Source organism: Aegilops tauschii, chromosome 5 (genome assembly GCF_002575655.3).
Source record: "Aegilops tauschii subsp. strangulata cultivar AL8/78 chromosome 5, Aet v6.0, whole genome shotgun sequence".
Classification (NCBI taxonomy): domain Eukaryota; kingdom Viridiplantae; phylum Streptophyta; class Magnoliopsida; order Poales; family Poaceae; genus Aegilops; species Aegilops tauschii.
The window spans coordinates 53,139,266-53,200,213 of NC_053039.3; the positions used below are offsets into that span (position 1 = coordinate 53,139,266).

The following is a 60,948-nucleotide window of genomic DNA, read 5'->3' on the forward strand; positions in this document are numbered from 1 at the left end:
CCCTCGCCAGGCTTCCGCTTGAAGGTTGCCGAGATACACGGCGTGTACATGGTGGTAAGTGGCGAGAGCGTGTGTGAAGAAGTACACCCATGCAGGGTTAACATCATCTATTCGAATAGCCGTGTCCGCGGAAAAGGACTTCTGGGTCGCCTGCACAGTTCATAGACAAGTGAATGGATACTCTAAAATGCGCAAGATAAGCGTGAGTGCTATGGATGGCGTTCTCGTAGGTAGACGGGAGCAGATCCATAGTGGTGTGTATTGATATTGTGAATATGTGGACTCGTGTGCGCCACCTCAAAAGAGATACTTGCAGTCGTAGTTTAGGATAGCCACCGAGTCAAAGCTGGCTTGCTGCAGTCAAACTCCACCATCCCTTTATTGATACCGATGCATATGTAGCTAGTTCTGATGTAAGTCTTGCTGGGTACATTTGTACTCACGTTTGCCTATTTTATGTTTTTACAGAGAGACGTAGTCTTGCTAGTAGTTCCGCGTGGACTTCGACGTTTAGCTTGTTCCCTCAGCTACGATCTTGTGCCCTAGGAAGCATCTAGTAGATAGTCAGGCTTCTCAGCCTTTCCATTTATAGTTGTCTGTACTCAGACATGTTAAGCTTCCGCATGTGTTTGACTTGTATGCTCTGAATGCTGGGTCCAGAGACCCATGTTTGTAATATCTGGCTCTTCGGAGCCTAATGAATAAATACTCTGAGTCGTAGAGTCTTGTTGTGATGCCATGTTGTATTTGCACATATCGAGCATATTGTGTGTATGATTGAAATGCTTGGTATGTGTGGGATCCGACAATCTAGTTGTTTATCCTTGCTAGCCTCTCTTATGGGGAAATGTAGTCTTGTGCTTCCATGAGCCATAGTAGTCCGCTACAGCCCGGTTCACCGAAGTCCTGCTAGCCCAACACTACTGCTCCGGAACACCTGACTGGCCGGCATGTGATTCACTTCGTTCCTGTGTCTGTCCCTTCGGGGAAATGTCACGCGGTGACATCCGGAGTCCTGCCTAACCTGCTACAGCCCGGGTTCCCGGAGTCCTGTTAGCCCAGTGCTACAGCCCGGATTCACATGCTGCTGACCGACATGCTCGATGTTGATTCATGTATGCCTGTCCCCGTAAGTTAGTGCCACTTTGGGTTCACGACTAGCCATGTCAGCCCGGGTTCTCTGTCATATGGATGCTAGCGACACTATCATATACGTGAGCCAAAAGGCGCAAACGGTCCCGGGCCATGGTAAGGCAACACCCGTGGGAATACCGTGCGTGAGGCCGCAAAGTGATATGAGGTGTTACAGGCTAGATCGGTGTGACTTAGAATCGGGGTCCTGACATCCAACCCCACTTCGGGCTATGGCTCAAAGTTTTCAACGTGAAGCCGAAGGTGGTGGATGGCCAACACGCAGAGTGCGGAGGAGCCATGGTGAGTAAGCTGTCCAATGTATCCTGGCCGAAAGGCACTTTCATGGAGACTGTCAAGGAATGGCAGAAACAATGGTTCTACATTACGGAACCCCACGTACCAACTAGGCCGCAGCTGCCGAATTCAACCCTGGTGCTCCAACACGGCTCACCCCCTGGGACGAGAAGAGCCCGAACTGGTGTTCGCCAGATGAGCTAATAGCGCTGGAAACGCACATTCAGAGCATGGTGGACAAGAATGTCAAACTTGTCGATGTAATCCAGGTGATGCTAGTTCGCCGGATTCTCCCGTGCCATAGCCGAAGCCTCCCGCTATGGAAGTTCAATCCGAAGAAGCACCATACCCTGAAGAGGCTCTTCGAGACTACTCACAAAGATGCCTGGAGGCTGCGCTTCAAGGGCAACGAGACACCACCAGCCACGGATACGGACCGTGGGCATGATGTTAATCACCCCGCCAGCGAGGTGAGTTTTTAATGCGTCCTCTACTTCTTTGTTTCAAGTTGGGTATCTGAATTTTTACTGTCATTGCTTCTTCAGGAATGGATGGAGAGGGCGACGAAGATCCAGTGCCCGGCTCTGTTGCCTGAAGAACCAGTCATTCCGCGTCTAGCAAAGATGCTGGTGCCGGCGCCCTATACGGCACCGGCGAAGAAGGCCAAGGGGGTCCGGAGCGGCCCCCGCCGCAAACGGACGCGACGTCCGCAGACAAGACCCATTCCTCCATCGCTGAAGACGACGATGATAAAGAGGAAGAGAAGGAGGAGGAGAGTGACTCTCCCCCGAATGGAGGCAGAAAGAAGACGGCGGCCTCCACAATTCTAGAAACGGAGGCGCCCAAGAGGGGGAAGGGCCAGCCTGCGGGCGGCTCCGTATGGGACGTCGACAGCAGTCCGGAGCGACGCCCCGGCACTAAGCCTCGGGCCGCATCGTAAGTGCTAAGACTCGTACATGCCCATAGATCTAACCTCTCCTCTTTGTCGTATTGACATGGTCAATCATGCTGTTACAGTCCGGCCCACGACAGCTCCCAGCGATCCTCATCGGAGGGTTCGTTGGACTCGAAGGAGATGGCCAGCGAGACACCGCCGGCCGCTTACTCTCCCAAGGCCAAGGGAGACAACGAGGTGCTCTCCCAACGGACCTTCACAGGCCGGGGAGAGGCGCCAGAAGGCGAAGCCCCCGTCGCCGAACACTAGGGGGAGTCCATTCCCATGGAGACTGGGGATGAGGGCCGTATTCAATTAGGCCCTCAACCGGACTCGATTCCGGAGACCGATGCGGCTCCGGGATCCTGCACGCAGCCAAGAAGGGGGTATGCCTATTCCACCGGTGACCCCTGTCTAATCAGGGGCACCAGATAATCTGCTGGAAGCGCTACGAGGCGCTTCCATTGTGGACAAGCACCGTGTTCTTATCGGCACGGTGATTGAAAGGGTTCAGTCCGCCAAGAGCGGACTGACCGAAGCCTGCAGCAACCTGCTGACAGGTTTTGAGGTAAGCGACGCAAAAGGAGAAAATCCCGATATAGACAGTAGCCCCTAAGACACTGCCCAGTGTCCGGAAAGAAGAGACCGGACAGAGGATCAATCCCTGATGGCAGGAAACTAACTAAACTTCTCTGAAATGAATACGCAGGTGTCGCTATGGGCCACGGCCTCACATACTGCCGAAGTCTCCGGACTGCAGCAGAGACTGGAGCAGGCCGAGGAGGAGCTTGGTCGGGTGAGGAGGCAGCTCCAAGAAAAACAAGGTATGTGATAACCAGTTTTATAATTAAGAAGGTAAAATTATATGCGTTGACTGAAGTGTCAAGATATAGATAGGAGCGACGACTGAGGTCGAGGCCCTGAAGGAGGCCCTGGCCGAAGCCGAGGGGAAGGCTGTCAAGGAGCAGGCCGCCCGTAAGAAGCTCAAGGCCCGTGTCAACGAGGTTCAGCAAGAGCTCCAAGATGCGGTGAAGAAGTGCGAGACCTTGGAGCGCGACGCGTCGGTTCGAGAGACCGAACTCGCCAAGGCTCGTCAGAGCAGGGAGAGGCCCAAGGCGCCCTCCAAGAGATCCAGGAGGCCAGGAAGATCGCGGCGGGTAAGGCATTTAGTATGCAAAGCAAGTATATGAAGAAGAAGTATTTCTTACTAACCCGGATTCGGAGTTCTCCAGGAGCCTACGCTGATCTGGCGCGCAGTGTGTCCGATGCCGCGGAATTCTTTCGAGCCGAAGAAGGGAGCTCCACGGAGAAATTGTTCTGGTCATAGTATCTTGCGCCAGAGCATCCCGTGCCCTTCACCAAACAGCTGAAACAGCTGGTGGAGCTGCATAGGGTGGCCGAACTAGGCATGAAGGATTTGATAATTCGTCTATGGCCAGCCAAAGCTACGCCCGGCAGCTACTTCGGACTCATGAAGCGGCTGGTGAATGCCTGTCCTCGGCTGGACGTTGTCAAGCAATCAGCATGTATTGAAGGTGTGCGCATGGCCTTCGCCCGTTGCAAGATGTGGTGGGCGAAGATTGACGCCGTTGAGGTGGCCAGGGGGCCGCCAGAGGGCAAGGAGCACCGCATACCCGAGCACTATTTTGCGGATGTCCTAGAAGGGTCTCGCATTGTGGCAACGCAGTGTGGGCAAGACATTATTTTCTAATGAATATATTTGTATTGTCTTTGCCTTGTATGATTAAACAAAGTTGGTTTGTAATATAATGCTTGATATGTTTTAATTTTTTCCTCCTGTGCGGCCGTGTTGTATGAAATCTGAGGGTTGGCCAGTCGTCGGCTTCTGCCCCCACATAGGTAGTACGGAGGTGTTCGGGATGGAATCTAAACAATCTTGACCCAATTATATGGTCCTTGAAAGAGTTGTTTAGCGCAACGAACCAGGCAATCAGACTATGCGGCTTAAACGCCCTCACTTAGCCATAGGAGTTTTACAATAAAACGTGGGTCCAGCCCTTGGTATTCGAACCAGAGTTCTATGATCGTCTGATCGGGAAGTACCGATCCTTCGCGTAATGTGGAAAAAATTCCAACAATTTGCAACCCCCGAACAGCTGACCGGCTCTCGCCATATCATGACAGTCAGTTTTCGGCTTTCTCTACCGAGGTACTCCTTTGGATAAACTAGGGCACAATCACAGCAGTTCTCCCTTTACTACCTTAGCCGATATAGCGGAACGTAAGGTAGCAAGCACAGGAGCCGGGCAACCCAACTATTGACCAAAGACATGATTCGGAGCCAATGCATATAATGCTAAATTCGGGGTGCCGAACTATACTATAAAAGTGTTCGGACTTTTGTTGCCATGTTGTGGGGTGCTATGAAGCCCCTGGCAAGGTGGAACACACCGAGTGTACTGGTGTTATCTGATAGAATTACCTGGAAGGAAAAAGGCAAAAAGAAAGAAAGAGGAAGAACTAGTGGTAAGCTAAAGCCGTGGAAATTTAGGCCGCAAATTGTTTCTATTATAATTTCATTGGTGCGTTAAAGCGCGTTCGTACAAGTTGTGCAATAAGCAGAAAGGCTATTTACTATGCCTTCACCAAGAGAGAGTTGCGTATGGGTCCTGAAAAACAGGTAGAGTGATCGTTTAACGAAACCACCTAGAGAAGTCCCCCATATATCTACGGCTCTCCCGTGCCGAGCTTGTATAATACCATCCAACGGGGTCAACTTACCGCTCTTATTCTTGTCGTCTTGGCGTGCTTGTCCTTCGAGAGGATCCATGATCAGGATATCGGATGGGGTCTGCGGGAGTGAGACCTGAAAGAAAAAAGTGAAAGTGAAAGTATGTGTGTATCCGTTGTCGGTTGAGCCGCACTGTGGACCACAAGCTAGTTGTGCCTCCATCGATGCCCATGGAATTTCGAGTGCGTAGTTATGTACGCGCGGCGCGAATGCCACTGCTTGATCGGGACTGAGACGGCGGTCGGATTGCTAATCGAGCTCCTGGCGAGCCGAGCTGTCCTGCTGCAGGGTAGTTCGGACCCTTTTAACCGTGTCCGTGGGCTCGGCAGCCGGATTACGGTTCTGCTTGAAAAGGTCGCTCTGTACTTCTACTGCTAGGGCGGCGGTGTGCTCCTCTGTACGGAGGGAGTGTTCCGTGTTTTCGTTGACCATTATAACGCCGCGTGGATCAGGCATCTTGAGCTTAAGATAAGCATAGTGAGGTACCGCATTGAATCAAGCAAATGCGGTTCGTCCAAGCAGTGCATGATAGCCACTGCGAAAGGGGATGATATCGAAGATTAATTCCTCGCTTTGGATGTTGTCCGGAGATCCAAAGACTACCTCTAGTGTGATTGAGCCCGTACAGTGGGCCTCTACACCTGGTATGACTCCTTTAAAGGTAGTCCCTGTGGGCTTGATCCGTGAAGGGTTAATGCCCATTTTGCACACTGTATCCTGATAGAGCAGATTGAGGTTGCTGCCATCGTCCATAAGGACTCGCGTTAGGTGGAATCCATCAATGATTGCGTCCAGGACTAGTGCGGCTGATCCGCCATGCGGGATACTGGTCGGATGATCCCGACGATCAAAAGTGATCGGGCACGATGACCATGGGTTGAATTTTGGGGCGACTGGCTCTATCGCATAAACGTCCCTTAGTGCGCGCTTGCGCCCCCTTTTGGGGATGTGTGCATATATCATGTTCACCGTTTTGACCTGAGGGGGAAACTTCTTCTGTCCCCCTGTGTTTGTCTGCCGGGGTTCCTCGTCACCGTTCTGTCTCTGTGATCCCTTTTCATTGGTCTCAGCATTTAACTTGCCGGCTTGTTTAAAAACCCAACAATCTATGTTGGTATGATTGGCTGGTTTATCGGGGGTGCCATATATCTGGCACGGGCGATCGAGTATGCGGTCTAGGCTGGATGGTCCCTGATTGTTTCTCTTGTACGGTTTCTTCCGCTGGCTGGACTTGGAGCTGCTGAATCCGGCGTTGACTGTTGTGTCGTCGGTATTATCCCCATTGCTTCGGCGTTTGTGTCTGTTACGTTGGAACTTCCCGTTGCTGTTCTTAACCTCAGAGGGCCCTGCCTCGCTGGTTGTGTTTGTGCTACGAGCCAACCAACTATCCTCACCCGCGCAAAAGCGGGTCATGAGTGCCATGAGGGCTGCCATAGATTTTGGCTTTTCTTGGCCGAGGTCGCGGGCGAGCCATTCATCGCGGATGCTATGTTTAAAGGCCGCTAGGGCTTCGGCATCCGGACAGTTGACGATTTGGTTCTTTTTAGTTAGGAACCTAGTCCATAACTTCCTAGCTGACTCCCCGGGTTGTTGAACTATGTGGCTTAAGTCATCGGCGTCTGGTGGCCGGACATATGTACCTTGGAAGTTGTCGAGGAAGGCCTCTTCCAACTCCTCCCAGTTGCGAATAGAATTTTCAGGCAGGCTGTTTAACCAGTGCCGAGCTGGTCCTTTGAGCTTTAGCGGGAGGTATTTGATAGCATAGAGGTAGTCTCCCCGGGCCATGTGGATGTGGAGGATAAAGTCCTCGATCCATACCGCGGGATCAGTTGTCCCGTCGTATGATTCAATATTCACGGGTTTAAACCCTTCGGGGAATTCGTGATCCATTACTCCATCGGTGAAACAAAGAGGGTGTGCGGCACCTCTATATCGGGCCACGTCATGACGTAGTTCCAATGGAGTCCGTCTACGGTTGTCAGCCCGGGTGTGACTAGGTTTGTCACGTCCGAATAGGTAGCCAGTATCACGTGCGAAAGAACGTCCCCACGATCCATAAATCGATCGGGTGTATCCTGCTCTGCTATCCAGGGTCTGCCGGAGGTCGTATGTATGACCCCAAACTGTTTTATCTCTGTTTTTTCGTGGTGGCGGGGCGGGCTGCTGTTCGGCTTGAGTTGCCGCTCTATCCCGACCGCGAGGGGGTCGGTCCGCTGCCCTGTCCCGACCGCGTAGTGTTCGGTCGGCCGCATTATGCGAGGGAGGTATGTGCTTCGGTGCCTCTTCATCGAACTGAGGTAGCAACCTTCGCTTTGGGTAACTCTTGGCTGGGCATCTGAGGCCGTGTTCTTCGGCTGCCAGAACATCAGTCCATCTGTCGACGAGCAGATCTTGGTCAGCTTGAAGCTGCTGCTGCTTCTTTTTCAGGCTCCTTGCGGTGGCTATTAGCTAGCGCTTGAAGCCCTCCTGCTCGAGAGGTTCCTCAGGCACGATGAAATCTTCGTTGCCGAGGCTTTCCTCATCCTCAGAGGGCGGACGATAACTACCGTCCTCCGAGTCGTTGGGCCTGGCATGTTCGTCGGGGCTAGCTTGCCCATTTTCTTGCTCCTCCTGTTTGGATGTTACCTCGGCAAGGTCTTCATTGTTTTCGGCATCGTCCGGAGTATTATTTTCTCCGGTGCCAGCATTGCTGTCTTTTGAACGACGTGACATAGAGCGGCGTCAAGGACGCCAGCATTTTTGCTGTGTCTCAGGAGGTTTATTCTCGACTGGATTTTCTTTGTCATCGTCGTTGGTTGTTTTGGGTGTGTCCACCATGTACACATCGTACGAAGAGGTGGTCGTCCAGCGTCCGGTGAACGGGGACTTTGATTTTGCTCCCCATCGGCCTCGTCTTCCATACCGTCGATGTCTTCAGAGTCGTAATCAAGCGTGTCGGTTAAATCCTCGACTGTGGCTATGAAGTGGGTGGCGGGTGGGAAGCAAGATTCTCCTTCATCAGCCCCTAGTTCGAACCGAACATTGTTCGGTTGTGAGTCCCCCCGCCAAGGACAGGCTCTTGAATGAGTTTAGCACATCACCCATGGGCGAGTGCTGGAAGATGTCTGCGGCGCTGAACTCGAAGATCGATAAGCGATCAAGTTTGGCATCCGCGGGCTCACATGGCTTGGAACTTACGCCCGGAGATGAGTCCGGAGTTCCGAAAACACAAATATAGTGTGAGGTTAAGTCCATGTGCGGCTCCAATGCCGGGGAATCTGTGGCCTCTGCGATGGGATTGAGCCTCCAATCCTTGGACAGCGCTGTATGCTTCGGATCTAAGGCCAGAGATGTTACAGGGGCTATCTCCTACATACGTTTTGACGACAGATTTAAGTCATGTTCATCAAGGTGACCAGGAGTGGTTGCCGCGGTCTCGAATCCGGCGAAGATCAAATCTCCACGGGCGTCCGCGACGTAGTTCAAGCTCCTAAATCTGACCTGATGGACAGGGGCGTAGCTATCGATCTGCTCCAGATGGCCAAACGAGTTTGCCGCAATACGAAGCCGCCGTACGAAGATCTGTCCGGGGAGAAAGGTTTCTCCTTGGACAGCGTCATTGTTGACGATTGAAGGGACCATCGGAACCTTTTGGGGACGGCACAGTGGAACTCTCAATGAAAGCACCAATGTCGGTGTCAAAACTGGCGGATCTCGGGTAGAGGGTCCCGAACTGTGCATCTAAGGTCGATGGTAACAGGAGACAGGGGACACGATGTTTACCCAGGTTCGGGACCTCTCTATGGAGGTAATACCCTACTTCCTGCTTGATTGATCTTGATGAATATGAGTATTACAAGAGTTGATCTACCACGAGATCGTAATGGCTAAACCCTAGAAGTCTAGCCTGTATGACTATGGTGATGAGTATGTCCCCATCCGGACTAAGTCCTCCGGTTTATATAAGCACCAGGAGGATCTAGGGTTACACATGGTTGGTTACAAGGAAGGGAATCTACATATTTGGTCGCCAAGCTTGCCTTCCAAGCCAAGGAGAGTCCCATCCGGACATGGGTGCAGTCTTCGGTCTTCGCATCTTCACAGCCCATCAGTCAGGCCCATGGCTAATAGGCCGGACGCCCGAGGACCCCTTAGTCTAGGACTCCCTCAGCCACCTCAAAGCTATTCTTTCCGATCAATCTATCCTAGAGTTCGTACTAGAGTAACGCAAGTTATTCTTTTCGATCGATCTAATCAAGAGTTCGTACTAAGATAACACCAAAGCAAGTTCATATTCATAATACTCAATCGACACAAAGAACTGCAAGGAGACCCGAAAGTTTCTACCGGAGAAAAATGTGCATCAACCCCTATGCATAGATTACCCCAATATCACCGCGGGAATCCGCGAGTTGAATGCCAAGACACATATCAAGTGAATCAGTATGATACCCCAATTGTCACCTCAAGTATTCATTTCACAAGATATATATCATGTCTCTCATCTATGAATATTCAATCCGACAAGACAAAAATTCAAAGGGTAAAGATTCAATTCATCATAACAAGAGTATAGAGGGTAGAACATCATATGATCCGACTATATTAACAAAGCCCATGATATAGATCACGAGAGAGAGAGATTAAACACATAGCTACTGGTACAAACCCTCAGCCCCGAGGGTGGACTACTCCCTCCTCATCGTGGTGGCCGCCGGGATGATGAAGATGCACTACTAGGGAAAACCTTACACAGAATCTTAGCAGCAGCGCAGTTTAAAAACAGACGCTACTGCTAACTAGCAGTAGCGAGGTTGGAGAAACCGCGCTACCAATAAAATGGTAGCAGTAGCGCTCTAGGTGTAACAAGCGCTACTACTATAATTGCCACGGTGTTGCCTCCAGGCTAGATATAGTAGTAGCGCCCTTCCAGGGATGCGCTGCTGCTAAAGTACTTAGTAGCAGCATTTTTCTGAAAAACTCGCTGCTGCTAAGTATTGCACCTAATTAAGTTTAGTCCCATACTACTAAGCGAACAAGGTGTTTACCACCTTAAATATGTTACTTCTCAAACTATCTCGAGCACTTGGTCTTCATTGAACTATATGTGTAGGATTTGTGGCTGCAATATGAATCTTCACCAGTGCCTATACACGTACCGTGAGGATTCATGTTGACTATTTAGATTCTACACAAAAAGATCAATGATGACCAATGTATATTTTTGATGCGTGCTTAGACTTAGCAGTAGTGTGTTTCCGTAAAACGCGCTATAGCTACTTTAGCTATAGCGCGTTTCCTAAAGGGCACTACTGCTAGTTCGACTTAACCACCCGCGGGCTCAAAATTTTGCTAAGTCCTCATTTCCCCCTGTTCCCCTACTCCTCTGTCGCCGCCGCCCGAGCCCGAGCATGCCCTCACCGCCGCCGCCCCAGGCCGCCCTCAACCTCACCGCCGCCGCCCGCCGCCGCTCTCGACCTCACCGTCGCCGCCCTCGACCTCACCGCCGCCGCCCGAGCCCGCCCAGCACCGCCACCTCCCGATCCCGAGCCCGCCCTCACCGCCCCTACCTCTTCGTCGCCGAGCACCTCCCCGCCACCGTCTCTCCCGCCTCTGTAAGCCCCCACCCCTCCCCCACCCCCTCTCTCTCTGCTTAGTTAGTAGATGTTTTTTAGTAGTAGTAGATGTTAATTTAGGGTTCATAGATAATAATTTTTAGTAGTAGTAGATGTTAGTTTGTAGTAGTGATGGTGCTAGTTAACTAGGGCAGTATGGTTAATAGTAGATGTTTTTTACTATTGTGTAATGTAGTTTTGTTTACTGTTTTTAGTAAGTGTTTACAATAATTAGTAAGTAAATTAATAAACTAGTTGAACTAGTTTAGTTTTAGTTGAACTAGTTTAGTAAGAAAATTAATAAACTAGTTGAATTAATAGGACTAATGTATTTTTAGTAAGAAAATTAATATAACTTGTTGAACTACTTTATTTTTAGAAAGAACTAGTTTTTTTCTTTTTATATTAAGTTTATATTTAGTAAGAACTAGTTGAATTAATAGAACTAGTTTAAGCAATTATTCAGGATGTATTAGTGATAACTTATATAGGGTATTTACTTTTGCAGAAATCAAGGAGCCCCTCCATCATCCCCGCCGTCGTCCCCGTCACCGACCCCCTCCGACCTCGAGGTGAGACCAGCCAAATCTCCATGTCAATATGAGTCCTATAAGATAATATATATGATGTAGATAAAAACATGTATATCCCGTGTTGCTCAAATAGGATATGTGGTTGCCCAAGTGGCCTTCCATGCTTAGGTTACACCTCCGAGTGGCCTATGTTTTGCCGGAGTGTTGATTAATTTCCGTTCCGGCAAATTTCAAGCGCTCGATATGTCCTTTTTTAGCAAAGGTCATGCCGGATTTTTCCGTGAATTCTGGCATGACTTATGCTAGAATATGTAGGAAATATCGAGTGGCCTGGATTTTCTTGAAAAATAATGATCTAATTTAGGTTTTTTAGTACATATATTTAATTGTACAAGTTTAATATTTGAATTATGAACGTAGGAAATGCCGTACTCGGACGAAGAAAGTCTCCCGGGGGAGTGCAGCTGGTGCCACGACGATCGAGGTCTGTGCGACAGGTTCCTTGAGCTGGACGAAGATCGGCGCTTCAGCATTAAGCTCGAGGAGACCTTCGACGTTGAAACGGTACGCAACGACGACAAGTGTTTTTTTCGTAATTAAGCACGACTTCAACTATTTCAACGTCTAATTTTCATCTTTTACAATTCGACTAGCTTATCCCATGCCATGCAAGACGCTATGTCTTGGAGAGGATGGGTTTTGAAGACCATGAAAATTTTGAAACAAAGAAAATACACCTAAGGACCCATCATGATATGGATTTTGAAGTAAATTTGTACAATTCTCAGAGCGTAACCCATTTTGGTTGCCAAAATTGGGAAGCACTTTGCAAAATGTATGGTTTTTATGAGGGTATGATTGTCACCATGGATCTTGGTGATCCTGACATCGAGCAAAACAATATGGACATTTGGGTCCTTGTTGATATGCTTCCGATTCTACCGCTATGTGAGTTTCTCAAACATAGTTATTAACTAATTTATATTGTTTATTTCAAAATAGTTGACAGCTATATTTCCATTGACAGCTCATTTTGAATGTTCAAACAATGTGCGGAACATGGTAGACAAAACCCACTACACTGATGGTTCCGAATTAACTTATAAGGAGAAAAATCATCGTATCGCATTTTGTACTTACTTTGAGAATTACAATACCTATTATCAAACTCCTCCAAATTATGGTGAATACGTGCCACTAGTGCACGTGTTGAACCACGGTAACTTCTATGGAGATACCCTGGTAAGATTTTTTACTATTACGACATCCGTGCATCTTTTGCATACTTCTAAAACTAGTACATCATTGCTAACTACGAAGTTATTACTATGTTTTTCAACAGAAAATCCCGATGGATTGTGTGCCTCATCTGATGTATCAGAATGGTCGCCTTGAAGTTCTGAACATAATGCCAGGTCATCCTACGGATCTCACCTGTGCATATCGGATTTCTAAAACCGGTGAACACATGCTAATCAAAGAATGGAAAAAATGTTTGGACATTCGTAAGGAGGTTCTTGGAAGCAACATTAAGCGAAAGGCAAGAATTGGAGACAGGATAATCTCCATTCTCCATAATGGAGAGCCAGGGGCTATCTTGTTTTTTGCTATTTTACCTTAGAGAATATAGTAGGTCCTAAGAGAATGTAGTAGGCCCTATGAGGTACAATATGTTTATTATGTGGTACAATGTGTGTTAGAGTTGATGATGAGGAGTAGTTGTGATTATGACTAGTGACCAACTTGCTATGTGATGTCTCATCGATGAAAACGATGATCATGAGGAGGTGTTATATGACAATGATGTATTATGATGATAAGTTGTTAATGATATGATGATGATGATGATGATGATATTTATTATATCATTGCGTGAAAGAACCGCGGATTAGTTTCAAGTGGATGTCCATCCACTTGAAAGTAGTCCATGGTTCTTTCACCCAGTGATGTAATAACTCATTATGATGTAAAAACAATCTCTAAATTGCTGCTCAATGAAAACTTGTATAGAGGTGTATGAATACAACATGAAACAAAAAAGAAATAAAATACGGAATAATAGTAGTAGCGCGGGCACGGAGAGGCGCTGCTAGTAATTAGCAGTAGCGCTGTGTGGGCAAGGCGCTACTACTAAGTCGATGTAGCAGTAGCGCTTGTCAACCGACGCTACTGCTAACCTTTAGCTATAGCGTCGTATCAGTAGCGCTCCTGCCCGCGCTACTGATAGGCCTAAAACCCGCGCTGCTGCTAGGCTTTTCCCTAGTAGTGATGGCCACGGTGATGATTCCCCCCTCCAGCAGGGTGCCGGAACGGGTCTAGATTGGTTTTCGGCGGCTACGGAGCCTTGCGCCGGCGGAACTTCTGATCTAGGTTTACCCCGATGGGTTTCGGAATAATTGGGAATTCATAGTGCAAAGAAGGGGTACATGAGGCCACCGAGGTGGGCACAACCCACTTGGGCGCGCCAGGTGGGCCTGGCGCACTCTGGTGGGTTGTGCCCCCCTCGGGGCACCCCCCCCCCCAGGTGCTACTCTGGCCCAATGGGTGTCTTCTGGTCCATAAAAAATCACCGTGGAGTTTTGCTGCATTTGGACTCCGTTTGGTATTGATTTCCTGTGATGTAAAAAACAAGCAAAAACAGCAACTGGCACTGGGCACTGGGTCAATAGGTTAGTCCCAAAAAATGATATAAAGTTGCTATAAAATGATTGTAAAATATCCAATAATGATAATATATTGGCATGAATACTTCATAAATTATAGATACGGTGGAGACGTATCAGCATCCCCAAGCTTAATTCCTGCTCATCCTCGAGTAGGTAAATGATAAAATAAGTAATTTAATAAGTGTGAATGCTAGCAAAGTGCATAAGTTTGATCAATGATAATTTCAATCACTTTTCCTAGCATCATAACAGTAATTCTTTCTCATAAAACTCATCATGACATAGTAGCAAGCAATTCACATGTTAAGGTTCAAACAATGAATTCTCTTGAAACTCAACAACCCCTATGTTCTTAGTCACCAAGCAATTGCAATTTAACTTATTCAATAGGGTTTAAGTAAGAGCTCCACATACTCAACCATCATATAGTCTTCTATGATTGCTAACACTCACGGCATACACATGAGCAAAATGTTTCAACCGGACACATAGAAAGATAGGGGCTTATTGTTTTGCCTCCCAATGTATTCACCTCAACGGTGAAGTCAACAGTAATAACTCATGCTACCCATATTCAACTGGACATATGTGCCTAGATCTTTCCTCACCACAAGATGCTTGCCAAAAGAGAAAAATAAAAAGGAAAAGAGAGAATAACTTTGACTCTTGCATTAAAGTAAATACATAAAAGTAAAATATAGGCCCTTCGCAGAGGGAAGTAGGGATTTGTAGAGGCGCCAGAGCTCAAAGCGAAAATTGAGAGATAAAAATATTTTGAGAACCATACTTTTCCCACCAACGAAAACGACTTAGAGCTCCCAACACTTTCCATGCTAGATATATCATAGGTGGTTCCCAAACAGAAAATAAAGTTTATTCCTTTTTCCACCATACTTTCACTTTCCATGGCTAGCCGTATCCATGGGTTCCCTCCATACCAACACTTTCCAAGGAATTTGTTATTTGACAACATAAAGTAAATTCATTTTTCATTTCGGGACTGGGCATCCCTAAAACCTTTGCCTTACTCTCGTGCAATGACAAGTGAATAAACACTCATCGTGAGAATAACACATCTAGCATGGAAAATATTGGCCACCCCTCACCGCCTAGCGAGCGGTACGAGCACACAAAAGAGAAATTTATTTTTGAAAATTAGAGATGGCACATACAAATTTGCTTAGAATGGCACGGAAATACCACATATAGGTAGGTATGGTGGACTCTTGTAATAAGATTTGGGTTTAAGGGTTTTTGTTTGCACAAGTAGTATCTCTACTTGGTGTGGAATTTTTGGCTAGCAAAGATGGGGGGCAAGCACCACATGTTAAAGGATCTATGACAATATGACTTCTATGTGAATATGAACAAACATAAATCATTACGTTGTCTTCCTTGTCCAACGTCAACAATTTTGGCATATAATATTTTGATGGGGGCTCACAATCACAAAATATTTCCATGATAGTGTATTTGCATGTGAAAGTTCTCTTCCTTATACTAATTATTCGTGAATTGCTTGTATGACCAATATTATGATTGTCAAGCCTCAAAAGATTTCACTTTCTAGACCCAATGTGAAGCTACCACTAGGCATGATATGATTTCAACTTCATGACATTCAATTTATTCAACAATTTACTCATAGGATATAAGTGAAGCAGAAGAGTAAATGACAAACTACTCCGAAAAGATGTAAGTGAAGATCAAACGAGTAGTTAAGTAAATAGGTAGCCATTTGAGGACTCTCTCTTATTTAAAAGTTTCAGATCTAAGTATTTTATTAAAATAGTAAGCAAAAACAAAATAAAATGGCATTCCACGAAGAGCACACATCATGTGAAGAAGCAAAAACTTAGGTTCAACCGAAACTAACCGATAATTGTTGAAGAAGAAAGGTGGGATGCCTACCGGGGCATCCCAAAGCTTAGATGCTTGAGAATTCTTGGAATATTAAATTGGGATGCCTTGGGCATCCCCAATATTGAGCTTTTGTGTCTCCTTAATTCCTTTTATATCCTGATTTTCCTAAATCTCAAAAGCTTCATCCACACAAAACTCAACAAGAACTCGTGAGATAAGTTAGTATAAACCAATGCAAAAGCTTTATCATTCTCTACTGTAGCAAATCACAAAAATTATTATTAAACATTGCATACTAAATGCCTCTGCATATTTAATATTCCTATCCTCAAATAGAATCATTAAACAAGCAAACATATGCAAACAATGCAAACATAACAGCAATCTGCCAAAACAGTACAGTCTGTAAAGAATGCAAGATTCATCATACTTCCCTAACTCCAAAAATTATGAAAATCTACCAAACTGTATAGAATTTATCAGAGCTTAATTTTCAAAAAGTATCAACATTTTATCACACTCTGACTTTTCTAGGGAATTTTTGCAACAGCCGTAAACTTTCTGTTTTCAAACAGCAACATGTAGACTTGTAAAATAAGCAAGGTAAAGGCTATCCTTGACATTTTTATTGAAAATAAAGATGCAAAACATTATTCTAAATATCAGCAAGCAAATCCTAACAAAATAAATTGACGCTCCAAGTAAAACACATATCATGTAATGAATGAAAATATAGTTCCAAGTGAGGTTACCGATAATGTTGGAGACGAAAGAGGGGATGCCTTCCGGGGCATCCCCAAGCTTAGTTGCTTAGATCTTCCTTGGATATTACCTTGGGGTGCCTCGGGCATCCCCAAGATTAGGGTCTTGTCACTCCTTATTCTCCTCATATCGATATCTCACCCAAAACTAGAAAACTTCAATCACACAAAACTTAACAGAACTTTGTGAGATAGGTTAGTATGATAAAGAGCAAACCATTTCACATTGGTACTGTCAAAGACAAAATTCATAATTGTTTCCACACCATTAATACTGTAGTATATCATTTCCACAATTTATATTGAGCAATATAAGCCATAGAAATTAGAAAGCAAGCAAACTATGCATTGGAAACAGAATCTGTCAAAAATAGAACAGTCTGTAATGATCTAGATAACTACCATACTTATGCTACTCCAAAAATTATGAAAAAATTAGAACACGTGAGAAATTAGTATATTAAACTTCTTCAAAAAGGATCAACTCAAAAGCACTCTTCTGTTAAAAATTAGACCTATTTTCGTGAGCGCAAAAGTTTCTGTTTTTCAGCAGGGTCAAAACAACTATCACCCAACATGATCATAAAGGCTTTACTTGGCACCTTATTGAAACAAAAGCAATAAACATGATCAATACAGTAGAATAATCATGTGAACACACAAAAACAGTAGGTAAAAGTGTTGGGTTGTCTCCCAACAAGCGCTTTTCATTAATGCCTTTTAAGCTAGGCATGATGATTTCAATGATGCTCGCATAAAAGATAAGAATTGAAACATAAAGAGAGCATCATGCATCATAAGTTCCTCTCTCATAATAATTTTCAGTATCATCATGAATAGATTCATCAATATAACCATTACATAAAGCATTCTTTTCATGATGCATAAGCATAGAAATTTTATTACTCTCCACATAAGCAAATTTATTCTCATGAATAGTAGTGGGAGCAAACTCAACAAAATAACTATCATGTGATTGAAAATTAAAAGCATGATGACAAGTTTCATGGTTATTATTATTCTTTATAGCATACATGTCATCACCATAATCATCATAGATAGAAACCTTTTTATCATAGTGAATTGAAACCTCTTCCAAAGTAGTGGATTCATCGTTAAATAAAGTCATGACCTCTCCAAATCCACTTTCATCAATATAATCATCATAAATAGGAGGCATGATTTCATCCTAATAATTTTTCTCATCAAAACTTGGGGGAGTAAAAATGTCATCTTCATCAAATATAGCATCCCCAAGCTTGTAGCTTTGCATATCATCAGCATCATGGATATTCAAAGAATTCATACTAACAACATTCCAATCATGCTCATCATTCAAATATTTTGTGCCAAACATTTTATTGACTTCTTCTTCTAACAATTGAGCACAATTTTCCGAACCATTATTTTCAAGAAAGATATTATAAAGATGATCAATAATATGATGCAACCTCAATTCCATATTTTTATGTAGTTTTGTTTTTATAAACCAAACTAGTGATAAAACAAGAAACTAAAAGATTCGATTGCAAGATCTAAAGATATACCTTCAAGCACTCACCTCCCCGGCAACGGCGCCAGAAAAGGGCTTGATATCTACTATGCAACTTTATTCTTGTAGACTCGTGTTGGGCCTCCAAGCGCAGAGTTTTGTAGGACAGTAGCAATTTTCCCTCAAGTGGATGACCTAAGGTTTATCAATCCGTGAGAGGTGTAGGATGAAGATGGTCTCTCTCAAACGATCCTGCTACCAAATACAAGAAATCTCTTGTGTCCCCAACACACCCAATACAATGGCAAATTGTATAGGTGCACTAGTTTGGCGAAGAGATGGTGATAAATGTGTAATATGGATAGTAGATATTGATTTTTGTAGTAGGAACAATAAAAAACAGCAAGGTAGCAAGTAACAAAAGTGAGCACAAACGGTATTCAATGCTTAAAAAGGAGGCCTAGGGTCCGTACTTTTGCTAGTGCAATCTCCCAACAATGCTAACATAGTTGGATCATATGATTATCCCTCAAAGTGTAATAAAGAATCACTCTCGAGTTCCTATTAGCGGGGAACAAAAGATAGGAATTGTTTGTAGGGTACGAAGCCACCTCAAAGCTATTCTTTCCGATCAATCTATCCTAGAGTTCATACTAGAGTAACGCAAGCTATTCTTTCCGATCGATCTAATCAAGAGTTCGTACTAAGATAAAACCAAAGCAAGTTCATATTCATAATACTCAATCCACACAAAGAACTACAAGGAGACCCCAAAGTTTCTACCGGAGATAAACGTGCATCAACCCCTATGCATAGATTACCCCAATATCACCGCGGGAATCCGCAAGTTGAATGCCAAGAGACATATCAAGTGAATCAAAATGATACCCCAATTGTCACCTCAAGTATTCATACCGCAAGATATATATCATGTGTTCTCATCTATGAATATTCAATCGGACAAGACAAAACTTCAAAGGGTAAAGATTCAATTCATCATAACAAGAGTATAGAGGGTAGAAACATCATATGATCCGACTATATTAACAAAGCCCATGATATAGATCACGAGAGAGAGAGATAGATTAAACACATAGCTACTGGTACAAACCCTCAGCCCCGAGGGTGGACTACTCCCTCCTCATCGTGGTGGCCGCCGGGATGATGAAGATGGCCACCGGTGATGATTCCCCCCTCCGGCAAGGTGCCGGAACGGGTCTATATTAGTTTTCGGTGGCTACAGAGCCTTGCGGCGGCGGAACTTCTGATCTAGGTTTACCCCGATGGGTTTCGGAATAATTGGGAATTCATAGTGCAAAGAAGGGGTACGGGAGGCCACCGAGGTGGGCACAACCCACCTCGGTGCGCCAGGTGGACCTGGCGCGCCCTGGTGGGTTGTGCCCCCCTCGGGGCACCCCCCAAGTGCTGCTCTGGCCCAATGGGTGTCTTCTGGTCCATAAAAAATCACCGTGGAGTTCCGTTGCATTTTGACTCCGTTTGGTATTGATTTCCTGCGATGTAAAAAACAAGCAAAAAACAGCAACTGGCATTGGGCACTAGGTCAATAGGTTAGTCCCAAAAAATGATATAAAGTTGCTATAAAATGATTGTAAAACATCCAATAATGATAATATATTGGCATGAATACTTCATAAATTATAGATACGTTGGAGACGTATCAGGTATTACCTCCATTAAGAGGGCCCGAACCTCGGTAAACATCATGTCCCCCGCCTCCTGTTACCTTCGATCCACAGACGCACAGTTCGGGACCCCCTACCCGAGATCGGCCGGTTTTGACACCGACATTGGTGCTTTCATTGAGAGTTCCTCTGTGTTGTCGATAGAAGGATTGGTGGCTCACCTTTTCGTCAACAACAAAATCACCTCTGGAAGGGCCCTAGTTCCTGGGCAGATCCTCCAAATCGGCAGTTTCACCATAGGCGCCCGCCTGGCCGTTAAGCCCAAGGCGGTCTCCCGGATTGCCAAAAATCATCTCCGCATCAACCCCGAAAGCGTCGATAAGATGGATCCGGCAGATATCTCATCTTTAAACAAATTGCTAGATCGCATCGCCGCCCTGGGGGTTGCAACAGATTATGATCTGATTGGGCTTAAACCTGATCAGAGGGAAATCAGGTCTCCACCTGTCACCCACCTGGTGACTGTCGTGGAAGAACAAGTTGAGGATACCACTCCTCCCATGCTGAAAACAAACTATGTTCGGATCTCCGAGCCCTACGAGCCGGGCACTCATCTTCAAGAAGAGATCATCTGTCCTCTGAACATAGAATCAGGTGCTGAGTCTAAAAACCCCCAGGACACTCCAGATCCTGGGCCAATGACCTCCGAAATTTTTCAAAATCCGGATTCCACAGTGGATCAGGGTTCGGATTTAAGCCCACCCGCCCACCACAATCAAAACTCTCCAAGAAATTCCGATCCCGCAGACATATGCGACTTAATGTATATACGACAGCAACCTCAGGAAACAGTCCATCACTTTTGGGCTAGATTCATACTTGTTAAAAACAAGATTAAAGATTGTTGCGACGATGATGCGGTATCAGTCTTTTGCCGCAACTGTACGGACGAGGGGATCCTCAATGCCCTCAATAGACGCCACATACTGCACTTTGCAGATTTGGCACACATAGTACAGATGTATTGTGCAATGGAAAGCGCTTGGAAAGCCCAGACAGCTCGGTGGGAACTACCGGCCTTTAAGCCACCCACCGGTCGGGCAAAAAGGATGCACCCTTACGGGGCTCCTGATCATCACTTGACGGACAGGAAAACTAAACCCTTAACGGGACACAGAACTGTCCTTGATGAATGGCTCGACAAGCCTTGTCAGATTCACGCGATGCCAAATTCCAAACCAACACATAGCCTTCGGGCATGTTGTATACTCCGGCAGGTGGCTAAAAAGCGGTGAGGCCATCCTCACCAACACTACCCCGACGAGGTACTCCCCCGAGGATGGCGATCTCAATGTGTTTACGGTCTTCGAGACCTTTTTTTCAAATAATCGGCATAAAAGGGCGCTCCGCGACCTCGCCGAAATTAACCAAGTAACCGCACCAAACCCTTGGAACGACATGGCGATAACTTTCAACGCCACTGACGAACCACGGGCCCGACCAGCCCGAGCACCGGCCGCCTTAGTTCTCAACCCAATTGTGGACGGCTTTCGGCTTACTAAAGTGCTCATGGACGGAGGCGGCGGATTAAACCTCATTTATGAGGACACACTCGAGAAAATGCAACTAGACAAGAGCTGCATCGAGCAGAGCAGTACAACCTTTCGAGGTATTATCCCCAGCCGAGAAGCGCGGTGTGCGGGGAAAATAAAACTTGATGTGGTATTCGGCACGCCTGAGAACTACAGGTCCGAAGAATTAATCTTCCAGGTGGCACCTTTCAACAGCGAATATCATGCCCTGTTAGGGCGAGATGCATTCACACGCTTTCTAGCCATACCTCATTACGGGTACATGAAGCTCAAAATGCCCGGGCCCAACGGAGTTATCACTATCGCCAGTGATCCGGACATAGCACTCCGCGTCGAAAACAAAACCACATCCCTGGCCCTCGAGGCACTGTCCGAGGCCCTTGCGGCCGACGAGCTCACCGCTCTGTGTTCCACAGTGGATAGAGCCGACGTAATTCTTGATGAAAGGCCTAAATCCACCTCTTTCAAGCCAGCAGATGAAATAGTCAAATTCCAAGTCCACCCAATGGATTCCAATAAAACAGCAGCCATTGGGGCACAGCTGGATCCGTCGGTCGATGTCGCTCTAAGAGCATTCCTGCGCGAGAATGGGATATTTTCGCCTGGCACCCTTCGGATATGCCAGGAATCCCATGCAGACTGGCCGAACATAGCCTCAATATAATAAAGGGGTTCAAGCCAGTTAAGCAAGCGCTACGGCGATTTTCCGAACCCAAGCGGCAAGCTATGGGGGAGGAGCTAGCCAAACTACTTGAAGTCGGGTTTATTCGAGAAATGAAACACCCGGATTGGCTAGCAAACCTGGTCATGGTGCCAAAGAAGGACAAATCCTGGTGCCTTTGCGTCGATTTTAAGGACCTTAATAAAGCTTGCCCTAAGGACCCCTTCCGACTGCCCCGCATTGACCAAATCATTGATGCAATTGCAGGACACGATTCACTGTGTTTCCTCGACGCATACGCCGGATACCATCAGATTAAGATGAAGGAATCCGATCAGGCCGCAACGGCATTTATCACCCCGTATGGGCCTTTCTGCTTTAACACTATGCCTTTCGGACTCGAGAACGCCGGTGCCACCTACCAACGCATGATTCAAACATGGCTAGAAAAACAAATTGGCAAGATGGTGGAGGCATATGTAGATGATGTAGTCATCAAAACCAAACATGTCGAATCATTGGTGGACGACTTACGTCTTACATTCGACAACCTCCGAACATATGACATATGGCTCAATCCGAAAAAATGCGTTTTCGACGTTCCGGCCGGAAAGCTGCATGGGTTCATCGTTTCCAATCGAGGGATCGAGGCAAACCCAGCCAAAATCCGAGCCTTCTCACAGTTGGCAATACCAACAGACCTAAAACAGGTCCAAAAACTAGCTGGGTGCATGGCAACCTTGAGCCGCTTTATCTCCAGATTGGGAGAAAATGCGCTGCCACTATATCGCTTGCTTCGGCGTACCGACCACTTTGAGTGGACGGACGCGGCAGCAGCCGGGTTGGCAGAAATAAAAACTATGCTAGCAAGCAACCCAGTCCTTGCCGCACCTAACGTCGGCGAACCTATGCTCCTGTATATATTTGTAACTCACCAGGTGGTGAGCGGGGTACTCGTCATCGAACAAGAGGAAGAGGGACATAAATTCCCACTCCAAAAACCCATATACTACGTATCGACGGTTCTCACACCATGCAAATCCCGATACCCGCACTATCAAAAGATAGCATATGCGGTTTTCATGGCATCTCGGAAGCTACGACACTACTTTCAAGAGTGCTCGATCACGGTGGCCTCCGAGGTACCACTCAATGACATCATAAACAATCGGGACGCCACCGACCGGATTGCAAAATGGGCCATCGAGCTCCTACCATTTGAAATAACATACAAACCACGCCGAGCAATTAAATCTCAGGTGTTGGCCGGCCTCGTCGCCGAATGGACAGAAAGACGAACTCCCTAAAGAGTACGGCACATACTCCAACTGGGTGATGTACTTCGACGGCTCTAAAATGTTAGCTGGATTATGGGCCGGTGTTATCCTAACATCCCCTACAGGGACACAGTCCGTTATGTATTGCAAATCATGTATACGGACTCCAATAACACAGCCGAATATGAGGCCCTACTGCATGGTCTCCGGATGGCTGTTTTTATGGGCATACAACGCCTTAAGGTGCGAGGGGATTCAAATCTAGCAATATCCCAAATAAATGGAGAATTCGACGCAAAAGATCCAAAGATGGCAGCTTACCGCAATGCCGTTGTAACTTTCCATATTTGTAACTCCAACTCTTGCCATTTTCGGCTATGTGTTATGTTATTCCCTCCTTGGTTGGGTTTTGTTTTTCGTTTTGCATTTTGTTCATGTCATGCATCTCATATCATGTCGTCATGTGCACCTCATTTGCATACGTGTTCGTCTCATGCGTCCGAGCATTTTCCCCGTTGTCCGTTTTGCAATCCGGCACTCCCACATACACCGGTGCATCCCTCTTGTTTCTTTTCGTGAGCGCGTGTTAAACGTTCTCGGAATGGACCAAGGTTTGCCAAGTGGCCTTGGTATACCACCGGTAGACTGCCTGTCAAGTTTCATTCCATTTGGAGGTCGTTTGATGCTCCAATGGTTAACCGGGTAACCGCAAAGTCCTTTTGTGTGTTGCAGCAAAACCCCCCTCCAAACAGCCCAAAACCCATCTAAGTCACTTCCATTCTCTAGGTCGTTCGATCACGATTGTGTGGGCGAAAACCGCACTCCATTTGGAGTCTCCTAGCTCCCTCTACCTACAAATAGGTGATCCCCCGAAATTTTTCTCGCAGTCAAAACCCTAACCCCGCTCCTCCGCGCCGTCGGACGCGTCCACTCCGCGCCGGACGAAAGCCGCCGCCGCCGCCCTCGCCCAACCGCTGCGCGCCACGTGGCGCCCGTGCGCCCACATCGCCGCCGGCCCGCCTGGGCCCGGGGCAAGCCCTCCCGGCCCGTGCGCGTCTCTCGCCGCCCGCGGCTCCTCTGACCCACGCCACCGCCCTCGTCCTCCCGTCCGCCGCTGCGGTCCCGCCTTCGCGCCGGCCGCCGCCTCTGCCGCGGCACGCCACCGCCGCCCGTCCCGCCGGCGCCTCGCCCGACCACGCCTCCTCCGGTCGCCCTTCGCGCCGGGCTCCGCGCCCAGCCTCCGGCGACCGCGCCCCGTCTCTCCGCCTTCGCCGCCTCCTCTTCTTCTCCGGCGAGCCACCGCGAGCTCGAGCCGGCCCGATCCGATCTGGATCCACCACGGTTGACTTCCTCTTCTTCCCCCCGAAATTCTTCCAAGTCCTGATAATTTTTACATTATATGCTCCTGTTCATTGCATCATAACTCTCTGCATATAGCTCTGTTTCGTGCGTATAATATATTGAAATGTTTGTCTCGAGATGCTCTTCATTTTGTTCCATTATGCCATGTTCATTTGAGTCCATCTTGATTCCCAAATCTCTGAGGCAAGAGTGCTATATGCTATTAACTGCTGTTACTTATCAGAACTTGAGGATTTGTTATTTTTGTTGCATTTGATGTGTGCATCTTATGGGCATGAGCTCTACATGTGTTTTGATGTATGCCATGCCATCTTTACCGAGGTGTATGCCATGTATTTTTTGTGATCTATGTGGTGCCTAGCACAAGCATGCAAACTAGGCTTCGTGATGTTTCTATTTTCAGGGACTTAGAATTTTGTGAAGTCTGTGACTGCTGTTATTTTGTTGCCATGTATCCATGTGTCTACAGAGAGTTCCATGCTACTTTTGGTTATTTTCAGTAAGGATGTTTTTAGATATAGTTGTGCTCTATCCATCCATGCCCCTGTTTGAAATTATGGAGTGCCATAGCATGTCTTAAACTTGCTCTACTTTTGCTATAAAATATTCCTGGCAGATTGTTAACATGATATTCAATTTTGCCAAGGTTGTTGTAGTTGTTTCATACATGATATGAACTTTATCTTGCCATGGTTAGCTTCATAAACATGCCATCTTGCTGTAGGTATGATTTTTTTGTCATGCATCGCTTTGTGGTGAGTGAATCAAGCTCATCAAGATGCCTTCATAATGCTGTTTCTGTCATGCTCTGTTTTCTGCTAAGTCTGAAACCTGTTAACGAAACTTGCTATGTTTACATGGGTGCCATCATATCTTCTGGTCCTTTTTGGCTTATGGTCAGTAAGGGACTTTTGTTCTATGCATTTAGTAGATTCATTCCATGCCTTGTTTTCTATGTTAAGTTCCTGTAGCATGTGTTTTGCTTACTCTGAACATTGCTACCTGATGCTGTTTATGCCATGTCCAGTCATTACACTAAGTCTGTGAACCTGATATTTTTTTTTGCACTCTTGCCATGCTTGTTTCAACCTGTTATTGTGTGATCTAGCCGTAGCTCAGTGTTCATCTTTGTCAAGCATCTCCTATAGATTACTGCCTTTATCTTTGTTGCTATGTTGTGGTGCTATAGCATAGTTACTTGTTGCATTCTAAGTGCTATCATGCTGTTAATCGCAGAATCGTGTCATCCTTGTTTTGCTTGCCATTTGCAAACCGTGCATCCGTTTCCGGTGATCTTTATATCGATTTCGACTGAAATCATCTCATCTTTCCAGTGGCATACTTGGTTTTCCAAGTTACTGCCTTGTTCATCCTTTTTCTTCCGGAGCACACATATGCATCGCATATCATATCTCGCATATCATGCATGTTTTGCATCATGTTGCTTGTGCATTTCCCGTGATTGATTGTGGTTCCTTTGCTTGTATTCTTGCTGTGGGTAGAGCCGGGAGACGAGTTCGTGAACGAGGAACCTGTTGAGTACGCTTACGAGGATCAAGCTTTCGACAACTCTGAGAACCTTGCAGGCAAGATGACCGTACCCTCGAAATCACTTCTATCTTTGCTTTGCTAGTTGTTTGTTCTATTGCCATGCTGCGCTACCTACCACTTGCTATATCATGCCTCCCATATTGCCATGTTAATCCTCTAACCATCCGTTCCTAGCAAACCGTTGTTTGGCTAAGTTACCGCTTTTGCTCAGCCCTTCTTATAGCGTTGCTAGTTGCAGGTGAAGTTGAAGTTGGTTCCATGTTGGAACATGGATATTTTTGGGATATCACAATATCTCTTATTTAATTAATGCATCTATATATTTGGTAAAGGGTGGAAGGCTCGGCCTTATGCCTGGTGTTTTGTTCCACTCTTGCCGCCCTAGTTTCCGTCATACCGGTATTATGTTCCTTGAGTTTGCGTTCCTTACGCGGTTGGGTGATTTATGGGACCCCCTTGACAGTTCGCCTTGAATAAAACTCCTCCAGCAAGGCCCAACCTTGGTTTTACCATTTGCCACCTAAGCCTTTTCCCTTGGGTTTTCGCGAGCCCGAGGGTCGTCTTTATTTAAACCCCCGGGCCAGTGTTCCTCTGAGTGCTGGTCCAAACTAGAGCCACTTGCAGCGCCACCTTGGGGAAACTCGAGGGCTGGTTCTAGTTGTACGTAGTGTTCATCCGATGTGCCCTGATAACGAGATATGTGCAGCTCCTATCAGGATTTGTTGGCACATTCGGGCGGATTTGCTGGTCTTGTTTTACCATTGTCGAAATGTCTTGTAAACCGGGATTCCGAGACTGATCGGGTCTTCTCGGGAGAAGGTTTATCCTTCGTTGCCGTGAGAGCTTATGATGGGCTAAGTTGGGACACCCCTGCAGGGTATTATCTTTCGAAAGCCGTGCCCGCGGTTATGAGGCAGATGGGAATTTGTTAATGTCTGGTTGTAGAGAACTTGTCACCTGACTTAATTAAAATACATCAACTGTGTGTGTAGCCGTGATGGTCTCTTCTCGGCGGAGTCCGGGAAGTGAACACGGTTTGAGTTATGTATGAACGTAAGTAGTTTCAGGATCATTTCTAGCTTCGCGACCGTTGCGTTGCTTCCCTTCTCGCTCTCAGTTGCGTATGTTAGCCACCATATATGCTTAGTGCCTGCTGCAGCTCCACCTCATTACACCATCCTTTCCTATAAGCTTAAATAGTCTTGATCTCGTGGGTGTGAGATTGCTGAGTCCTCGTGATCACAGATTCTACCAAAATAGTTGCAGGTGCCGACGATGCCAGTGCAGATGACGCAACCGAGCTCAAGTGGGAGTTCGACGAGGAACGTGGTCGTTACTATGTTTCTTTTCCTGATGATCAGTAGTGGAGCCCAGTTGGGACGATCGGGGATCTAGCATTTGGGGTTATCTTATTTTCATTTGGTTTTGACCGTAGTCGGTCTATGTGTGGATTTTGGATGATGTATGAATTATATTTATGTATTGTGTGAAGTGGCGGTTGTAAGCCAACTCTCGTTATCCCATTCTTGTTCATTACATGGGATTGTGTGAAGATGACCCTTCTTGCGACAAAACCACAATGCGGTTATGCCTCTAAGTCGTGCCTCGACACGTGGAAGATATAGCCGCATCGTGGGTGTTACAGCCGTGCTCAAAATATCAGCTCGGTTCGAGGGGCTTGAGTTCCATCACGTGGCCCGGGACAGTAACCAAGCAACGGGAATCCTTGCTCGAATGGGCACTAAACGCGACCCCATTCCGCCTAACACCTTCGTGGAGTGGCTATTCAAGCCATCCGTAGTATGGTAGGACGAGAGCGGAACCACCAGTCCGACGCCGAGCATGCCCCCAGATGCCGAACACGATTCAGATATCATCGGGGGCTCAGGCACAGAACTCACACCTTCCTCCCACGTAATCATGGCAGTAATCGCCCCATGGACCGAACCCTTCCTGGCCTACCTCAATAGGCGGGAGCTCCCTGAGGACCAGAATGAGGCTCCTTGCATCGTTCGACGCTCGAAAGCCTACGAGGTTCATGAAGGAGAGCTCTACAAGAAAAGTACTACCGGAGTCCTTCAAAGATGTATCTCCGAAGAAGAGGGGCGGCAGCTCTTGGCCAAAATCCATGCTGGTCTTGGCGGCTATCACGCCGCAGCTCGGGCCCTTGTAAGTAAGGCCTTCCGTACTCGTTTTTTCTGGCCTACGGCCCGAGAAGATGCACAAGACCTCGTCCAACGTTGTGTAGGATGCCAACTTTTTGCCAATCAAAGCCATATGCCGCCTACCGCCCTACGACCAATCCCCATTACTTGGCCTTTTGCGGTCTGGGGGCTTGACATGGTCAGACCCCTTTAAGGGGAAGCCATAAGAAAAAATACTTGTTGGTCATGGTAGATAAATTCACTAAGTGGATAGAGGCCAAACTAGTTAAAACGGCTGAAGCCGGACCAGTGATAGATTTCATATCCGGTGTCGTACACCGTTATGGTGTCCCACACAGCATCATCACCGATAACGGCTCTAACTTTACAGCCGACGAGGTAAAAACTTGGTGTGCTAATCTGGGCATCAAGCTCGATTACGCCTCCATGTATCACCCTCAAACAAACTGTCAAGTCGAACGGGCTAATGGCCTGATAATGAGCAGCATTAAACCCAGACTAGTGTGATCCTTAAAGGAGTCAGATAAACACTGGATTGAGAAGCTCGACTCCGTACTCTGGGGGCTACGGACCACACCCAACCGCACGACCGGATACACACCATTCTTCATGGTATATGGCGCAGAGGCTGTCTTGCCCTGCGATATTATTCATGACTCACCTCGAGTGCGCATGTACGAAGAGAGAGAGGCCGAGCTCGATCGGCAAGATGACTTAGATGGCCTGGAGGAGGAGCGCGATGTCGCAAAAGCTCGTTCAGCATTCTACCAACAACAAGCTCGAAGATACCAAAGCAAAGAAGTGCGGACCAAGACTTATAATGTCGGCGAACTCGTTCTACGCCTACCAGAGAATAAAAAGGACAAGCTCAAGCCCAAATGGGAGGGTCCCTTCATTATAGATGAAGTTCTCACTGGAGGAGCCTATCGCCTTCGTAATGCATTGGACAATCGCTTAGAGCTGAACCCATGGAACACTGCCAGACTCCGAAGATTCTACGCCTAAGTCCGGACTCATTGTTCGTTACCTTTTTCTCTTTTTTTCTCTTTCTTCTTTTCGTTTTTATACGACTTCTAGCTCATGTTCGGATAAACCGCACACTTAAGGGGTATACATCCTTAAATGTACATACCCCACAATACCTGGGGGCTTCTTTTCACAGAAGCTTATTATTATTTGTCAAGCATCAAGCTCATCGTATATATGTGTCGTCTTCTCATATATGTCTTTTCTTCGCCATTATATGCACCTTTATGACTTAAGTTTTTGCCAAGCTGGGTTGCCAAGCTCCTGTGCTTATGCCCTACGTTCCCGCTTGTTTGGCTAGGGCATAAAGGGAGCACCTCTGCGATTGTTATAGCTGGGCTATCCGGACGTGTACCTCAGACGGGTGAAGCCGAAAGCTAGCTTTCTTAAGGGAATAAATGGTCAGCGGACAAAAGACGAACTGCCCACGTTGCAATATAAGCCCCCAAAATATAACATGTACTGTGATTTTTCGCATCACAGCTTAGGCATGCACAACAACGCATGTTGTCCTAGGGAGAGGAACCTTTAACAGAACTATTCTCTCTAGAAGATGTTTCTTACAATCAAATGTAATATAACATAACTCCCCGAATACAACTTGTCTGTTCAAGCAACTATGACCGGATTGCCTGGTTTCCGAACATACTCTGGTGTTTACCGACGGTATAATATTCGCAAACACTCCAAACCTTGGGTTTCGGAGGTTGAAGCAAAAGGTCTGCCATGACAATCGTTTTACAATTCGGCTGGAGATAAGTTTGCCGATAACAGTACATTGCTACTTGGCCTCAAAAACTTCTTCCTCCTCTAGACCATCTAACAGGTTGTCTAGTTTACAATCCTGTTGCGAAAACTTGGCAGCTATCTTTACTTGGTCATACACCAAGCTAACAGGAATTTCTTGTCCATCTGGTCCCCGAGGTCCGACCCGGGCCATATGATTCGGATCAAGTCCGGTGTACCGCGTTTTCACCATGGCCCAAGCCTCTCGTGCGCCTTCTCGGCATGCTGATATCTTCCATAGCCCAAAACGGCGACGAGCCCCCTTGAATAAATCACGAGTTCCTCCATACTTCCTGGAGGAGAATCGGATGGCCATAAAGCTTAGCGATGTTCCTCATTGCCTTCCGAGCTCGCTCATGCACTTTGGACAGCTCTTGTAGCAGATCACCTTGAAATCCTGAAACTTCTTCTTCGGGCTGCCCAATCAGCACACCTACAGAAACAAACTTGTTAAACTTTCCATCAGGGGACCATACGAAAGTGAGGTTCAAGAGCATACTGAACATGCCGCCTTTCAGCTTTCTCTTCTCCTTCAAGGCATCCGCCAGTTGGGCTCGTATGTCCTTCAGCTCTTCAGCTTGCTTGATGTTTGCATCTTGTAGTTTGTTCTTCTCATTAATAATCCGTGTTAATACACGTTGACCAACAGCTTCTTGCCCTTCGGCATGTTCTTTGTCTGCCTGAGCAGCCCTTAGCCTTTCGTCCAACCGGTCCGACGATCCTGCCATTGCATACAAAAACAATACATAGTTAGAATCATTGTGGGCACGGAATAATATTCTCCAGATACCGTTGTGCTTGCCATCGGGTGCCCCCTTGGATTTCTTTAAATTTTCAAGTTCGGCTGTGGCAACAGTTAGCTTAGTTCGACATTCTTTCGGCTCCTTGGATAATGTGTTATTCTTCTCCGTGAGTACCTGATGGCGTAACAACCCTTAAATCAGTTGGGCCAACTGCTTCAAGGCTCGGGGGCTACTGGCATATGATTATTAAATCTACACAACACTGCTTACCCGCATATCCTTTGAAAGCTGGTGAGTGGCTCCATCAAGCCCATCCCGAGCAGCTCGGATTATGCATCTGCTGAGCTGAAAGCATTGAATGCCTCTTCGGTGAAATTCGGGTCGCGCATAGCCGCCCTCCGGCGCCGATGGTTCATCGCACTCTCCACTTCAGAGTTGGTCACGGATACATTATCTGAATCCTTGGGGAGAGGACAATCCGGCATTGCACCCGTATCAACCCTAGTCCTTGGGGCAGGGTCCGGGGTCGGATTGGTTGATGCATGACTGGCAAAGTCTCCGGACATAGTCCGACGTATGCTCTTCCTAAAAATGTGGCACAGCAGGAAACGTCACAATCCAATCTGTCTGCCTAGTGCATATTAAAAACCATACCTCTTTGATGAAGGTGGGGGCTCGGTAGTATCGCTATCCGCCTTTCTTTTCGAAGACCCGCCCTGCGCAGGCGTCGCCCTCTTAAGAGATGCCTCTGATATGGCGTGGCGAGACAAGCTTCGCCCCTTTGGAGCACGAGACAGTGCGTGAAGGAAATATGCCCTAGAGGCAATAATAAAGTTGTTATTTATATTTCCTTATATCATGATAAATGTTTATTATTCATGCTAGAATTGTATTAACGGGAAACTTAGTACATGTGTGAATACATAGACAAACAGAGTGTCACTAGTATGCCTCTACTTGACTAGCTCGTGAATCAAAGATGGTTAAGTTTCCTAACCATAGACATGAGTTTTCATTTGATGAACGGGATCACATCATTAGAGAATGATGTGATTGACAATACCCTCTGTTAGCTTAGCACTATGATCGTTTAGTTTATTGCTATTGCTTTCTTCATGACTTATACATGTTCCTATGACTATGAGATTATGCAACTCCCGAATACCGGAGGAACACTTAGTGTGCTATCAAACGTCACAACATAACTGGGTGATTATAAAGATGCTCTACAGGTGTCTCCGATGGTGTTTGTTGATTTCGCATAGATCGAGATTAGGATTTGTCACTCTGATTGTCAGAGAGGTATCTCTGGGCCCTCTCGGTAATGCACATCACTATAAAGCCTTGCAAGCAATGTAACTAATGAGTTAGTTACAGGATGATGCATTACGGAACGAGTAAAGAGACTTGCTGGTAACGAGATTGAACTAGGTATAGTGATACCGACGGTCGAATCTCGGGCAAGTAACATACCGATGACAAAAGGAACAACGTATGTTGTTATGCGGTTTGACCGATAAAGATCTTCGTAGAATATGTGGGAGCCAATATGAGCATCCAGGTTCCGCTATTGGTTATAAACTGGAGATGAGTCTTGGTCATGTCTACATAGTTCTCGAACCCGTAGGGTCCGCACGCTTAACGTTCGATGACGATCGATATTATGAGTTTATGTGTTTTGATGTACCGAAGGTATTTCGGAGTTCCGGATGAGATCATAGACATGACGAGGAGTCTCGAAATGGTCGAGAAATAAAGATTGATATATTGGAAGACTATATTCGGACACACCAGAATAGTTCCGAGGTGTATCGGGTATTTTCCGGATTACCGGGGGGTTACCGGAACCCCCCGGGGGGTTATTGGGCCTCATGGGCCTAGTGGTGGAAGAGAGGAGGCAGGCCAAGGTGTGGCGTGCCCCTCCCCTAGCCCAAACCGAATTGTACTAGGGGGCCGGCCCCCCTTTCCTTCTCTCCTCCCTCTCCTTCCCCCTTCTCCTTGTTGGAATAGGAAAGGGGGGGGCGAATCCTACTTGGAGTAGGATTGCCCCCCATGGCGTGCCTCCTCCCCTAGCCGGCCTTCTCCTCCCTTCCCCCTTTATATACATGGGAGGGGGGCACCCCAAAGGCACACCAAAGTTTCTCTTAGCCGTGTGCGGTGCCCCCCTCCACAGAAACAGACCTCGGTCATATCGTCGTAGTGCTTAGGCGAAGCCCTGCGCCGGTAACTTCATCATCACCGTCACCACACCGTCGTGCTGACGAAACTCTCCCTCGGCCTCAGTTGGATCAAGAGTTCGAGGAACGTCACCGAGCTGTACGTGTGCAGATCGCGGAGGTGTCGTGCGTTCGGTACTTGATCGGTTGGATCGCGAAGACGTTCGACTACATCAACCGCGTTACTAAACGCTTCCGCTTTCGGTCTACGAGGGTATGTGGACACACTCTCCCCGCTCGTTACTATGCTTCTCCTAGATAGATCTTGCATGATCGTAGGCAAATTTTTTAAATACTACGTTCCCCAACAGTGCGGTGGGTAAGGCGCAATGAGAAAACTCTTTTGGAGGAGACGTCTCCTGGGTACTTACGTAGGAGGAAGGGAGAAGGCCGGGGTAATCGGCTATAATGGCCACTTCCGTGCCGTCGTAGCTCGCTTGATAAAATACCCCCTCCTTAAGCTCTATAAAAATATCCGGATCTTCTTCATATCCGGGATGCAGGTCTCGAACATGGTCCTCCGGCTGTGGAGCGGGACTATGGATCCCCGCGACGACCTTTCTCCATTCCTGTTAAAAATAGTCGGATTAAGTTCCACTAAGTACGACTCGGGAGGAGGATTGAATAAGGCTACTGATCGAAAGCTCACCCAGCTAGCAGGGTTGTACATGGAAAGACCTTCTCGGCATTTAAGGCGAGTAAAATCTTCTTTCTCCCCGTTGTAAAGATCGGCCAACATGGTAGCCAAGGCGGCAAAGTTGTCCAGACCCTTGCGCCCGCAGCGTGATGCGTCATCTTCCCTGTTGTAATGCCACATAGGGAGTCACCTGGATTGGGGTGGCTGAACACCTCGCATTATTGAAATTGCCATTACCTCAATTATAGATAGTCTGGATTGGGCGAGTATTTTTATCTTGCTCATTAGCTTCTTAATCTCTGCACTGTCTTCCTCCTCGAGGCTTCGGGGGCGCCAGCTGGTGCGCTTCTTTAACGGAGCATTGGAAAATTTGGGAATGCCCCGTCGGATTGGGTCTGGAAGAACAACATCTTCAATATAAAACCATTCTGAGGGCCACTCTTCGGATGCCTTCTTCGAGTGCCGGACAGGTATCCTGTCCCGGCTACACGCCATACTTCGGCACCGCCCACCTCGAATATGGATCCCTTTTGGGAGCGGGGGACGAGGCAAAAAAGTTTCCTCCATAACTCAAAATGGGCCTCGCGGCCTAGGAACAGCTCGCAAAGAGCGACGAAACCTGCGATGTGCAGGATAGAGCCCGGCATAAGATTGTGTAGTTGGAGGCCATAATACTCCAGGAGACCTCGGAGGAAAGGGTGGATTGAAATCCAACGCCTCTTAATAGGAAGGAAACGAAGCACACTCGCTCCCCTTTAGTAGGATTGGGGAAGTTTTCCGCCAGGGCTTCACCATTAATGGAAGCTAATCCCGCCCGAACGGGGACTAGATCCACGGGAGGGAGATACCCCTGCGTCTGAAGCTTGGTCAGCTGGGCGTGGGATACTGAGCAGCTCTCCCAATCGCCTTTTTGAGGGTCGTGGGGGCGTGAGGAAGAACTGGGAGCGCCAGCCATGTTTGCGCGGTTTCCTGTGGCAAGCTCTAAGGATTTTCGCCTGTTGTGGAATGGCATCCAAGATCCAATCTTCTTAAATAGACGCCTTCCCTACAAAGTCAGGGTATTATCTGTAAAAATACTTGGACCCTTCGTATTCGTCTGACACATGGAAGCCGAGGTGACGGTGGCGCAAAAGTTGAAGGGTATGATACTTAATGTAAAGCCGAAGCTGCCCGAAGTATCAGGGAGGGCCCACCTTACAAAGCCGAAGATATGAAGCCGTATGCTGCGTCGTCATCAAAAAGCCGAATACAGTTCTTTTGTTCAAATTACTTTGGAGTATTCGGACGAGGAGGAACCCGCCTTGCAATGCCGAAGACAATCTGTGTGCCGGACACGTCGTCATTGAAGCCTGGTTCGGGGTCTACTGAGGGAGTCCTGGATTAGGGGGTCCCCAAGCATCCGGGCTATGTGACATGGGCCGGACTAATGGGCCGTAAAGATATGAGGTTTAAGGCCTTCCCCCGTGTCCGGATAGGACTCTCCTTTGCGTGGATGGCAAGCCTGGCATTCGGATATGAAACTTCCTTTCTCTGTAAACTGACTCTGTACAACCCTAGCCCCCTCCGGTGTCTATATAAACCAGAGGGTTTAGTCCGTAGAGATCATCAGAATTCAGACAGGCTAGACATCTAGGGTTTAGTCATTACAATCTCGAGGTAGATCAACTCTTGTAACCCCTATACTCCTCATAGTCAATCAAGCAGGAAGTAGGGTATTACCTCCATTAAGAGGGCCCGAACCTGGGTAAACATCGTGTCCCCCGCCTCCTGTTACCTTCGATCCACAGACGCACAGTTCGGGACCCCCTACCCGAGATCGGCCGGTTTTGACACCGACAGTCATCTCAACGGATTTAGATGGTTCCCTATTTAACGTGAATGCAGCCGTCTCTAAAGCATAACCCCAAAACAATAGCGGTAAATTAGTAAGAGACATCATAGATCGCACCATATCTAATAAAGTGCAGTTACGACATTCGGACACACCATTACGCTGTGATGTTCCGGGTGGCCTGAGTTGCGAAACTATTCCGCATTGTTTCAAATGAAGACCAAACTCGTAACTCAAATATTCACCTCCATGATCAGATCGTAGAAACTTTATTTTCTTGTTACGATGATTTTCCACTTCACTCTAAAATTCTTTGAACTTTTCAAATGTTTCAGACTTATGTTTCATCAAGTAGATATACCCATATCTGCTCAAATCATCTGTGAAGGTCAGAAAATAACGATACCCGCCGCGAGCCTCAACATTCATCGGACCGCATACATCAGTATGTATTATTTCCAACAAGTCTATTGCTCGCTCCATTGTTCCGGAGAACGGAGTGTTAGTCATCTTGCCCATGAGGCATGGTTCGCAAGCATCAAGTGATTCATAATCAAGTGATTCCAAAAGCCCATCAGCATGGAGTTTCTTCATGCGCTATACACCAATATGACCTAAACGGCAGTGCCACAAATAAGTTGCACTATCATTATTAAACTTATATCTTTTGGCTTCAATACTATGAATATGTGTATCACTACTATCGAGATTCAACAAAAATAGACCACTCATCAAAGGTGCATGACCATAAAAGATATTACTCATATAAATATGAAAGTGCATTAAGTCGACTAGAGGGGGTGAATAGGCAATTTTTATGAATTCTTCACTGAGGAATTTCAGGGTGAGGAAATTCCTAAGTGAAGAACTACTTGCATAGGAATAAGTACTCAGATGCATACATGACATAACATAAACATAGACATCATGATGAAATGAAAACAGACACAGAGTACAGAAAGTGTAAGCACAGGATAAAACAGGATGAAGACAAACAGACTGAAGAAATTGAACTGAGGAAATTGAGAAAGTCTTTAGTCAAAGTCTTCAAACATATATGAACAAGCACACAACCAGTAATGAGGAAATGGAACGGTTGAGGCAATAGAACCAGTTAGCTTGGTGAAGACAATGATTTGGTATACCAGTTCCAACTGTTGTGACAGTTGTACGTCAGGTTGGAGCGGCTAGGTATTTAAACCTGAGGACACACAGTCCTCACCGTATTCTCCTTGAGCTAAGGTCACACAGACCTCACCCAATCACTCGTGGTAAGTCTTCAGGTGACTTCCAAACCTTCACAAACTCGGTCACTCGGCGATCCACAATTTCCTCTTGGATGCTCTAGACCATGACGCCTAACTGTCTAGAAGATGTACAGTCTTCAAAGGTAACAAGCGTTGGATCCACACAGGAACAATTTCTTTAGTGATGCTCAATCACTTGGGTTTGTAGGTGTTTGGGTTTGGGTTTTCCTCACTTGATGATTTTCGCTCAAAGTCCTCGGAGGATGGGATGCTCTCAATGACAAGTGTCAGTTTCTCTCGGAGCAGCCAACCAGCTAGTGGTTGTAGGGGGCGGCTATTTATAGCCTAGGGAGCAGCCCCACATGATAAGACATAAATGCCCTTTGATATGACCGTTAGGTGGATAAGATATTTTGGGACAGCTGGCGCATAGCACAGCAACGGTCGGAAATTTGAGGTTCAAATTCCTCAGGGCTATCATGTTTCTCACTTGTAGGCAATCCGCACTGGCGAATTCCTAACTCCTCAGTCAGAACAAACTCCTCAGAGACCAGAAGAACTTCGTCTCTGTCACTAAAGAAATTGACTGAACTGCATGAGATTTCCAATGGCTTCACTCGAAAGGATTGGTAGGTGTAGGATTTTGAGATGAGCATCACTTGGAAGCTTTTCCTTAGTTTTTCCTCGACCCCCTTTAACAGTATGGTGTTTCCTATGACTCAAGAAAGAGAAAAATGAAACTATGAAAACAAAGTCTTCACACTTCATATTCCTTGTATGAATATAGAATCTTCACGGTCACACCAATTTCTTCACTTTCAAAGTCTTCAGAAATCCAAAGTCTTCAGTTTAAGACATTCATTTTTAGGGGTCAACTTTCTCTGTAAATATCAAACTCCTCATAGACTTATAGACCTGTGTACACTCACAAACGCATCAGTCCCTTAACCTATAAGTCTTCAATACACCAAAATCACTAAGGGGCACTAGATGCACTTACAATCTCTCCCTTTTTGGTGATTGATGACAATATAGGTTAAGTTTTCAACGGGGATAAACATATGAAGTGTAAATACTGATAATGAGGAATTTGATTTGCAAGATATAGAAGAACTCCCCCTGAAGATGTGCATAGTGAGGAATTTGCTTTTGAAGCAATGCACATTTTGAAGAGTAGAATCATGGAGATCTCCCCCTATATCTTGTAATTCATACACGCATTTAACATATAATGTGAAGAATTTGAAATGCATGATGAAATATGGTGACTGATGTAATTCAGCATGCGTGCATTTAACATATATGAGGAAATAGCATGCAGAAGAACATAGCAAAAGTATCATACCACCATCGGGTTTAAGTTTACAACTCGATCCAATAAAGTCTTCAGAAGAACGAGAGTTGTAACTTAGAAAAAAACGCCCATATATTGACCCGCTTGAAGACTAACTCAAATTTATCCCCCTTTGTCATCGATTGACCAAAAGGGACGAAAAGTGAGGACTAATGCCCCTGAAGAATATCATCATGAAGTTGATGGAGGAGCGCCAGCATTGTTGGGGTCAGTTGTTGAAGTAGGGCCTGCCGCAGTGTCGTCCAAATCTTTATGCTCACCAGTCTCGTGCGATGAAGAATATGAGCTGGCTACCAAGGAAGGAACTTTGACTTTCTTGAATTTCTTCGCCGGTGGCTGAGACCAGTCAAAGTCTTGCTTGAAGCCCATCTGCTTCAGATCTTCTTCACCATAAAGATGAGATAGAACAGCCCAGGTGCGATTGAATACTTCATGGAGGTAGTAATGGTTCTTCTTCACTGAATTGTGCGTAGCAGTCATGTTGTGAAGAATTGAACCAAACTGACGCTTAATCCATTTGTGATTGCGATCGACCTTCTTGTGAAGACTGAGGAGAAGCTCACGATTAGTCATCACCCTTGGAGCTGTGCCTTGAGGATTTTGCTTTGAGGCATTGGCGGCAGAGTCATGAGTGGCAGAGTCATCATTGGTGGAGTAAGATGCAGCTTTGCGGAACTGACCATCCAATGGACGAATGCCTTCATCAATAACAGCAGTAGCCTTGCACTTTTCATCAGCTGAGGAAAATGTCCGCTTGAGGACTTCAATGGGGGGGCAAGTAGCTGCCATGGTTGAGTGTGTCAGCCTTGTAATTGATTGAAGACCTTAATCTGAGGAATCTCATAATCCAGGGAGCGTAAGGCTTCAATTCAAAAGGGGACAATGCAACATTGGACAGAGTCCTCATGAAGAAATCACGATAGTTGACAGGAACGCCATGAATGACGTTGAATAGCAGATTCTTCATGATGCCAACGACCTCTTCTTCATTCGAGTCGTGGCCCTTGATTGGACTCAATGTCTTGGTCAAAATGCGACAGACGGTCCATGGCACATACAACAATTCCTTCACAAGGAATTTGGTCCTTGGGGCTTGACCGGGCTTCAGTGGCTTCATCAACACTTGCATATAGTGATCAGTGAGTTTAGGTTCACGATATATACAACGAGCACCTTCAATAAAAAGGACTGACAGGCAGAGCATGAAGCAATTCGGAGGTCGGTGCTTTGAATTGAGTGTTTTATGTCATCCAGTCCAACACCCAAGAGTGCACATCTTCAGCATTTCCTGTGATGTGCGGCGTTGCATAGAACTGAAGAATTAGCTCTTCATTCCAATCACAGATAACGGTGCAAAAGTTGAGCAATCCAGCGTCGTGAAGAACATTGAGAACTGGTGTGAAGCACGACAGCGATTCCATGTCCACATGAGGAATATGCTCATGGTCGAAGACTTTGTCCTTATCACAAAGCAGTGAAGAATAGAAGTTTGCTTGGTTGGCGGTCTAGAAACGCTTTCTTCGTAGGCGAGCAGAGTCATAGGGATTGTAATCTGTGAAGAACACATGCTCGTGGAAGAAGTCATCAGCCTTGAAGTTTTGCTTCTTAGAGAAGGGATTCTTCTGCTTGGGCTGAGGAGTATCAGTCAAAGTCATCAGAGCTTCAGGAATCACATTCTCAGGCACCACAGGCTGAGGAATTTCAGTTTCTGCTTCAGTTGCAGCCTGGGTCTTCTTTTCTTCTGCAGCATTTTCATCAGCACTAGTGGCTGGAATTTCTTCAGGAATGGAAGGAGTGGTGTGAGGTTCGTCAGAGCCCATTTGAAATTCAGTGTGCACTGGGGACAGGGGAATTTGTTGCAGTGGCGTGAACAAAGGAGAGTTGGGGTGCTGACTTTCCCAAAAGTCATCATTCATCACAGGCGTGGTGCTCCCAATGTCCACGTCTTCATCTTCTTCACTTAATTCTTCAACGCCTGCCTCTTCAGCTGTGAACTGAGGCATAGGCGATGAGATGACTGGGGTTGAAGGGATATTATCCGCTTCAATTTCTTCGTCCAACTGCTCTGAAGAAGCAGTAGAAGGAACGTCTTCATCCGATCCGCTTGGAATCTCATAATCTTCTCCAAAAGGAACCAGTTCCTTTGATGGCATACTGAAGACAGGAACAGCATCAATGGGATTCTCAAAAGAGCTTGTTGATACGTCTCCAACGTATCTATAATTTATGAAGTATTCATGCCATGTTTACAATAGTTTTATATGATTTTGGTATGATTTGATTAGAACTAACCCGGACTCGTTGTTTTCAGCAGAACTACCATGGTGTTACTTTTGTGCAGAAATAAAAGTTCTCGGAATGCGCTGAAAATCAACAGAGAATTTTTCTGGAAAATATAAAAAATACTGGAACGAAGAGTTACCGGAGGGGAGGCCCGTGAGCCCCATGAGGGTGGAGGGCATGCCCACCCCCCGGGGCGCGCCTCTGTGCCTCGTGGACTTCCCGTGGGGTCTCTTAACTTGTTCTCGACGCCAACCTCTCCTATAAATGCCCAAACCTCCAGAAATAACCTAGATCGGGAGTTCCGCCGCCGCAAGCCTCTGTAGCCACCAAAAACCAATCGGGACCCTGTTCCGGCACCCTGCTGGAGGGGGATCCCTCACCGGTGGCCATCTTCATCATCTCGGCGCTCTTCATGACGAGGAGGGAGTAATTCACCCTCGAGGCTAAGGGTATGTACCAGTAGCTATGTGTTTGATCTCTCTCGCTCTCGTGTTCTTGATTTGGCACGATCTTGATGTATCGCGAGCTTTGCTATTATAGTTGGATCTTATGATGTTTCTCCCCCTCTACTCTCTTGTAATGGATTGAGTTTTCCCTTTGAAGTTATCTTATCGGATTGAGTCTTTAAGGATTTGAGAACACTTGATGTATGTCTTGCATGTGCTTATCTGTGGTGACAATGGGATATTCACGTGATCTACTTGATGTATGTTTAGGTGATCAACTTGAGGGTTCAGTGACCTTGTGAACTTATGCATAGGGGTTGGCACACGTTTTCGTCTTGACTCTCCGGTAGAAACTTTGGGGCATTCTTTGAAGTTCTTTATGTTGGTTGAATAGATGAATCTGAGATTGTGTGATGCATATCGTATAATCATACCCACGGATAGTTGAGGTGACATTGGAGTATCTAGGTGACATTAGGGTTTTGGTTGATATGTGTCTTAAGGTGTTATTCTAGTACGAACTCTAGGATATATCGAATGGAAAGAATAGCTCATGTTATTTTACTACGAACTCTTGAATAGATCAATCAGAAAGAATAACTTTGAGGTGGTTTCGTACCCTACAATAATCTCTTCGTTTGTTCCCCGCTATTAGTGACTTTGGAGTTACTCTTTGTTGCATGTTGAGGGATAGTTATATGATCCAATTATGTTATTATTGTTGAGAGAACTTGCACTAGTGAAAGTATGAACCCTAGGCCTTGTTTCCTAGCATTGCAATACTGTTTACGCTCACTTTTATCGCTTGCTACCTTGCTGTTTTTATATTTTCAGATTACAAAAACCTATGTCTACCATCCATATTGCACTTGTATCACCATCTCTTCGCCGAACTAGTGCACCAATACAATTTACCATTGTATTGGGTGTGTTGGGGACACAAGAGACTCTTTGTTATTTGGTTGCAGGGTTGTTTGAGAGAGACCATCTTCATCCTACACCTCCCACGGATTGATAAACCTTAGGTCATCCACTTGAGGGAAATTTGCTACTGTCCTACAAACCTCTGCACTTGGAGGCCCAACAACGTCTACAAGAAGAAGGTTGTGTAGTAGACATCACTTGTCAATGTCTTCATCTTCTTTGGAGCTGAAGAATCTGATGCTTTCCTTTTCTTTACTGCGGCTCGCTCTGCAACCTTGGTTTTCTTCGCTTCTGATGCAGAAGGAAGAACTGGACTTGGTGTTGGTGCAGGAGGAGCAGAGGAATTTTGTACATTTACTTCAGGCACAACTAATGCAGTAGGCCTGGTTGGTTCAGTTTCTTCAGGCTCAGCGGTTGATGGCCCAGCTGGCCTGGATTGTTCTTCAGGCACAACACTAGTGGTTGCCCTGGCAATTTCATCAGCGGCTGGAATAGAGTCATCAGCCCTGGGACTAGCAGTTTCATCAGCGGTGCTGGCATGTTCTTCAGTCGGCTGAGCAGATGCTTCAGCTTGAGGAGATGTTGCGTTGGGACTGCAACATTGGTGGTGAATCCTTTAGCCAACTTGACAAATCTGACCTTGGCTCCTAGCCAATCAGTGCGGTAGACATTGAATTCATCACTGAGTCCTTTGATCTCAGTTTGTATAGCAATGAGTTCATCAGTTGTCATGTTGACAACATTTTTCTTCAGAAAGCGCTCCTTTCTGTATTGAGCTTTCTTCAGCTGCCTGGCCTTCTCAAACTTCCATTTTTCTTCGCCAATGAAGGCGGTGAGCATGTGACTTTGGCCAGGAGTGAGCTTGAAGTCAAGCACAGGTGTGTTGGGGTCCTTGTGCCAGAGATCAATATACTCAAGGATCAACTTTGGATCCAGCAGGAGAGGAACTTCACTTCCTTTGGCTCTAGCGGCCCTTTGCTATCTATCTCTGATGACTTCGGCAAGTTCCTCATCATCAGCTTCATCTTCATCGGACGGTACTTGAAAGGCAACCTGCTTCTTGTGAGGACTTGGTCTAGAGCCTCGTCCAGCAGTGGCCTTGGTCTTCAGCAAAGTAGGGCCTGTTGAGGAATTTGGAGGAGCTGGAGAACTTGTAGAGGCTCCTGAGGCAATTGAATTGCCTGAGGTCCTTTGACACGAGGCAAGATGCACAGGTGCTAAGGACTTTGCCGGAGGAGCTGAGGACTTTGCAACTTGAGGAACTGGAGCAGCTTGAGGAATTGGCCGTGAGAGCTTTGCAGAACTGGGCCGTGAGGGCATTGCTGAGGTGCTTGGCCCTGAGGGCATTGAAGCAGAAGCATTGGGCTTGTCAGCGGGCTTCTTGGGCATAGCCTTCTTAGGCTTGCTAGCAGAGGCCTTAGTAGTGGCAGCAGCAGAATCTTCATTGAATTTCTTCACTGCCTCTTTTGCCATTTTGGCCAGTTTAGCTTGACGCTTGGCCCATTCAGCGGGAAATTCCTCACCATGTCTAATGCTTGAGGGATCAGCTTCTTGGCCAGGTGCCAGTGGAGGTCTTGGGCAAGGAGGGTGTACAGCGAATTTCTTCATGTACTTTGGAGTGACATAACGATATTCCCTCCATTCTATGGCCCATCTCCTTTCTATCTTCTGAATGCGCACTTTACGCTCATTCTTCGTTTCATGAGGAGGAGTGCAGTACCCTGCATAGATGTCATCTGGAATCTCAAACGCAGTGTTGACTTCAGGTTTCTTCCCTCCCTTCTGAGGTTTCTTGCTGAAGGAAATATGCCCTAGAGGCAATAATAAAGTATTATATATTTCCTTATATCATGATAAATGTTTATTATTCATGCTAGAATTGTATTAACCGGAAACATAATACATGTGTGAATACATAGACAAACAGAGTGTCACTAGTATGCCTCTACTTGACTAGCTCGTTAATCAAAGATGGTTATGTTTCCTAGCCATAGACATGAGTTGTCATTTGATTAACGAGATCACCTCATTCGGAGAATGACATGATTGACTTGACCCATTCCGTTAGCTTAGCACCCGATCGTTTAGTATGTTGCTATTGCTTTCTTCATGGCTTATACATGTTCCTATGACTATGAGATTATGCATCTCCCGTTTACCGGAGGAACACTTTGTGTGCTACCAAACGTCACAACGTAAATGGGTGATTATAAAGGTGCTCTACAGGTGTCTCCAAAGGTACTTGTTGGGTTGGCGTATTTCGAGATTAGGATTTGTCACTCCAATTGTCGGAGAGGTATCTCTAGGCCCACTCGGTAATGCACATCACTATAAGCCTTGCAAGCATTGTGACTAATGAGTTAGTTGCGGGATGATGTGTTACGGAACGAGTAAATAGACTTCCCGGTGACGAGCTTGAACTAGGTATCGAGATACCGACGATCAAATCTCGGGCAAGTAACATACCGGTGACAAAGGGAACAACGTATGTTGTTATGCGGTCTGACCGATAAAGATCTTCGTAGAATATGTGGGAGCCAATATGGGCATCCAGGTCCCGCTATTGGTTATTGACCGGAGACGTGTCTCGGTCATGTCTACATAGTTCTCGAACCCGTAGGGTCCGCACGCTTAACGTTACGATGACAGTTTTATTGAGTTTTGATGTACCGAAGGAGTTCGGAGTCCCGGATGAGATCGGGGATATGACGAGGAGTCTCGAAATGGTCGAGACGTAAAGATCGATATATTGGACGACTATATTCGGACTTCAGAAAGGTTCCGAGTGATTCGGGTATTTTTCGGAGTACCGGAGAGTTACGGGAATACGTATTGGGCCTTATTGGGCCATACGGGAAAGAAGGAAAAGGGCCTCAAAGGTGGCCGCACCCCTCCCCTTGGTCTGGTCCGAATTGGACTAGGGAAGGGGGGCGCCCCCTTCCTTCCTTCTCTTTTTCCCTTCCTCTTTTCCTATTCCATATGGGAGGTGGAATCCTACTAGGACTAGGGAGTCCTAGTAGGACTAGGGAGTCCTAGTAGGACTCCACACTTGGTGCGCCCCCTCCTAGGGCCGGCCTCCTCCTCCCTTGCTCCTTTATATACGGGGGCAGGGGCACCCCATGGACACACTTCGATATACGATATTTTAGCCGTGTGCGGTGCCCCCCTCCACTAGATTACACCTCGATAATACCATCGCGGAGCTTAGGCGAAGCCCTGCGTCGGTGGAACATCATCATCGTCACCACACCGTCGTGCTGACGAAACTCTCCCTCAACACTCGGCTGGATCGGAGTTCGAGGATGTCATCGAGCTGAACGTGTGTAGAACTTCGGAGGTGCCGTGCGTTCGGTACTTGATCGGTCGGATCGTGAAGACGTACGACTACATCAACCACGTTGTGATAACGCTTCCGCTGTCGATCTACAAGGGTACGTGGACAACACTCTCCCCTCTCGTTGCTATGCATCACCATGATCTTGCGTGTGCGTAGGAAATTTTTTGAAATTACTACGTTCCCCAACAGTGGTATCAGAGCCTGGTTTTATGCGTTGATGCTATGCACGAGTAGAACACAAGTGAGTTGTGGGCGATATAAGTCATACTGCTTACCAGCATGTCATACTTTGGTTCAGCGGTATTGTGAGATGAAGCGGCCCGGACCGACATTACGCGTACGCTTACGCGAGACTGGTTTCACCGTTGCGAGCACTCGTTGCTTAAAGGTGACCGGCGGGTGTCTGTCTCTCTCACTTTAGTTGAACCGAGTGTGGCTACGCCCGGTCCTTGCGAAGGTTAAAACAGCACCAACTTGACAAACTATCGTTGTGGTTTTGATGCGTAGGTAAGAACGGTTCTTGCTAAGCCCGTAGCAGCCACGTAAAACTTGCAACAACAAAGTAGAGAACGTCTAACTTGTTTTTGCAGGGCATGTTGTGATGTGATATGGTCAAGATATGATGTGATATAATGTGTTGTATGAGATGCTCATGTTTTGTAACCGAGTTATCGGCAACTGGCAGGAGCCATATGGTTGTCGCTTTATTGTATGAGATGCAATCGCCATGTAATAGTTTTACTTTATCACTAAGCGGTAGCGATAGTCGTAAAAGCAATAAGTTGGCGAGACGACAACGATGCTACGATGGAGATCAAGGTGTCGCGCCGGTGACGATGGTGATCATGACGGTGCTTCGGAGATGGAGATCACAAGCACGGTGCTTCGGAGATGGAGATCCCAAGCACAAGATGATGATGGCCATATCATATCACTTATATTGATTGCATGTGATGTTAATCCTTTATGCATCTTATCTTGCTTTGTTTGACGGTAGCATTATAAGATGATCCTTCACTAAATTATCAAAGTATAAGTGTTCTCCCTGAGTATGCACCGTTGCGAAAGTTCTTCGTGCTAAGACACCACGTGATGATCGGGTGTGATAGGCTCTACGTTCAAATACAACGGGTGCAAAACAGTTGCACACGCGGAATACTTAGGTTAAACTTGACGAGCCTAGCATATAACAGATATGGCCTCGGAACATGGAGACCGAAAGGTCGAGCGTGAATCATATAGTAGATATGATCAACATAGTGATGTTCACCATTGAAACTACTCCATCTCACGTGATGATCGGACATGGTTTAGTTGATATGGATCACGTGATCACTTAGAGGATTAGAGGGATGTCTATCTAAGTGGGAGTTCTTAAGTAATATGATTAATTGAACTTAAATTTATCATGAACTTAGTCCTGATAGTATTTTGCAAATTATGTTGTAGATCAATAGCTCGCGTTGTTGCTTCCCTGTGTTTATTTTTGATATGTTCCTAGAGAAAAATTATGTTGAAAGATTTTAGTAGCAAAGATGCAGATTGGATCCGTGATTTGAGGATTATCCTCATTGCTGCACAGAAAAATTATGTCCTTGATGCACCGCTAGGTGATAGACCTATTGCAGGAGCAGATGCAGACGTTATGAACGTTTGGCTAGCTCAATATGATGACTACTTGATAGTTTAGTGCACCATGCTTAACGGCTTAGAATCGGGACTTCAAAGACATTTTGAACGTCATGGACCATATGAGATGTTCCAGGAGTTGAAGTTAATATTTCAAGCAAATACCCGAGTTGAGAGATATGAAATCTCCAACAAGTTCTATAGCTAAAAGATGGAGGAGAATCGCTCAACTAGTGAGCATGTGCTCAGATTGTCTGGGTACTACAATCGCTTGAATCAAGTGGGAGTTTATCTTCCAGATAAAATAGTGATTGACAGAATTCTCTAGTCACCATCACCAAGTTAGTAGAACTTCGTGATGAACTATAGTATGCAAGGGATGACGAAAGTAATTCCCGAGCTCTTCCTGATGCTGAAATCGACGAAGGTAGAAATCAAGAAAAACATCAAGTGTTGATGGTTGACGAGACCACTTCAAGTGTTGATGGTTGACGAGACCACTAGTTTCAAGAAAAGGGCAAAGGGAAGAAGGGGAACTTGAAAAAGAACGGCAAGCAAGTTGCTGCTCAAGTGAAGAAGCCTAAGTCTGGTCCTAAGCCTGAGACTAAGTGCTTCCACTGCAAAGGGACTGGTCACTGGAAGCGGAACTACCCCAACTATTTGGTGGATAAGAAGGATGGCAAAGTGAACAAAGGTATATTTGATATACAGATTATTGATGTGTACTTTACTAGTGTTTATAGCAACCCCTCGGTAATTGATACTGGTTCAGTTGCTAAGAGTAGTAACTCAAAACGGGAATTGCAGAATAAACAGAGACTAGTAAAAGTGAACAAAGGTATATTTGATATACAGATTATTGATGTGTACTTTACTAGTGTTTATAGCAACCCCTCGGTAATTGATACTGGTTCAGTTGCTAAAGAGTAGTAACTCGAAAACGGGAGTTGCAGAATAAACAGAGACTAGTAAAAGGCGAGGTGACGATGTGTGTTGGAATTAGTTCCAAGATTGATATGATCATCATCGCACACTCCCTATACTTTCGAGATTAGTGTTGAAACTAAATAAGTGTTATTTGGTGTTTGCGTTGAGCATGAATATGATTTGATCATGTTTATTGCAATACAGTTATTCATTTATATTAGAGAACAATTGTTGTTCTGTTTACATGAATAAAACCTTCTATGGTCATACACACCAACGAAAATGGTTTGTTGGATCTCGATCGTAGTGATACACATATTCATAATATTGAAGCCAAAAGATGCAAAGTTAATAATGATAGTGCAACTTATTTGTGGCACTGCCATTTAGGTCATATTGGTGTAAAGCGCATGAAGAAACTCCATACTAATGGGATTTTGGAATCACTTGATTATGAATCACTTGATGCTTGCGAACCGTGCCTCATGGGCAAGATGACTAAAACGCCGTTCTCCGGAACTATGGAGAGAGCAACAGATTTGTTGGAAATCATACATACAGATGTATGTGGTCCGATGAATATTGAGGCTCGTAGCAGGTATCATTATTTTCTGACCTTCACAGATGATTTGAGAAGATATGGGTATATCTACTTAATGAAACATAAGTCTGAAATATTTGAAAAGTTCATATAATTTCAGAGTGAAGTGGAAAATCATCGTAACAAGAAAAATAAAGTTTCTACGATCTGATCGTAGAGAAGAGTATTTGAGTTACGAGTTTGGCCTTCAGTTAAAACAATGTGAAATAGTTTCACTACTCACGCCACCTGGAACACCACGGTGTAATGGTGTGTCCGAACGTCGTAATCGTACTTTATTAGATATGGTGTGATATATGATGTATCTTACCGATCTACCACTATCGTTTTGGGGTTATGCATTAGAGACAGTTGCATTCACGTTAAATAGGGCACCATAAAAATCCGTTGAGACGACGCCTTATGAACTGAGGTTTAGCAAGAAACCAAAGTTGTCGTTTCTTAAAATTTTGGGGTTGCGATGCTTATGTGAAAAAAGTTTCATCCTGATAAGCTCAAACCCAAATCGGAGAAATGTGTCTTCATAGGATACCCAAAGGAGACATTTGGGTACACCTTCTATCACAGATCCGAAGGCAAGACATTCGTTGCTTAGTATGGATCCTTTCTAGAGAAGGAGTTTCTCTCGAAAGATGTGAGTGGGAGGAAAGTAGAACTTGATGAGGTAACTGTACCTGCTCCCTTATTGGATCACAGAAATCTGTTCCTGTGACTTCTACACCAATTAGTGAGGAAGTTAATGATGATGATCATGTAACTTCAGATCAAGTTACTACCAAACCTCGTAGGTAAACCAGAGTAAGATCCGCACCAGAGTGGTACGGTAATCCTGTTCTGGAGGTTATGTTACTAGACCATGACGAACCTACGAACTATGAGGAAGCGATGGTGAGCCCAGATTCCGCAAAATGGCTTGAGGCCATGAAATCTGAGATGAGATCCATGTATGAGAACAAAGTATGCACTTTGATTGACTTGCCCAATGATCGGCGAGCCATTGAGATTAAATGGATCTTCAAGAGGAAGACGGTCGCTGATAGTAGTGTTACTATCTACAAAGCTAGAATTGTCGCAAAAGGTTTTCGACAAGTTCAAAGTGTTGACTACGATGAGAGAGTTTCTCACTCGTATCTATGCTTAAAGTCTGTCTGAATCATGTTAGCAATTGCCGCATTTTATGAAATCTGGCAAATGGATAAACAAAACTACATTCCTTAATGGATTTATTAAAGAAGAGTTGTATATGATGCAACCAGGAGGTTTTGTCAATCCTAAAAGTGCTAACAAAATATGCAAGCTCCAGGGATCCATCTATGGACTGGTGCAAGCATCTCGGAGTTGGAATATACGCTTTGATAAGTTGATCAAAGGATATAGTTTTATACAGACTTGCGGTGAAGCCTGTATTTACAAGAAAGTGAGTGGGAGCACTACAGCATTTCTGATAAGTATATGTGAATGACATATTGTTAATCAGAAATAATGTAGAATTATTCTGCAAAGCATAAAGGAGTGTTTGAAAGGGGTTTTTCAAAGATAGACCTCGGTGAAGCTGCTTACATATTGAGCATCAAGATCTATAGAGATAGATGAAGACGCTTGATAAGTTTTTCAATGAGTACATACCTTAACAAGATTTTGAAGTAGTTCAAAATAGAACAGTCAAAGAAAGAGTTTTTGCCTGTGTTACAAGGTGTGAAATTCAGTAAAAGACTCAAAGCCCGACCACGGCAGAAGATAGAAAAAGAATGAAAGTCATTCCCTATGCCTCGGCCATAGGTTCTATAAAGTATGCCATGCTGTGTACCAGATCTATTGTATACCCTACACTGATTTTGGCAAGGGAGTGCAATAGTGATCTAGGAGTAGATCACTGGACAACGGTCAAAATTATCCTTAGTGGAATAAGGATATGTTTCTCGATTATGGAAGTGACAAAAGGTTCATCGTAAAAGGTTACGTCGATGCAAGTTTTGACACTAATCTAGATGACTCTAAGTCTCGGTCTAGATACATATTGAAAGTGGGAGCAATTAGCTAGAGTAGCTCCGTGCAGAGTATTGTAGACATAGAATATTTGCAAAATACATACGGCTCTGAATGTGGCAGACCCGTTGACTAAACTTCTCTCACAAGCAAAACATGATCACACCTTAGTACTCTTTGGGTGTTAATCACATAGCAATGTGAACTAGATTATTGACTCTAGTAAACCCTTTGAGTGTTGGTCACATAGAGATGTGAACTATGGGTGTTAATCACATGGTGATGTGAATTATTGATGTTAAATCACATGCCGATGTGAACTAGATTATTGACTCTAGTGCAAGTGGGAGACTGAAGGAAATATGCCCTAGAGGCAATAATAAAGTATTATATATTTCCTTATATCATGATAAATGTTTATTATTCATGCTAGAATTGTATTAACCGGAAACATAATACATGTGTGAATACATAGACAAACAGAGTGTCACTAGTATGCCTCTACTTGACTAGCTCGTTAATCAAAGATGGTTATGTTTCCTAGCCATAGACATGAGTTGTCATTTGATTAACGAGATCACCTCATTAGGAGAATGACGTGATTGACTTGACCCATTCCGTTAGCTTAGCACCCGATCGTTCAGTATGTTGCTATTGCTTTCTTCATGACTTATACATGTTCCTATGACTATGAGATTATGCAACTCCCGTTTACCGGAGGAACACTTTGTGTGCTACCAAACGTCACAACGTAAATGGGTGATTATAAAGGTGCTCTACAGGTGTCTCCAAAGGTACTTGTTGGGTTGGCGTATTTCGAGATTAGGATTTGTCACTCCAATTGTCGGAGAGGTATCTCTGGGCCCACTCGGTAATGCACATCACTATAAGCCTTGCAAGCATTGTGACTAATGAGTTAGTTGCGGGATGATGTGTTACGGAACGAGTAAAGAGACTTGCCGGTGACGAGCTTGAACTAGGTATCGAGATACCGACGATCAAATCTCGGGCAAGTAACATACCGGTGACAAAGGGAACAACGTATGTTGTTATGCGGTCTGACCGATAAAGATCTTCGTAGAATATGTGGGAGCCAATATGGGCATCCAGGTCCCGCTATTGGTTATTGACCGGAGACGTGTCTCGGTCATGTCTACATAGTTCTCGAACCCGTAGGGTCCGCACGCTTAACGTTACGATGACAGTTTTATTGAGTTTTGATGTACCGCAGGAGTTCGGAGTCCCGTATGAGATCGGGGATATGACGAGGAGTCTCAAAATGGTCGAGACGTAAAGATCGATATATTGGACGACTATATTCGGACTTCAGAAAGGTTCCGAGTGATTCGGGTATTTTTCGGAGTACTAGAGAGTTACGGGAATACGTATTGGGCCTTATTGGGCCATACGGGAAAGAAGGAAAAGGGCCTCAAAGGTGGCCGCACCCCTCCCCTTGGTCTGGTCCGAATTGGACTAGGGAAGGGGGGCGCCCCCTTCCTTCCTTCTCTTTTTCCCTTCCTCTTTTCCTATTCCATATGGGAGGTGGAATCCTACTAGGACTAGGGAGTCCTAGTAGGACTCCACACTTGGTGCGCCCCCTCCTAGGGCCGGCCTCCTCCTCCCTTGCTCCTTTATATACGGGGGCAGGGGGCACCCCATGGACACACTTTGATATACGATATTTTAGCCGTGTGCGGTGCCCCCCTCCACCAGATTACACCTCGATAATACCGTCGCGGAGCTTAGGCGAAGCCCTGCGTCGGTGGAACATCATCATCGTCACCACGCCGTCGTGCTAACGAAACTCTCCCTCAACACTCGGCTGGATCGGAGTTCGAGGGACGTCATCGAGCTGAACGTGTGTAGAACTTCGGAGGTGCCGTGCGTTCGGTACTTGATCGGTCGGATCGTGAAGACGTACGACTACATCAACTGCGTTGTGATAACGCTTCCGCTGTCGGTCTACGAGGGTACGTGGACAACACTCTCCCCTCTCGTTGCTATGCATCACCATGATCTTGCGTGTGCGTAGGAAAATTTTTGAAATTACTACGTTCCCCAACACTTGCCGTTAACCATTTTCTTCAGCTGAGGAATCTGAGCAACAGAATTCTCTGAAGAGGTATGCAACTTTTCTTCGAGGAATGCTACAAATGAGTTAAGTTGATGAGAACCTAGTGATTCAGCAGCAGGCATGTGTACCTGTGAACAGAGTATAGGTGCGAAGAATTTGGAGAGGTCATATGCGTTCTCAGAAGTTTTTGCAAAATGAACAAGTTTGAGGAATCAGATGTGTCTTGAGGAATTTCACTAAGCGTTCTTTGACTTTGGTTCTAGAGTTGTATAGATTGAAAATCCACACAATTGAGGAATCTTGAAGAAAAAACGCTGCTTAGGGAAACAGATCAAGAACAGATGTTTGTGTGAGGTGTTTAGAGTGTGAAGATTGAAGAATAAACACCTTTTGAAGATTTGTAGAAATCAAAGGAATCAACAAGGGCAGTAAAAATGACTTTTAATTACCCTTGACGAAGAACACGACGAACTGTGAATAGTAGATTTGAAGCTCGTCAGTTCAGATCTTCCACGCCCTAACTTGGCCGAGGAAGACAGCTACGGCGGCGGTGGAGTGAAGAAATTCACGGCCGGCGTGAGTATGACGGCGACGAGGTCGAGGCAGCGAAGCTGTTCCTCACCGGCGACTATGGAAGTAGCGGCGGCGCTAGGTTTGAGAGCTCGAGCGAGGGAGTGAGGTCGAGCGGAGTAAAAACGGTCTGAGGAGGGTGAGGGGTATTTATAGCCGAGGTGAAAAACTGTTCGCCCGAGGAAAATGGACAAACGTGCCCCTGACCCTTCTCATTCATGCGACATGTGTCACCCATGTACTATGAGGTGGAGATCGGGTGAGATCGTGGGTGAATAGATAATCATATCATGGAATGTGGAACAGTTTGAGCGGCAAAAGCCGAAAATTCAGATTAGAATATTTTAAGGTTTCATTCGCAAATACTTCAGCTGACAAGGACACAGTGAAGATTTTGAACGGGTTTCAAATAGAATGCACATGAAGAATTTGTGAACAGACTGGGTTGAGTTTAGCATAGAGGGGGAAGGGTCCGATCACATTCACTTAGCAGAAAAAGCAACTTGAAGAGATAGCTATAAGTGAATGTTGTAGAGGACATAAAGTCATATATTTATATTGCCAATGAAGAAAAACGATGGAAACATTGAAGATAATGCAAAGTTGAAGAAATTGAACAACTGAGGAATTTCACTGAAGAAAAACTTGTCCGATCACATTCACTTAGCAAAAAAAGCAACTTGAAGTGATATCTATAAGTGAATGCTGTAGAGGACATAAACTCGTATATTTATATTGCCAATGAAGAAAAACTACGGAAACATTGAAGATAATGCAAAGTTGAAGAAATTGAACAACTGAGGAATTTCACTGAAGAAAAACTCAAATATACCTCAGTTGTTCAATTTCTTCAACTTTACATTATCTTCAATGTTTCCGTCATTTTTCTTCATTGGCAATATAAATATATGAGTTTATGTCCTCTACAACATTCACTTATAGCTATCTCTTCAAGTTGCTTTTTCTGCTAAGTGAATGTGATCGGACCCTTCCCCCTCTATGCTAAACTCAACCCAGTCTGTTCACAAATTCTTCATGTGCGTTCTATTCGAAACTCGTTCAAAATCTTCACTGTGTCCTTGTCAGCTGAAGTATTGCGAACGAAACCTTAAAATATTCTAATCTGAATTTTTGGCTTTTGCCGCTCAAACCATTCCACATTCCACGATATGATTATCTATTCACCCACGATCTCACCCGATCTCCACCTCACAGTACGTGGGTGACACATGTCGCACGAATGAGAAGGGTCAGGGGCACGTTCGTCCATTTTCCTCGGGCGAATGGTTTTTCACCTCGGCTATAAATACCCCTCACCCTCCTCAGACTATTTTTACTCTGCTCGACCTCACTCCCTCGCTCGAGCTCTCAAACCTAGCGCCGCCGCTACTTCCATCGTCGCCGGTGAGGAAGAGCTTCGCTACCTCGACCTCGTCGCCGTCATACTCGCGCCGGCCGCGGATTTCTTCACTCCGCCGCCGCCGTAGCTGTCTTCCTCAGCCAAGTTAGGGCGTGGAAGATCTGAACTGACGAGCTTCAAATCTACTATTCATAGTTCATCGTGTTCTTCATCAAGGGTAATTAAAAGTCATTTTTACTGCCCTTGTTGATTCCTTTGATTTCTACAAATCTTCAAAAGGTGTTTATTCTTCAATCTTCACACTCTAAACACCTCACACAAACATCTGTTCTTGATCTGTTTCCCTAAGCAACATTTTTTCTTCAAGATTCCTCAATTGTGTGGATTTTCAATCTATACAACTCTGGAACCTAAGTCAAAGAACGCTTAGTGAAATTCTTCAAGACACATCTAGTCAAATTCCTCAAACTTGTTCATTTTGCAAAAACTTCTCAGAACGCATATGACCTCTCCAAATTCTTCGCACCTATACTCTGTTCACAGGTACACATGTCTGCTGCTGAATCACTAGGTTCTCGTCAACTTAACTCATTTGCAGTGTTCCTCGAAGAAAAGTTGCATACCTCTTCAGAGAATTCTGTTGTTCAGATTCCTCAGCTGAAGAAAATGGCTGATGGCAAGAAACCTCAGAAGGGAGGGAAGAAACCTGAAGTCAACACTGCATTCAAGATTCCAGATGACATCTATGCACGGTACTGCACTCCTCCTCATGAAACGAAGAATGAACGCAAAGTGCGCATTCAGAAGATAGAAAGGAGATGGGCCAGAGAATGGAGGGAATATCGTTATGTCACTCCAAAGTACATGAAGAAATTCGATGTACACCCTCCTTGCCCAAGACCTCTACTGGCACCTGGCCAAGAAGCTGATCCCTCAAGCATCAGACAATTGTCGTGGACAATGGTCGTGAAATTGAACAACTGAGGAATTTCACTGAAGAAATTAACGAAGAATTTGATTCTCAGAGCCCTACGACAATTGTACGCGGTGTCTAAAATTGAGTGATACGCAGTTCTGTTTCTTCGAGGACCAACATACCAAGGATCGTCCGAGGAAATGACACATGCCTGATGTTGACTTGCGGTCCACACGATCACCGGCATAGTCAGAGTCTGAATATCCAATGAGATCAAAAGCCGATCCCTTGGGATACCATAATCCAAGTGTTGGAGTGTGAGCCAGATATCGAAGAATATGCTTCACAGCCTTATGGTGTGATTCCTTCGGTGTAGCTTAAAAGCGGGCACACATGCAAACACTAAGCATAATATCCAGCCTAGATGCACATAAATACAATAAAGAGCCAATCATGGAGCGGTATACCTTTTGATCGAACTCAATACCATTTTCATCAGTGCATACATGGCCATTTGTGGGCATAGGGATTTTGACGCCTTTGCAATCTTGCATGCCGAATTTCCTCAGTACATCTTTGAGGTATTTCTCCTGAGATATGAATATGCCATTGCGTTGTTGACGTATCTGAAGACCTAAGAAGAATTTCAATTCTCCCATCATAGACATTTGATATTCTTCACACATCATATAGGCAAATTCATCACTGTAACGTTGGTCAGTACAGCCAAAGATAATATCATCAACATATATTTGGCACACGAATAATTCATCATCATAGGTTTTGGTGAAAAGAGTTGGGTCAAGTGAACCAGGTTTGAAGCCTTTCTTCATGAGGAATTCCTTCAAAGTATCATACCACGCCTGAGGGGCCTGCTTGAGGCCATAGAGGGCCTTATTGAGACTGAAGACTTTGTCAGGATGCTTTGGATCTTCAAAACCTGGGGGTTGAGCAACATATACTTCTTCCTCAAGCTTACCATTGAGGAATGCACTTTTCACATCCATTTGATATAAGAAGATATTATGATGGTTAGCATAAGCAAGTAATATGTGAATAGCCTCAAGTCTAGCAACATGTGCAAAAGTTTCATCGAAATCAATTCCTTCAACCTGTGTGTAGCCTTGAGCTACAAGTCGTGCCTTATTCCTCACCACGAGGCCATTTTCATATTGCTTGTTGCGGTAGATCCATTTTGTGCCGATGATATTGTGCTTGAGAGGGTCTGGTCGCTTGACAAGTTCCCAGACGTTGTTGAGCTCGAATTGATGTAATTCCTCTTGCATAGCTTGAATCCACTCAGGCTCCAGAAATTCTTCATCTACCTTAGTGGGCTCTGGGATAGAGATGAAAGAAAAGTGCCCACAAAAGTTAGACAAATGTGAAGCTTTTGGGCGTGTGAGAGGACCTGGTGCGTTGATGTCGCTGATGATTTTCTCAATTTGCACTTCATTTGCAACTCGAGGATGAGCGGGTTGGCGACGAGGAATTGGATCAGCATTTTCTTCTGATCCATTTTCCTCAGGTGCACCAGCATGATGTTCTTCATGGTCTGGAATAACTTCTTCAGCAGATTCTTCGGTAGGAATGACATCCTCGGTAGCCTTGAACTTGATGGTTTCCTTAGGAGACTGTTCATCTAGCACAGGAGGTAGGTGCTCTCTTTGTGAGCCATTAGTTTCATCGAACAGCACATCTATAGTTTCAACAACCTTGTAGTGAACGGTGTTGAAGACTCTGTAGGTGTGCGAGTCCTTTCCGTAACCAAGCATAAAACCTTCATGTGCTTTCGGTGCAAATTTAGAATTGTGATGAGGATCTCTAATCCAACATTTAGCACCGAAGACTTTGAAATAACTCACATTGGGTTTCTTGTCAGTGAGGAGTTCATATGCTGTCTTCTTGAAGAATTTGTGAAGATATACCCTGTTGATGATGTGGCACGCGGTATCAATTGCCTCAATCCAGAAATGACGAGTCGTCTTGTATTCATCAATCATAGTGCGAGCCATCTCAACAAGAGTCATGTTCTTGCGCTCCACGACGCCATTCTGTTGAGGAATATAAGGAGCAGATAACTCATGAGTAATACCAAGTTCATCAAGATAGTCATCAAGACCAGTATTCTTGAACTCAGTTCCATTGTCACTTCTGATGTGCTTGATCTTCACACCAAAGTTAGTCGAAGCCCTTGAGGAAAATCATTTGAAGACTTCCTGCACTTCACATTTCTAAGTGACGATATGTACCCATGTGTAATGAGAGTAATCATCAACAATGACAAAGCCATCTAGGACACTTCATTGGTGAATGCAGAATAATGATTAGGACCAAAGAGATCCATGTGAAGAAATTCAATGGACGAGTGGTAGTCATGATAGTCTTTGCTGGATGCTTGGCCTTGGTCATCTTCCAACTTCACAGGCTCCGCACAAGTGATCCTTGAGGAATTTGACATTTTCAATGCCAATTACATGCTTCTTCTTCGCGAGCGTGTGCAAGTTCCTCATGCCAGCATGACCAAGTCGTCGATGCCATAGCCAGCCTTCTGAAGCTTTTGCAAGTAGGCATATAGCGGGTTGTGGTCCTGTAGAGAAATCAACAATATACAGGTCTCCTCTCCTAAAGCCTTTGAAGACTTTGGAATGGTCAGCTTCCATGATCACAACACAATGATACTTGCCAAAGATAACAACCATATCAAGATCACAAAGCATTGAGACTGACATGAGGTTGAATCCTAAGGACTCGACAAGCATGACTTTGTCCATGTGTCGATCCTTTGAGATCGCAACCTTACCTAGACCCAATACCTTGCTTTTTCCTTTGTCAGCGTAGGTGATATGCTTCAGATGCGATGGAGATAAGGGAGCATCCATCAATAGATTCTTGTCACCAGTCATGTGATTTGTACATCCACTATCGAGGACCCACTCAGTGGCTTTGGGTTGATCATCCTGCAGATGAATTAGTGCAACTTACGAACTCATATACTTCATCAGTGAAGAATATGACATCAATTTCATCAGATCAATTTCATCAAGCAATAGAACAGATAAAGCAGTATGAGGACGTGAGAAATGAAAGTTCATTTCTTCATGATTAGCTTGCGCCCTTTCAAGCATATTCAGGTCTCCAGCAAATTCCTCAGACATTTAAGTATGTCTAGAGACCTGACCCTGCATGAGAGATTAGTTCTTTTTCTTCACCACCCACATCTGAAGGGGTGGCAAAGAGTTCATCATTTTGCGAGCTCCATAAGAGAAAGGTGGCATCGAAGCCAGTCCACTTCGTTTCACATAAGAGGAGTTAGGGTAAGCATATGAATAAGCAGAGAAATTCTTCGAGGACTTATGAACATAATGGTTAGAAGAATAATGCTCATATTCATAGCCCTTAGATCTTCCCTGCGAAACAGAAGTGTTAGCACGATGATGTTCATATGAGGATTTTCATCCTTTTGAGGAATTTGATCCACGTAAGGACTTGGATCCATATGAAGAATTTGGTCCATATGAAGAATTTGATCTGGGGTTCCTATTCTTCACAGGTGGTGTCATGATGACATTCACCTGAAGACTTTCAAGGCACCTTTTGGGAACCCAGATTTTCTTCATAGGAGAACCGTTCCTGCAGTTAGTGCCAATATATCTAGCAAATACTTCACCATTCTGATTTTTGAACAGCTTATAGTTGGAGTCAAATGACTCATCAGAAGAATGAGGAGATTCACATGTAAAGCCAGATAAAGTAGATGGATCAACTGGAGGTCCCTTTGCGCTACCCATGAGGTTTTGGGGTACTGCTCAGTCTTCCAGTATGTTCCATCAGCATTGAGTTTCCTCTCAAAGGCAATACCCTCTTTCCTAGGGTTCCTATTGAGGATCTGCTTTTTAAGCACATCGCAAAGAGCCTGATGCCCTTTGAGGCTTTTGTACATGCCTGTCATATACAGTTCCTTCAGCCCTACATGGTCAGTGATACTAGCAATATCCTTAGATGAGGAATCAGTAATAGCAGAGACAGGTGAAGAATTTGCAGCAATAGAAGCATTTGAACTTTCAGGTGAAGAATTAGTAGATTCACGTTCAATGCACTTCAAACATGGAGGAATGAATTCTTCCTGAGTAGCATTGATTTGTTGAGCAAGTAATGAATCACGCTCCTTCTGAAGATCTTCATAACTCACCCTTAGCTTCTCAAGATCTTGCTTTCTTTGAAGAAATTCATAAGAAAGCTTCTCATGATCAGATAAGAGAGTGTTATGATGACTTTGAAGGTTGTCAAACTTAGACTGAAGTCTTGAAGATTTTCAATCAAGGTTTTAGTGTGATCCATTTCTTCACCCAACATATCATCACTTTTATCTAACATATTTTGAACCTTTTCAAAAGCCTTTTGTTGTTTCACAACAATCTTAGCAAGTTTAGAGTAGCTAGGCTTGAGGTTTTCATCAGATTCATCCTCACTTGATTCAGAGGAGGGATATTTGAGTACCTTGGCACCCTTTGCCACGAAGCAATAGGTGGGAGCGTAGTCATCATCGCCATCACCAGCCTTGTTGTGGAAGCCATTTTCTTCAGTGTTGAAGATGGACTTACTGACGAACGCAGTAGCGAGGGCTAGGCTCGCCACACCAGATTCTGACTCCTCAGATGCCTCCTCTTCCTCATGTTCCTCAGACTCAGCCTCAGAGTCCATTTCTTTGCCAATGAATGCCCGAGCCTTCTTGGAGCTGCTCTTCTTGTGAGATGAGGACTTCGAGGATTTTGATGATGAAGATTTTGAAGATTTCTTCTTCTTCTTCGAATCATAAGAACTGTAATCCTTGTATTTCTTCTTCTTTGATTCCTTTTCCCACTGAGGACAGTCTTGAATGTAGTGACTGGGTTTCTTGCATTTGTGGCATAGTCTCTTCTTGTAGTCACGGGATGAGGAATCATCACTTCTTGAATATTTTCCAAAGCGACCACGTCTTGAGAACTTCTGGAATTTCTTCACAAGCATTGCTAGCTCCTGACCCAGTTCTTCAGGATCACCAAGACTGCTACCAGAATCTTTAGATTCAGATTCAGACACTGGCTTGGCCTTCAGAGCACGTGATTTGCCATAGCTCGGTCCATAGAGATCTCTCTTCTCAGCAAGCTGGAACTCATGAGTGTTTAGCCTCTCGAGGATATCAGTGGGATCAAGTGACTTATAGTCTCCACGTTCTTGTATCATCAATGCCAGAGTATCAAATGAGGAATCAAGCGATCTCAGCAATTTCTTCATCACCTCATGGTCGTTGATGTCAGTGGCACCAAGTGCTTGAAGCTCATTTGAGATGTCAGTGAGGCGATCGAAGGTTTGCTGAACATTTTCATTGTCGAGTCTTTTGAAGCGGTTGAAGAGATTATGAAGAACGTCAACTCAGGAGTCACGCTGTGTTGAGACTCCTTCATTGACCTTGGACAGCCTATCGCAGATAAGCTTAGCTGTCTCCAAAGCACTCCCTCTACCATACTACCCTTTGCTTAGATGGCCACATATGATGTTCTTCGCTTGAGAGTCGAGTTGCTTGAATCTCTTCACGTCAGCAGCGTTGATGGTAGGGGTGACAGAGGGGACACCATCTCCACAACATACCAGAGATCGTTATCAATTGCCTCAAGATGCATGCGCATCTTATTCTTCCAGTAGGGGTAGTGTGTCCCATCGAAGGTAGGACACCCAGCAGAGACATTGATCATACCTGCGGTCGACATAACTAAAACTCCAGGCGGTTAAACCAAAATCACA

General features: G+C 45.4%; 1 protein-coding gene across 1 annotated transcript; it reads right to left on the minus strand.

Annotated features, from left to right (window-relative positions):
- Positions 1 to 30,358: 30,358 nt before the first annotated feature.
- Positions 30,359 to 60,390, minus strand: LOC141022549 (uncharacterized). The gene is made up of 2 exons (XM_073498807.1): positions 59,514 to 60,390; positions 30,359 to 30,807 (listed from the first exon to the last, which is right to left on the minus strand). Exons 1-2 carry the CDS (start codon positions 60,388 to 60,390, stop codon positions 30,359 to 30,361), a joined length of 1,326 nt encoding a protein of 441 aa, XP_073354908.1.
- Positions 60,391 to 60,948: the final 558 nt, after the last annotated feature.

Excerpts from the sequence above, each read along its gene's own strand:
- LOC141022549 (XM_073498807.1), bottom strand. The coding sequence starts at position 60,390 with ATGATACAAGAACGTGGAGACTATAAGTCACTTGATCCCACTGATATC. Across the intron at positions 30,808-59,513 it reads TAAAAGTGATGATATGTTGG|GATCGTCGGACCGGTTGGAC; the intron begins GTGAAGAAATGG and ends ATGCAATGGCAG.